This window comes from Metopolophium dirhodum, chromosome 1, assembly GCF_019925205.1.
Source record: "Metopolophium dirhodum isolate CAU chromosome 1, ASM1992520v1, whole genome shotgun sequence".
Classification (NCBI taxonomy): domain Eukaryota; kingdom Metazoa; phylum Arthropoda; class Insecta; order Hemiptera; family Aphididae; genus Metopolophium; species Metopolophium dirhodum.
In genome coordinates, this window is record NC_083560.1 from 4,852,627 (window position 1) to 4,924,715 (window position 72,089).

General features: G+C 28.5%; 2 protein-coding genes, 1 long non-coding RNA gene and 1 pseudogene across 3 annotated transcripts; 2 read left to right on the top strand and 2 right to left on the bottom strand.

Annotated features, from left to right (window-relative positions):
• Positions 1–5,679: 5,679 nt before the first annotated feature.
• Positions 5,680–7,783, bottom strand: LOC132938403 (putative uncharacterized protein DDB_G0282499). The gene is made up of 7 exons (XM_061005254.1): positions 7,628–7,783; positions 7,505–7,564; positions 7,186–7,308; positions 6,999–7,094; positions 6,794–6,904; positions 6,568–6,678; positions 5,680–6,173 (listed from the first exon to the last, which is right to left on the bottom strand). Exons 1-7 carry the CDS (start codon positions 7,698–7,700, stop codon positions 5,680–5,682), a joined length of 1,068 nt encoding a protein of 355 aa, XP_060861237.1. The 5' UTR covers positions 7,701–7,783.
• Positions 7,784–12,489: 4,706 nt separating this feature from the next.
• LOC132934350 (uncharacterized) lies at positions 12,490–13,274 on the top strand. The gene is made up of 3 exons (XR_009663016.1): positions 12,490–12,581; positions 12,644–12,744; positions 13,236–13,274. It is a non-coding gene; the product is annotated as an uncharacterized LOC132934350 (long non-coding RNA).
• Positions 13,275–29,320: 16,046 nt separating this feature from the next.
• On the bottom strand, positions 29,321–53,003 carry LOC132938477 (PHD finger protein 7-like; annotated as a pseudogene).
• A 759-nt stretch (positions 53,004–53,762) lies between these two features.
• LOC132938548 (uncharacterized) lies at positions 53,763–56,549 on the top strand. Its single transcript, XM_061005493.1, has 4 exons — positions 53,763–54,246; positions 54,334–55,011; positions 55,116–56,263; positions 56,379–56,549. The coding sequence occupies exons 1-4, from the start codon at positions 53,763–53,765 to the stop codon at positions 56,547–56,549; spliced, it is 2,481 nt and encodes an 826-aa protein (XP_060861476.1).
• The last annotated feature ends 15,540 nt before the right edge of the window (positions 56,550–72,089 follow it).

The window sequence follows — 72,089 nt, forward strand, 5'->3', positions numbered from 1 at the left end:
ACTAAGGTAAAAGGCGGCCTTATATACAAATTACCTATTGACCTTGTTATTGTAACATTTACGGCGTGATTCACAATTTAGGAATAACAACTATGTTGATATTTATATTCAATATGATGTTACTTTTTATCCATTATAAGTGATATATTCAACCAATTTTCTTAAAATTTTTCTCACAGTATCTTTATAACTGGAACCGCCAATTTTGGAAAGCATATTTACTTTTTTAACATGTTAGAGAAATAGATATTACCTATGTGTATCTATGTATGAAATGTTTTGTACGTTGAGAATGAACGTATCTATTTATTGAGTTATAATAAATTACGCATGTATGAAAAAAAAAACATGTTAAAACACAGATTGTGCTTCGCTCTGTTAAATATATTGTTAAATTGTAAAAATGTTTTCATTTTTATAATAAATGACTATAACTCATATTCAAATTATTTTATCATTTTTACAAGTAGCAAATTTATTTGTAATTATTAATTACTTTTCACAATTACTTACAGTTTGTTCATGTACCTGAGGCATCATTACATAAAATGTCTTAAAGTATTCAATGAATCTTCATTTGGGTATTGGAAGTATTATATAAGCATTTTTAAACTCATGGTTATTGCATACTGCAGTGTTCAGTTGAATTAAAAGTTTTTGTTATTCATGAATATCACTTAGAATCTTCATATATATTTACTCTTTCAAAATTGTTGAACACAAATTTTAAATTAAATTATGTCTTATATTTGTCGGATAACCTGTAATATTATATCTGTTAAGAAACAATAACATTTTAAAATCTATTAAAATCTATGAAACATACACATTATAGGTATGTATTTATGAAATAAAATATAATAAACAGCAAGTATTTCATTAAAATCATTATAATACCTGCTGGATTTACTTGAAACAATTTTGAGTTATTATCCCCACTCTATCAGTGTTTTCAAGTATAGTTACAGAAAATTAAAAAAAAAAAAATAATGCCCAACAGTTATATCTTGGTTATAATACATTTTTTTTTTTTGTAAAAACATATTATGTACGTACCATTTTATTGAATTTTATCTTTGTTAATATCATAATTATTCATAGGTAAATATATTAGTTATTGAAACATTATTTATCCAATTATCGTTGGCCAGTAAATTCTCAAGTATACAAGTATAGAATTATGATTTTTATTACTTACCTATTTGAATATAAAAAAAAAATATTATTAAATCAACTTAATTTTTTTGTAAAAATATTGTATTTCATTAATTAATAAAGTAACCTGTTTTATCATCTGGAGATGAATTTACATAAAGCTAAAAATATTTTTTAATAGTATTTTTTTCACATATATTTATTGAAACATATTCTTTGGCATTGGTTAATGGTTTATAATTTGTCAGTTTCTAAAACTGTAGGTACACTTTATGACTGTGAGTCTGTGAGTCTGTGACCTCCTCTTATAACTTAACAATTAATATAAATAATATTAAATTAAACAAATTGTATATTAATTTAATAGTATAATTATTATGAGTTACTTGTTTGCTAGTTGGCGAAACGTTTACCTACTCAAATTATTTTTATTTAATGCATACTGGTCAGTCAAATACATTTTGCATCCTAAATAAAAGTATATCTATTATATCTTTAATGACAAACAATACTCTTGGACCATGAAATTGTCTTCAGCTTTATCTGCAAACAAAACTGCCAATAAAAATAATCAAATTTAGAATTATAAAGTAAAGTTTTAAAATATTTACCAACTTTCTTTAAAAGCGATTTATCACTCTTAAAACCCTTTCCATCTCACATATTAACTTCATTTAATCTAGTATCCAAGCTATGATGTGTAAATTCTTCCAAAATATCATCATAATCAAACATGCGTCTATCATTGTAAGGCTTAAGATGTTTGAATATGTCTTCCAACATATGTTGTTGTCTCGACCGATTTAATGTAACTTTGTTATTTTTTGCATTTAATGAACTAGTAACAATATTGTAAAATCGGAATTTCTTTTTTTCCGGTAACTAAAATGTATACAATTTTTTATTATAACCAAAAAATATGTATAACGAGAGTTCTTTTAATCAATTTGTATTGTGGTAAAGTATTTGTACTATGTACTGCTACTTGCCCAAAACATATAAAACCTCGTATAGTACTGTACCTTATATGATGAAAAAAATTATAAATTTTTGTACAAAAACTGCAGCGGCTGTATAGTGTATAGTGAGTTGTATTATTACACTATCAATTGTTTGATGCCACTCGCGCGTATACGTTTATTCTTACGATTATCACACATAATAATTTATATAATTTTCATATTTCTATTATGTTTTATTTACTCGTAATAATATTCCTTTACGAATTATTATCCTTTTTGTTTGTACATTTTCTTATTTTTTAAGAATCGCGCAAAAACGAGATGTTTTCATGATTTTCTGTATGCACGGCGGCGACACCGGCGTCTTCGATAAACGACGGTTTTCGATGACTGTCACCCAATCACAGAACGCAAGTCGGCGGCTCACAGTCTGAGCCTCAGACTTCGTGCACGTATATTCTTAACGTAAATGCAGTTTTTTTTATAGAAAACTAATAGACATTATAATTCTTTCCATCAATTCTTCAGATTAAAGAACACGTAATTTACTATTAAATTTAAGAGTGTTCCGTTACCGTCGGTAGACGCGGCATGAAGTAAACAGTAGCCCGGCAAGTTTTTAGATACATAATATATTATCTATCTCAATGTAGGTGTGATAATATCACAGAACTAAATATGATCAAAATATTGATAATAAACCATATCATGTCATCGCCTGCAAACCCTATTTTGTATGTTTTTCATAGGATGCATCAAGAATTCGAGAATTTTCCCGTACAAAATTATAAAAGTGCGTCCACATTTGAGTAAACTTACATGATTTAATAAAAACCCTTGGTTCAACAGATTGTGTGCGAGTGTGAACAACGTACATTTCTACTACATAGTTTTGACGTGACTTTATATGTTTTTTAGTTATTAAAGATAAATGCTGTTGACGCAGTTGCCAGGAGCGGTGCCGAAAGTTAAGTACATAGATGAAATATAGATGCCCTTTCTGAGAACAATGTTTTTAATACAGTGAGTACAGATTAATGTGATTATATTGGTTCAGGCCATTTTGATTCTATTAACCAGTTGATTCTATAAAGCATCTTTTTTTTCAATGTACTATTTGGTTTGGAATTTTCATTTTTGATTCCAACAAATTGTTGATTTTGTTGTGTAAACTGACAATCAGGTTGATTGTGTGGTTTACCAGGTTGTAGGTAGCAAGGGTGTTGTGATGAGGATTTTCTTCTTTTGGATTGAATAAAATATAACTCGTTGAATTGTTAAGATGTTTACTAAGATTTACTTCAGTGAAACTATTCCAAGTCCAAATAATACAATTATTAGTCTGTATGATGTGAATATGCTTCTGATGGCAATGTGTGAACACGTCTGAGTACAGGCCGTTTTAGGTCTGCTTTTATAAGGCCCCATGCTCTCTTACCTTCTCTCTTGTCCATCGACTTATCCGTATTGCGTAAAGTCATTATCTGTATCCTGCATGCCTAGTTGTGCAAAAAGTCATATCATCGTTTTCCTGAAACACTATTAGATAGTGTTTATTAAATAATGTTTATAAAACATTCATTAGATACTATGTCCTTGTTCCTAGTTTATGTATATATATCTGTGGTTGAGAGCCAAAAGCTGATATGTGAAAAAAGTAAACTTTTCAGGAGAGCAATTTCAAAATTTTACAAAACCATAAATACATAATTTCCAATTTATGAATCACCATTGCATGCTACAAATTATATTTTTATATTATATTTTGTAGATCATGTACATAGAATACAAATTACATATTGATGATATTTAAAAAATAAATATTTAATATACTTTTGAATACATTTACATAATACCAACGTAGTTATCATATTTTGGCACAATTTTTTGGAGTAGGCAATTAACATAACACATTTTGACAATTTAACTTTATTCAACTTTATTCTTTTTATACCTAATAAAATATATAAGTAACATAATAATAATAAAATAAAATTATAAGTAATGCCATACAAAATAAAAATAAATTAATAAAATCTTTAGTAATACGATAAAAAAAAAAATAAAAATGAAATAACAGAAAAAATATTTAGTTCATAACTAATAAAATATATCAATACAATATTATATTTAATAACAATTAGTAAAACTTATTCATCATCTGATGAATCATTATTATTTATAGGTGTGTTTTTGGTCTTAGTCTTTAGTCCATGGTAAAAAGGGTGGTATATTGGTCTAATCAATGGTAATAAACTTAAGAGATCTTTTTTTTTTTCTGTGTCGATAGGGTTAGGTTTATTATAGGCCTGTGGAAGTATGACTTGAGATACATTAGTTGGTTCTTTTCCAGATCTTGTTTTACCTGTTATCTTACGGATGTCTAATTTTCTAAATGGAGTTTCTGTATCTAATGAATTTTTGAATTGAATAATACCAAAAGACTTGTCATACCTCAACCACGATATTTTCAACCAATTAATTTTATCTTTGTTCTCATCTATATTTCTTTTAATTAGAGTACCTGATAAAAGTGCTGAAAATTTTTTAAAATGTTCCATTTCCATTTCCACAACTTTTAATGGAATTTTCCCTCTGACATTCCGAACAAAGTTATACCAGTCAATAGGTATTAAAATTTCGCAGTCTGATAGTTTTTTGGCTTTTTCAATTCTCGAGTGATCAGAGTCACACTCTAAATGAGTATGACCTGGAACAAGAAATTTCTGGTCTATGATTTGTAGAGTTGGATGTTTCTGGATTGCCAACATAAACATTATAGCCACATTAATGTTCCGATTTTGACCTGCACATGTGTCTGAATATGTAATTAAATGATTAATGGAATTTGGTATTTTTTCCATAATATGCTTATATAAAATTGAACCAATTTCATTAGATCCGCGGCCAGCTAATCCTTCATGCCACATGTAGCAATAAGATTCTTTTGATCCAATATCCCTAATTGTTTCGTTGTAAGTCCACAGCTGCCTTTTATAAAAAACTACATTTGTTTTAAGGTCAGGAGTAGGTAGACACTGTTGCAAATCAAATACAATTATTTTGAGTGCTGGAGTTGTATTTAATAACGCTTTGTCTTCTTGTTTTGATTTATATGCAGAATCGAACATGTTTTTATGAATATTATTTCTTTCAGTAAGAAGTTCTAATTCTTCCCCATTTAAATATTTAGATTTTATATTAAATTCATCACATGTTTTACAAGTGTCAACATATGGCAATTTAAACTTTAACCCTGTTTCTCCAAAAACATCTCTATATAGCCAATTTGATGGACAATCCTTACCATTACTTGCACATTGTTCTTTATATAAATCATACATTTTTTGAATGTTTAAATTAGGCGACAAATATAGTAAGCTAGTGTTTTTCCTCGAATAATGGCTCTCATATGCAGGAAAACTTTTGATATGTAAAAGAATGTTTGCTCTCTCTTCTTGTAGAAAATTGTGTGATTTGTGAGTACCTGTACCAGATTTAGGTGATATTCCTGTAATTGAAGCCTTTTTTTTTTGTATAGTTACATCAACTCTTCCACGCCCTATTCCATAAATATTTGTGGTAGTGATTTTCTATTAAAAGTAGTTGTTCTTTTTTTATCTTCTATTTGAATAGCATCCATTAAAATTTGGTCTTGTGCTGATAAGTTACCTAATTTGTAAAATTCCTTAAAAATTAATTGTTGTATTTCTTCAGAACAAAGCAATGTAGAACAATTTTTTTTACAACATGTTGTTGTAAGAGGCCTAAAAACTTTCATAGTTTTAATTTTACCCTTTCGATCTTCATACTCTTCTCCAAGTTGCTTACAGTTATTCATAAATTTCCGTTTACCTCCTATATACCTCTGTTTATTATTTGTAATAACTTCAATATTTTTATTAGTAGTATTACAGTGTACAATAATATTTTCGTTATCAAGAAGCAGCACATTATCTTGTGATATTACATTACTACAGCTAGGAATAAGCTGAATACTACTTGCTTCTTCAGTTTCATTTGGCTTTGGCTGATTACTTGTACTACATGTGCTATCTATTAGTAAAAAAAAAAATATTATTTGTAAATAATACTTTAGTTGTGACCCATGGCTGTAGAGTTCTTATATGTAAATGTTTTAATAAATTGTTGTGTCTGTGGCCATGGTATATAAATTAAACAGGTTGTGACTTTTGTAGATGGTACATATTTTATTAATTAAAATTAAAAAAAATTAATTTCATAACACTTAAAAACAATTTATAAATCCACTTACATATTTTATTAAAAACAAACATTTCTAGAGCTCACTAAATTGTATATTTTATACAAAATTATTTTATAAATATCTAATAGTTTTAGAAACAAGATATAAATATTATATTGTGCTTTCGAAAATGTCAGATCTTTATTAAATAAATAAAATAATTTTCTAAGACAATAATATTACCTGGCAAATCATTGTATAAAAGACGTCTTCGACAAACTACATCTTGTTTGTCAATATTTTCACATACATTTTTCATAGTATTATTACTGTGGTTGTCTCTAAGTAAAGTACCTACAATACAAATATACAATAGATTGTAAGAAAATATAGTTTTTATAATATTATATTATTATACATTTAAAAATTACTAAATCCTATGACCATTTTAATATATTATAATATTTACCAATTATTGAATCATTAGGTGGTTCAAGACTTTTAATAGAATAATTGTCTTCATTAAATGGTTTATAGCTATCTTCTGAATCAACATAATCCAATGATGATGATGAATTACCTGTTAATTTAAAAATGCAAAATAATATATTATATAATGAATCATTATTCATTAGATAAAAAAAATATTTAAAACAAATTTATAAGTAACATACTATTTAAATTGACTTCTTGGTGATGATTTACATTATTAGGAGATGTAAAAGGAACTGATTTCTTTGGTAACATGGTACGTAGGTTATAATGATTACCTAAACAAATATAAATAATAGTCTTAATGTTTACCAAACATTATAAACAATAAAATTATTTTATGTAATCATTGAAATTCAATATAATTACCTTTGAATGCTTGATTTACATTATTATTTTTATTTTCATCAGAGCATAACATAATATTTTGATAAGGTCCTTGTAAAGGTAAATCATCACTTGTAAATACATCAGTATTAATTTCTTTTAGATCTATAAACAAAATCGAAAAACTTAATTTTTTAAAAACAATAAATTTATTATACCTTAACATTTTTTTATACTATGGTTATACCTATATTAAACCGAATATTAATGATTCAAACTACAAATAATATATTTAGGTATAATACATATTATGTATGACCAATATTATTAATATGAACATTGAATATTTTATAATATTTACCATAATTATTTGTGTTATTTTTAGGAACAATATCTCTGCCTTTTGTACACAACTTCATTCCTAAAATTAAATAAGCTTAACACTCTGCCAAATAGTTTAAATGAAAAAATGTGGTGTACATACTTTTATATGTTGCATCGTCTTCGCTTGCTCTTTTAGGCAAAGCTAATGCAACTATTCTTTTGCTTCTTGACATTTTTCTTGACAACTTAACGTTTAGGTATAGGTATATTTTATAAACAATACACAGCTAGACATCAATATTAATGTAGTTATCATATTATAATGCATAATATTCAATGACAATGAAATCGTAAATTGAGCGCGAATAAAATTAGTTTGTTATTATAATCTGTGATTGTTGTTTAAAGTCTCAAAATACCGGTAGGTAAAATAAAGACATTAATATATATAGTTTCATGCCTTTCATATTGTTTAATGTTTATACTCGTGTTTATATTATTAGCAGTGTTCAGTTTGAATATAGGTATACCTGACATTAAAATTAAAATTAAAAACTAGGAAATTATATAATTTACTAGCTGATCCTGTGCACTTTGTTGCCCGTTAAATGTACCAACTCTATATGACTCAAACTTTGTTCAATTCATTATTTAATATTCGGTGTATTGTGTTCAAAATTTATCTTAACTTTTCTATCGCCTGGAATAAAAATTCTGATTTGCAGCAGTATATTATCAGGTAGGCAATCTACCTGCGGTAGATCGTGGACCCAGTGCTGTTTGTATGTAAGCTTATGATTTAACTTTATAAAGTATCAAAGTTAAACCAAGTTTATTTTGATATAATACGGTGGATTAATATAATCAATTAATACATAATCCTAACCTAACCTAACCGTACTAAAATCCGATGAATAAAATAAAAAACAAATTTAACATTTTTTAAATTAGGCTATCTTCTTCCCAGAGATCTGCACACAAACATTAATTTATATATAATATAGCTGATCCTGCATACTTTGTGGCCCATAAAAAATGACAAAAAAATTGTGATTATTCAACTCCTTGTTGGTGTACCTCGCTGCAATAAGTGCAACTCAGCCACCACGGTAGGCAATGTGCGAAAATTTGATTTGATGCATGCTTGTGCCTGATCTGCCCGAATAACCAATAGCAACCAATAATAAATAAATACTATTTCTATTAATTACTTCTCCTATAACCAATAATTTATAAACAAATACTTCCATCGTAAATCTCTAAATCCCTGTTTGGGCACTTCTATTAATTGGTCGTAGCGTGATGTTATATAGCCTATACTCTAAAGTCTTCCTCCATGAATGAACTATCCAACAAAAAAATAATTTTTCAATTCGAAAAATTAGTTCCTGAGATTAGCGCGTTCAAACACACAAACTCTACAGCTTTATATACTAGTATAGATTTACAACTATATACAGAATATATAGTTTTCAAGTATAATTTTTGACACAAACTAATAATAAAATAAATTGACTTGTAAAAATATATTCAAACAAGTGCATAAAATGATCCAACTAGGGATATCTATGGTACATCTACGTGTATCTAAATATTTATCAAATATAGGTCCAACCAAAGATGCGAAAATTGCATAAGAATATAGACATTCTATTTGCGTCTATAATTAATATACAAGAGAATGTAAATATTATAGACGTATACCCTATACATAGACATACAGATTTATCATAGACATCACATAGACTATGTAGTTCGCTGGGTTATTAAGAAGTAGAGAACATAATTAGGTACTGTTTTATTAAATGCATTTTTATTGTCCTTATAGCCGGTATTATAGTTATGTGACTTAGTAAATTCATCAGCTATCAGTTTTGTTGAGTTTAGTATTATGTTTGTAGATCGATCTAGACAAAAATGACTAGTTTGCTTTTACTAATAAGTAACATTTTACTAACGCATGACGTACACATAAGTAATATTATAATTTAGTGCCTACTGTATGATGGATTTTCCAAACCAAACCTTTGACTGTTTCGCATGCCATAATATATTCTGCTTCAGTTGAGCTGAGCGTTACTATGGATTACCTATGCGCTTGCCATGACACATAGACAGCCCGAGCATGAACAGATGATATGAAGTTGAACGTCTTGACTCTAAGTCTCCTTTATAGTCAGAATCTGAGTACACACTTAAACACAGATTCACATGAGATTTATAATATAGATCAAAGTTTGTTGGATTATTTAAAAAATCTACTTACATAATTAACAGCAAATGTTATATCTGGCCTTGTAACTTAAGATAAGAATAATAAGTTTCCTTACTGTATGGAAATAACTAATTAAACATTTGAATTTAGCAGAATTTTATCTTCGTTATTATCATAACTATTATTAATTTTTGAAACATTATTTATCCAATTATCGTCGGCTAGTAAGTTCTCAAGTATAGAATTATGATTCTTATAACCTATTTCAATATAAAAAAATATATCATGAAACCAACTTAAGTTATTAGTAGTAAAAATATTGTATTTCATTAATTAGTAAAGCTAAAAATATTTTTAACAGTATTATTTTCTTATACAATTATTGAAATATATACTTTGGCATTTGTTTATATTTTGTCAGTTTCTTAAACTATAATAAATTATTGTTTTTATGTTAACACATAATATATAAAATTGAATCAATATATTATTTGAAAGTGTTGGTAATGATGGAAGGTCGGTATCGTTTTCGCTCTAACTGCATCTTCTACTGCTATTTTGAATGTACTCAAACAATCTTCAATATTACTGGTCCACATTTTTTTTAAAACCTTTTCCGGTAGGTATGATTCAGCTTCTGTTAAAAATTCATCGGTTAACTTTAAAGCTTTATTAAAATTTGAACAGTTACTTTTTACTTGATACTTTAACTTTGCAATCCTTGGAACTTTTTGAAGGTCTTAGACAACTTTTGTTAGCCAAACTTATTTTGTTGATTGATAATATGATAGTCCACATACATTTTTCCAAATTAACTATCCAGCTACTTGGTATTGTTTTAATAGTATTTTCATTGAAACATTTTACTGTGTAGGTAGCAACCAGATTTTCACATATTGCTGCAATTAAATTGTAAGAAATATTATAATGAGTATAGTAAAGTATAAAAATATTAAATTGGAAGTGTTATGTTTTTATTGTCAATATTAAGATTAAAAATATTAGCTATATACACAACAAATAATGATATATACATAAATACAGAAGATTTTTTATTTAGCGTTCATAAATATGAACTAATTATGTGAACACTATAAAACCAGAATTATTATTAAATTGTACCTAAGCTAATTAACTTTTTATGCAGGAGAGTTATAGGTCAATATAAATAATGTTCATTTGAATTATCAACTAATTCAATTCCAATTAGTTATAATGGAGAAAATTTAGTTTAGAATCTGTAGTTCTGTTATACTGCAACCGGCCTATTAAGTGTTTAACTGAATACAAAATAGTAAATTTTAATAATAGTAGAACGCTTGAATTTACAACACGAATCTTGAAAATTTTGGGTCATTTATTTAAAATTATTTTCATGTCATAAATGTTAAAACCGGTATAAACTATTAAATTGCGAATTTTTTACCATATAAACAAGTTTTTAAGTTTTTTTCCTTACATGTTTTTACTGCATATTGTGACTATTTTTAGTGCATACAAATCCGCTCTCTAGCTAATATTGTATAATGTTTGGCACTTGACGAAAATAGTAGATTTTATAGATAATTATAACATTTTATAAATAATCATAATGCTACTATTCCACCAAGAAAAAAATTGTTTTATATTTTAATTAACTGTATTCTTTATCAAATTCAGTAGCTACACTTTATGGCTGTGAGTCTGTGACCTCCTCTTATAACTTAACTGTTAATTTAAATAATATTAAATTAAACAAATTGTATATTAATTTAATAGTATAATTATTATAACATGAGTTAGGTACTTGTTTGCTAGTTGGCGAAACGTATACCTACTTGAATTATTTTTATTTAATGTATCCTGGTCAGTCAAATACATTTTGCATCTTAAATAAAAGTATATTTATAATAGATTTAGTGACCAACGATACACTTGGACCATGAAATTGTGTTCAGCTTTATCTGAAAATAAAACTGCCAATAAAAATAATCAAATTTATAGTTATGAAGAAAAGTTCTAAAATATTTACCAACTTTCTTTAAAAGCGATATATCACTCTTAAAACCCTTTCCAGCACACCAGACCAAAACTATTCTTGTTCTCTCATTGCCGCCATGGAACTGCAGCAGCTGTATACGTAGGGAGTTGTATTACTCGCGCGTGTACGTTTACGCTTACGATTATCACACATAAATACATAATAATTTATTTTTTTGTACTATGTTTTATTTATACGTAATTATATTCCTTTGCGAATTTTTTTTTTTTGTTTGTACATTTTGTTATTGTTTAAGAATCGCGCTAAAACGCGATGTTTTCATGATTTTCTGCATGCACGGCGGCGACACACACCGTCACTTTCAATAAACGACGGCTTTCGATGACTGTCAGCCAATCACAGAACGCAAATCGGCACCTCAGTCTTCGTGCTCAATAATATAATAACTATAGAAAACTTATAAATATTTTAATTCTTTCCAACAATATTCTTCAGATTAAAGAACACGTAATTTACTATTAAATTTGAGAGAGGCCCATTGCCGTCGGTAGTTGCGGAATGAGGTGATCACTGAACAGTAGCTGCTACCGTTCGGCAAGTTCGGACGCCGCTATGCTGGCGGTGTAGCCAACCTTTCTAGTGGGGTGAGGGATTTTTGGGGCGGATTTATATTATGTAATAGATACATAATATATTATCTATCTCAATGCAGGTATAATAATATCACAGAACTAAATATGATAAAAATATTGATAATAAACCTTATCATGTCATCGCTCGTGAAACACACTATATTGTATGTTTTTCATCGGATGCATTGAGAATTCTAGAATTTTCCCGTACAAAATTATAAAAGTGCGTTCACATTTGAGTAAACTTACATGATTTAATAAAAACCCTCGGTTCAACGGATTGTGTGTGAGTGTGGAAAACGTAAATTTCTACTACATAATTTTGACGTGGCTTTATATGTTTTTTAGTTATTAAAGATAAATGCTGTTGACGCAGTTGCCAGGAGCGGTGCTGAAAGTAAAGTAGTTGAAATACAGATGCCCTTTCTGAGAACAATATTTTTAATACAGTGAGTACAGATTAATGTGATCATATTGGTTCAGGCCATTTTGATTCTATTAACCAGTTGATTCTATAAAGCATCTTTGTTTTCAATATAATATTTGGTTTAGGATTTTCATTTTTGATTCCAATAAATTGTTGATTCTATCAGTAGTTTTTAAATTATTGTAGTATGTATTTTCCTTCTTTGTTAATTTTTATATTACGCACTATTCACTACTCCATAATATAAGTATTGAGCAATACTCTTGCTCTGTACATTTATGCACAGAAATAAATGCAATATGTGTTGAATATATATTTTATAAATTAATAATGGCGATTTGATTTTATCTACGGCAATATAACATTATAATATTATATATTAACCGTGTTGATGGTGGAATATATCGTTATATTATGATAATATTCACAAACTAAAGTTTATATTAAAAAAAAATATAACACAATCACTTTTATGGGAAAGATGTTTAATGTAAATTATTGTTTTTTTTGTAGGTACTTATAGGGATGATCACTTAAACTATGGGTGGCAGTTATTTTTACTGAATCAAATTACTATAGTGTGATACCAGTGAATTGGCTTATTCAATCACTTGACTTGGAGGAACAATCAAACACTCTAACCTTGATTCAGTTCAGTATTGTCAATGGCTACCATTTAAATTAACCAATATTGAGTTACTTAAGCCAGTGATCTATGCATCTTGGGAGTTATTTAAGATCAGAATTATTGATAATAAAATATGGTGGGTACATAATGTTATACATAATACACTGTATATTTCTGTACCGCTAGTTGGTTTAATTTTAAAGTAATTAAGTAGTTTAATAATCAACAATTTTATTGAAGATCCCAGTAATTAATACTTCTACATTTTGTTAAAATGTATAGAACTTAAATGGCACTTTGCATGGAATTATTAAAAATTAAATATGACACAATGTCTTGACTCTCCATAACTGCCAGTTCTATCAGGTAAATGTTCAGCCATACATTAGGTATTCTCATATTCGCATTGCCTAACCTGAAATTTAAAGGAAATGTTGAAATGTATAATTTATAAACTATAAACTGAGTGGAGACTACAAATTACTATTATTGGTCTTGGACTAGAAAAAAAACATTGTAATACAAATATTGTAAATTTAATCATTATAATATATTAATGAGTTTCTTACAACGGTTATTGGTTTAAGTCCATTATGAAACCTGGAACCGTGTATGTTTGAGGGATGTCTTGATCATCAAATGAATGATAAATAAAGCAGAAGTTCTCCCTACATACTGGACAAGTTGGTTCAGACTAAAATATATATAAACATAACCATTGTTTAAGAAGTAGGTATAAGTAAGTATGAAACTATTCAATAAATTCCTAAATGTTTTAACAAATAAAATTTACTTTAATTTCATATTTTAATGAGAAAAAAAATGAAGACATTTTTGATACAATGTGATATGGATATGTTTAACAATTCATAACTATAAAGTTTTTACGAAACTTACAAATTGGCGTAGTTTCCAACATTTCTTTGACCATCTTTTTAAGCATTTAAAACAAAATAAATGCATACATTTTTCTGTATAACATTTATTGTTTAAATCACAAAAACAAATTGAACATATTATATCCATAATGACAGTTGAATTCTAAAATAAAAAATGTAATATAAACTATAAAATACAATATACTTCATTAACTCTAGTTTAAACATTCATTTTTTAAAATTAAATTCTACAGACTATAACATGAATTAGACTATCTAATACATTGCTATTTTTTATTAAAATTTGTTTATTTCTCCAATTCCATCACTGTCAAACATTATTGTATGTTAATATAATATATTTGTGTAAGGTTATAAGTTTATAAGTTATAATCGTTGACAGCAATACATACAATGTGTATATTATTATTAAAATAAAATAAAAATACAACATATTAGATATTTTAATATAATATAGAAATTATTAGTCTAATTTATCAGTGAATATTAATAATGATTTTAAATTCAAACACATAAAAATTAATATTACATTTAAGTTCTTAGTTAATTTTCTATTTTTAAATCTTAGCTATGAAAAAAAAATGTTAAATGAATTTCTAACTTTAATTACACTATAAAAAAAGTATGTGGAACCTTATATTATTACATTTTAAAGTTTTTTGATCAAGCAAAAAATTATTTATCAACAAAAATTACGCCGTGCAGTTCCAATTCTGTATTTAAATATTATTGTGAATTGACCTATCATCAAACTTAAATTTATGAACATTATCTGTGTTATCTCGTACGTTTTTACGGTATTTAGATTTTTTAGTGAATTATAAGCATTTTCATGTGCAGGTACAAAAACGAAGGAAAAACGTGAATTTTTACGTTGCATATATACAATTTTTACGTTGATACAATATTCGCATTTTCTATACATGATAACATTTTCAAAATATTTTGACTCATTTTGAGATGTTAAGAGACATTTTCAGTTTCCAATTGTATTAGTCTTTTTTCCTATGAATGTCAATACATCTTTATTTGTTAGTTAAAAAAGCTTGAAAATTTAATACGAGGCTCCTACTATATTGTTACAATGATATTTGAAAAATATTAAAAATCCTTAGTCACGGTTTCTTTTATTAGCATTTAAAGTTCAAATCTTGACAAAATACGGAAAACACGAAAATTAGCGAATTATTTTGAATTGAGAGTTAATAAAAATTTTTACTTTTAAATCTAAGATATGAAAATGTAATACAATATTCTTTATAAGTTTGTCTACCTTTATCAAAAAAAATAAAATGTCTACAATCAAATTAATTACATTTTTTGAACGATGGAAGTTCATATTTTTACAAGATTGGTTATTCGCTCGATTTTTCATGTATAGCCATTTTGTTATTTTGTTGTAATTCAAAAACGAATAACTGTAAATAGGTATATGAAAATTTCACTGAATGTTTATATTTTCATTTTCTATACACCATACAATTTTGAACATATACTTTGACTCTTTTTAAGCTGTTTACAAATATTGACAGTTTTTTTTTCTATAAATATCAATAAAATTTAATTTGTTGGGTAAAAGAGCGTGAAAATTAAATGCAAATCTCCTGATATATTGTTACAATAGCAGTTGAAAAAAATTAAAAATAGGTACATAAAAGCATTAAAAGCACAGTTTTTTTATAAGCATTTAAAGTTCAAATTTTAACGAAATTTATTAAATTTAAAATTTAATTAATATTTTGTAGTTCAAAATTTATAAAATGTTCAACTTTTATAGCTAAGGATTGAACATTTAAAACAAGATCCGTTCCAAACCAACGCTAATATTTAGCAAATTAATTGCAAATAATTGCAAATCGGTTTTTAGAATACGATTATATGATTATATGATTTATTATTTGTATTTTGTTTCTCTAATTTATTACACCATGCTACTAAAGAGTCTCGAGCTTCTGTAATATATATTATTTATGCACTATTTATAAATATTTTACTTTTAATAATTTTCAATAAACATAATTTTTACTAATTACTTTTAGTCTTTTGATATTTTGTATTTATAATCCATAATTAGTATATTCAATTTATTGTTTTTATTTAAAATTAATTCAATACTTTAATTTTAATTTTAATTAAATGTATTAATTATTTATGTATAAATCATTGTTATTAATTATTCTTATAACTTTTAGATACCTATACCTAGTAAACCTACATTATTTTAATTAATTATTTTTAGAAATCTTTTTGATCATTATTATTAAATTTAAAAAAATTCATAAACATTCATAAACATTATAACAATAATACAAATATATTTTCACCAATTTGCAATTATTTGCAATTAATTTGCTAAATATCGGTGTTGGTTTGGAACGGATCGGACAAAGTGGGGGGGCTGAACAAATTTGCAAAAAAATCCGCCAAAATTCCAATTTTGATTTGCAAATTCTAAAAACCAATTTGCAATTATTTGCAATTAATTTGCTAAATATTGCCGCTGATTTGAAGTGAATCCGCCAAAGTGGGGGGGCTAACTTCATGACCATCGATACACCATTGTAATAGGAAATGCCGGGTATGGCCACCTTTAGAACCGATCAAATATATATTTGAATAGGCACCAATCATTTGGGAAACATATAACATAGGACATTACGAACAATTAGGAAAAATTCAAAATAATATGCTTCGTCTTATCTGCTTTAAATGCAATCTATACAGACCACCTCACTCTGGATATGAAAATATTCTAAGCTTTTTAAATTTAAAAACATTAAAGAATAGAAAAAACAATTTTATATAACCTTCCTATTCAAACTCCTTAATAATAAAATAGACGATTCTTCCCTCCTAAGCATCATCATTTTAAAAACAAACAATCCTAACACTCGAAATAAAGAATTATTTTATATAAAACCCTACACTCAAAATTATATGTCATTTACACCTATAAGTATTTTATTGTCTAGTGGAAATTCAGTAAATAATTTAGATTTTTTTTTTTCTATCACTTAATAACTTAATACTTATTATTATAAACTTTTATATTTATTTTTCTTTATTGTATAATTAATTTAATATGTTATCTTGTATATATTTATCTTTAATAATTTTTTTTTTAATCTAATTTATACACTATATGTATTATGTAAATTGGACTAACGTTCGTTAAATAAATAAATAAATAAATATAAAAATACAAAGTATAATATTCATAATAAAATATATAAGTAAAAAGGAGGGGGTGAAACAATATACCTATAAGTATTTAAAACTTCTATGTATACTGATTACTGTATATATAACTCCGTTGCTGTCGCTCGTCCAAGCCAGTAAAATGATTGTCACTTGTCAGTGAGCTTTTTTACGCCGTGTTATTGTATTTTGAGTTTTGACAACCCATTGTTTACGATTAGAAAGTTAATTAATTTTATAATTCTTATAATCTAAAAATAATAACAATAGTTCTATTAATTTGTTGCCTCTATTACATCGAAGAAAAAAAAATAGTTTAATTTTTATAAAAATATGTATAATATTGAAAGTTTACTGTGACGTTTGTTACAGATGTCGTATATACATTTTAATATTCATTGCGATTTCTTAATTTAGATACGAAATTGCTTATAAATATATTAAAATTTGTTAATTACATTATTAATGGTATTTTAAGAAACTATGCGGTTTTTAACTGAAAATTAATTTAAATGGATTTTTAATACAATTTAGGTGCAGTTATAAATAAACTTTAACGAACATAAATTTATATTTTCAATATTCAAATTTATATTATATTTTAGATTCTGAGTGAAACAATAAATGTATTGATTTTACAATAATGTGTGTTTTTTTTCATTTTTTTCATTTATTTTTTTATTTTTGTGTCCGTGTACACGATAAGTAGTCGAAATAATGCTTCGATTTTCAACTTCAGTATCTTGTTCGATGGAATGTGAATATTGTTGGGTAGGTCAAAATTTAAAATTCCCAATAGTTTTCAAAAGCACCCAGAACAATAATATAAAAATTAAGGAAAAACGGGAATTTTTACGCCAAATAGGTTTTCCACAAAATCGATATTGGTTTTTGGTGTGACTCTAAAACAAATGAACGTATATACATGATATTTTCACTGGTCGTTTATATTTGCATTTTCTATACACGATAAAATGTTCAAAATATTTTGATTTGTTTTGAACTGTTTAGGAACATTTTCTGTTTCCAATTTTATTAGTCTTTTTTTCTATGAATGTCAATAAAACTTTATTTGTTGGGTAAAAAAGCTTGACAACTTAATTCAAGGCTTCTACTACATTGTTACAAGGACATTTACGGTAACAATTATAAATATAAATATGTTACATGACACCTATGTATATAATACGAGCTCTACCGTATGCACGATTAACCTGTTGACCGATACATTAATATTAAAAAACACTCATAATTGTAAGGCCTATGATGGCCAACACACTCAATGTATTAGTAAGTTAGTTCGTTGTGCACCTTACACCTTAATACACACTACGATTACCGGACTCCGTATGACTATGATACAGTTAGGTACATAGTATAATAGAACATAGTTGATATATTTGTGAGTATTAATATTTGTAAGTGTTTAGTAGACAATTAAACATAATTATAACTGAAAAGGAATCCTAGTAATTTAAATATATTTAAGATCCTCAGTGCTCGAAATGGAAAATTTTACGAACTGGAACGCTTATAAAATTAATATGCGGATTATAATATTGTTTTAATTTTTTTAATTCGTGATTACTTTACAATACAATATAATTAGTTAAATAGATACAAATAATAGGCGAAATTTTTAACTCTATAACTTTTGAACCACTTGTTTCATCAATTTTACAATTTTACATTATATTTATTTGGAATTAAGATAAAAAAAAAAGGTGGATAAGTGGATGTCGCTCTGCTGTATAGTAGGATACAAGTGGGTCACTGTAATGAATGGTTTTAAATTTGAATTCAATGATATAATATCATTGTATAACAAAAATGATTCTAAACGGAAACGTTCAGTCAGCCTATGCCATTACCAAGTATATTTGATGATATTATTGTGAATAAAGTAATTTTTATATAACCTATTTACGTGGAACCTTGTGTTAAATTTTCAATCCTTAGCTATAAAAGTTGAAAATTTTATAAATTTTTAACTACAAAATAATTATTACATTTTAAATTTGATAAATGTTGTCCAAATTCGAACTTTAATTGCTTATAAAAAAATTGTGCTAATGTATTTTTAATATTTGTCAACTGCTATTGTAACTATATATCAGGAGCCTTGCATTAAATTTTCACGCTTTTTTACACAGAAATACAATCTTATTGATATTTATAGAAAAAATTAAAACGGAAAATGCCCGTAAACAGCTCAAAATAAGTCAAAATATTTGGAAAATGTTTTGGTGTATAGAAAATGCTAAAATAAACATTCAGTAAAAATGTCATGTACTTACTTACTTGTTGGTCATTTGTTTTAGAGTTGTACCAAAAACCAAAAACCAAAAAAATTGAACTTCACTCTAAGTATATTATATATTAATACTAGCTGTCCCTCCCGGCGTTGCCCGGGCAAAAGTTACCTCAGATGAAATAGTTGAAAAAGCCAATATTATAAATTATGTGTATAAATTCAAGGACTCAAAAATGCATAATGGAAATTTTATAATTTTAAATTTTAATCCTCTAGATTGTGATACTGCCGATTTTTACGAACCGGAATTCTTAAATTTTAATTTTCACCAACCGGAACGGACGCTAAGTTTATATTACGAACCGAAACGCCGTCCCGGTCCATTTCGAGCACTGAATATCCTGATATCTACATGGTTGCCCCTGGCTACGGTATTTATATATATAGGATCATACAATTCTCCCTGGATATCTTATATTTAACTGGTTGTTCCCCCGACCGCTTTACAACACCATCCATTACAGTGACAAACTTGTAACCTACTGAACAGTGGAGTGAAATTCTAATTTATATATGAAAATTATGTAAAAATGTTAAAGGTAATATTCTTAGAATAGTTAAATTAATGTAAAATTCACAAAATAAAATACATGTAACCATACAGAGTCATAAAAAGTATATGATTCAAGTGTCAAAAATTACTACTTTACCTATTTAATACTTATGTATCTCAACAAAAACACTACCTACGTGTAAAAAACATCGCTAAGAAAAAAAAACCAAGTTTGATGATTTGTGATATAAAAAAGGGGCAAAGTAATTTCTTAAATTCATTAGTAGGTATAGAAATTGTTTATAATTGTTTGTCTTTGATGAAGTACGATAATTTAATACAAATAAATTAACTTAGCTTGGCGGCAACTATATAATATGTACAACTACAACTAAACATATAACGCTGACATACATGTTTAGGTACAGCCCCATTTTATATTTCTATATAATATTACCATAACACTATTTAAGTATATGCTATAAGTAGCCGTCGTTGATCGCATTTCATCAAATACAAGCAATTATAAAAAAATTCTATAACTACTAATGGATTTAAGAAATAACTTAGCCCCTTTTTTAATATCACATATTTTCTAACTTAAATTTTTTTTCTTAGAGAAGTTTTTCACATGTAGTGTTTTTGTTGAGATATCATTCATTTTTTTTATTACAATTTTGGACATAGTTTTTATTGGTTATTTTTTAAAAAAAAAAATAATTGTCTGAAAGACTAGGTAATCTATTTTTTACACAAGCGTGGATAAGTAAAGCTTAAACTACAAACGTAATAGGCAGATAGGTATGTAAAATATTTAAATCTGTAGTACCTATGTTAAATCATCTTTGAAACAAACTATCTACCTATGTACTTACGCGTTTTTAAAATCACGAAATATTAATAATCACGATGTTATAAAAATATATTAATACCAGCCTTCCGGTCTAGATGGGATAAACTCCCAGACCCCCCAGTGATGGCTAAAAGTGGATACCAATTTATCAGTGGTCAGTGGTATTTGGATTTTATATAATATATAGGTTCCCTTCTCCCTCCCCTTGGCGACTTGGTGACATTCAGGAAAGTATTTGGAACAACATTGTGAAAAAAAAATTGAAAAAATATTAAATAGTGTCGACACAAAATTAAAACATAAAAAACGTGGGTAAGTGGATGTCGCTCTGCTGTACAGTAGGTTATAAGTGGGTCACTGTAATGGATGGTGTTAAATTTGAATTCAACGATATAATATTATTGTATAAGAAAAACAAATCAGAGTGAAAACGGTCAGTCAGCCTTAGATATTACTAAGTAAATTTGATGATATTATTGTGAATAAAGTAATTTATATATTTACCTATTTACGTGGAACATCGTTTTAAATTTTCAAAATAGTCAAAATAATTATTAAATTTTAAATTTGATAAATTTTTAAATACAAAATAATTATTAAATTTTAAATGTGATAAATTTTGTCAAAAATTTGAACTTAAAATGCTTATAAAAAAAAATTGTGACTGGATTTTTAATATTTTTCAACTGCTAGTGTAACGAAATATCAGCAGCCTTGCATAATACTTTCACGCTTTTTTACCCAACAAATACAATTTTATTCATATTCACAGAAAAATAAAACTAAAAAAATTGAAAACTGACAATGTCCGTTAACAGCTCCAAATGAGTCAAATTATTTTCAAAATTGTACGGTATATAGAAAATGACAATATCAACATTCAGTGAAATTTTTAAGTATCTATAGTCATTCGTTTTTTTAATTACAACAAAATAAGAAAATCGTTACATGAGAAATCAAGTGGATATCTCATGTTGTAAAAATATGATCTTCAAACGCTCATAAAAATTTAATTTGACTTTCTCGTAGACATTTTAGATTCTGAGCGAAGCGATGAATGTATTGATTCTACAATGATGTGTGTTTTTTTTTTTATTTTTTATTTTTTTTTTTGTGTCTGTCATCACCTTTTAGGACAGTAAAAGTGCTTGGATTTTCTTCAATAGTAACTTTTCTTATCTGTTAATTAAAAAAGCTTGAAAATTTAATAGAAGGCTCCTAGGTTATTGTTTCAAAGGCAGATGAAAAAAATTAAAAATCCTTAGTCACAGTTTTTAATTATAAACATTTAAAGTTCAAATTTTGACAAAATACGGAAAAATCACGAAAAATAGCAAATTATTTTGAGTTGAGAATTCATAAAAATTTTTCTTTTTAAATCTAAGATTTGAAAATGTAATATAAGATTACTCATAAGTTTGTCTACCTTTATCAAAAAAAAAATGTCTAGAAGAAACTTAAATTAAATTTTTATGAGCGTCTGAAATTTATATTTTTACAACATTTGATATTTACTCGATTTCTCATGTAACAATTTTCTTATTTTATTGTAATTAAAAAACGAATGACTGTAGATATTTGAAAATTTCACTGAATGTTCATATTAGCATTTTCTATACACCATAAAATGTTGAAAATATTTTGGCTCTTTTTGAGCTGTTTACGGACATTGTCAGTTTTCAATTTTTTTAGTTTTTTTTTCTATAAATATCAATAAATTTTTATTTGTTGGGTAAAAAAGCGTGAAAATGTAATATAAGGCTCCTGATATATCGTTCTAATAGCAGTTGAAAAATATTAAAAATACATAGGCACAATTTTTTTTTATAAGCATTTAAAGTTCAAATTTTGACAACAAATGTTTAACTTTTATGGCTAAAGATTGAAAATTTAAAACAAGGCTCCGAGTAAATAGGTTATATTTAAATTACTTTATTCACAATAATATCATCAAATATACTTGGTAAAATCATAGGCTGACTGACCGTTTTCGCTCAGAATCGTTTTCCTTATACAATGATATTATATCATTGAATTCAAATTTAACACCATCCATTACAGTGACCCACTTGTAACCTACTGTACAGCAGAGCGACATCCACTTATCCACCTTTTTTTTTTGATAAAGGTAGACAAACTTATGAGGAAAACTTTTTAGTCGGCATTATATTTAAATTATAACCGCTTCGTTTTGTTTTTACTGAGATTTAGTAATTGGTGTTGAATATACAACAGTTTTCTATGTGTGCATATTACTTATAATAATTATATCAAAATTGCAATCGAAGCACTATTGGTAGTATCGATATTAATAGTTTAACCTAGTTGTTTAAACTGCCGCCTTTTCATATTTGGATGTCACCACCGGTGCGCGTGATACCGCACGATAACACGGCGATTCCCGAACTTTAGACTCCATAATCTGGACGGCTCGAACGTCGTCTCCGCGACGCCAGTCAGTCTGCGTTCCACGGTGCCGATGTACAACAGCCCGTGCGTTTTGAGTTACACTCGTGACTGCCGTGGCATTTCGTGTTGATTCCACGTGGTGCGTTTGCAAGTACTTACATCGTTCGAGTCGATATAATATTGTGCGTTGTTATTTTTTGTCGTGTTCCGATCGCCGTTCGGACGATTTGATTCGGCTGTACATTGGTACATAATATTATTGTGACTCAATCCGGCAACCGCGTGTGCGACGCGACGAAATCATCGCTCACGGAACAATCTGTAATCGTTGGTGAGTGGGCCTATGCCAATAAATATTCGAGTGCGTATACCGTGTCGGTTTGATAACACTAACATTTTGAACGTGATCCGTTAAAAATTAAATAAGTACTCTCCGCCTCCGCAGCCGTGACGTCATTGTGGCATTGTGCCGCCGCCGTCAGCAGCTGGGGTCACCGTCCTATCATCTGCCGCCGCCGCCGACGTTGTCATCATCGTAACACATCAACGACTATCAGTTATCACTGCCATCGTCGCCGTGGTATCGTTATCAATTATTATTGTTTTGTATTTTACAATTGTCATAAAGACATATCATTATTGTTTATGATCGTAATTATTATTATTCGCTGACTGTCAAAGAGACGTCTTCACGGTCGCGACTTTGTGCAATATTTATTTATGTACATTATTATTAATTCAATTCCATATATTATACACTATCATTTAACGATCAAACTTTGTGTTAGAATTTAATATCAAAAGACCAGTGTCACCTCACTCCCATACCGACGCGAGTCGTCGTGGCTAACCGCCATATATCGTAGGAGTTACGTCGGCGCCAACACTAGTTACATCATACTTACTGACTATGCTTAAAACTATACTAATTGTTATTGTATTACATAATAATTTTATGTTATCCTAATTTGGTGGAATGAATAATTATTTCTATGTTGTTACTTAGCTTATTGAGTATTGTATGATTTGATTTGTTTTATTTTGATATTTTACCTGTTACATATGTATGTTTACTTAACCTAGTTAATAGTTTTAATTATAATTTTTATACATTATGCATGATACAACACCTCCCTATGTTATAATATAATATTATAATACCCTACACCGCGGTGTAACTATGATCATACGTGCGTGGAATCTAACTCTCATTTTACAACTTTAGTGCGATGACCTACAACTTATCGACAAAATGTGTAATATATGGAATTGAACGTAAAAACGTTGTGAGGCTGTTTTATTTTGATGGCCCATGGTTTTCGAGAAAATGAACTGGAACACGTGAACCGTGAATTTTAATCGATTAGAAAAACTCAAAAACCTGGAGTTCATTTAATCATTCTTGACACCTAGGTATAGTAATTTGCAATTTTGATTTAACAATATTTAGTTTCCAGAAAGATTTTTCACAGGTGCAACTTGTTACTAGTATAGCAACAATTAATAACTTTAATGCTAATAAAGACAAGGTATAGGAAAAATATTTTGTGATATCACAACAAGTGAGCCATTTTATTCGTTTTTCTCAATTATAAGTTCAATGCGTTTGTATGATTGTAAGAATGATTTGTAGCTAGCTAGGTATCTACCGTATGAGAGGTCGGTATTATCAGAGAACAAACCAGTAACCATAGTTGAAGCTGTCTTACCAGTTATCTTATAATATATACCGTGTGTCTGCAGAAACTGGGTAATTTCCCTCCATAAGACAGTTACCTAAATTACCAGTAGGCAGTACTCACTTATTTTAGAATTGTGCGGGAGGTTGAGGATCCAATAGACAATAGTCTAGTCTCATGTCCCAAAAACATAATTCAATAATATGTGTAGGCTACTGAGTATTATGGGTAGTTTAATTATACAGTGAACCCTATTTTTGCGGACACACGGTACCTATATATACATAATATAATACTGTACGATAACTGATTAATACGATATAATTGTATTATTTACGATTTTAAAATTGCAAACTGGAAATATTTTTAAAAAAATTATTTTATTGTAATTTATAAGTAATTTTATTTCACGGAAGATCTCGTGAAAGCAGAAAATCTTGAAGGGGTGATGCAGTCGCTTCACCATGCACACGCCTATACATTCGCATTTTACTTTAAATTATGATGAGTCTTGTAACATGAATAAATTATTAAACATGCGTTGTTAACTGTTAGAGTGTAAAACTCATAAAAGAATTTCCGATAATAGGTATGTGGTATCGTCTGTCATTCGTCATCTAACTAGAATTTAGAAACAAAAAACATATTGACCTACGGAATTTTTTTTCGGTGGGGTAACCTTCCCTTAGATAAGGTCTTACTTATGGGATATGACCAATAACTACATCTATATTACATCTATACTATATTCTATAATATTAATGTTTATTGCAATCATTATTGAACTGGCTGTCCATCCAATCTTCCTAACAAATTAAGAATCCAATTTATATGAATAATATAGCTCTACGTAACCCAAAACTAATAAACTACAATACAATTAAAAAATATTATTTTCAAATAAACGTCTTAATAAAACCTGTGCATATAATAAGCTTTAATAACTTTTTGTTGAATGCTAATAAATATTTTAAAAAAAAAAGCGGATAAGTTGGTGTCGCTCGGCTGTACAGTAGGTCATAAGTGGGTCACTAACCTACATTACGTATGGTATTCAATTTTAAATGTGGACATGTAGATACATAAAATGTATTTTATTCTAGCATCCAGGTGAAAAGTTCAAACTACACCGCTAGGTATTTTGATTATACATAGCTCAATAGTAACTGTCATCTATACGTGCATAATATGACCCAAATACTACCCAAAAGCGAAAAAAACACATCTTTTGAGAACAAACCTATTATGTTTTAAACTACGTCCATGCGAAAATAATATTCATTTTACTGCCGACTGCGTATACACAGAACGGGTTTTGTAACTGGATGCGTATCAATTAGTATTAATATAAATTGTAACTAAATGATTCACCTGACGAAAATAATAAATAGTCTTAACAATAGGTAGGTAATTAATACTTAATGCTTAATTAATCTGAGAAATTATTATTATATTTTAAATAAACAATTAAATTAAACACATTTTTATAACTCGATAAGTAATTAGCTACAATATATAAAATTGTATAGAAACTATTAGATTTCATTTCTGTTTGATGAATCAAATTAGTAATTACCTAGCTTATATTATAATATACACGGCAGAAAATAAAATGATGTGAAACAAATCTATCTTGTCTTCAATTGTATAACTTGCCATATAGTAAACGTCATGTAACTTGAACATTATCACAATATTTAATCATCGTCATCATCTGAAATTAAATCAATACCTGCAAAATGACAAAATAAATATATATACTCAATCTTATCAATACTAAATAAAAAATAATATTCGCACAATTTATTTAAATTTTAAACATATGCAATATCAATATTATAAATTTGATATATTCTGAAAAATATGCGTTTATATTTTCTAGATTCTAGTATTCATTCAGATAAAAAAAAAAAAGAATTTTCTATACTTGTCTTATATAAGAGTAACCTCGCGGAAATAGGTTATGGAAATTGGCAATGCTAACGCCCACTGATCTGAACTTCATTATTTCAATCACCTAGCTAATAGTATGCCATTTTCCGCCCATGGACAATTGTCGGAAACTAACGTTAATGAAAACCGAATTAATTGAGAATATGGCATGTCAATCTTAAAGTATTAACTGGGCATATTCAATTACTGTTTATGACATTCTGGGCCTGATCGAACAGGAAAAAAATCGATCGCTTCCTGAAGTGACTCTTATATGAGACGTCGTATGGTAATAACATACACTTAAAATTATACTGATCATTATCATACGTATTTTATATATTATTAGTATTTTATAATATTTTAATTAAAATTGAATGGTTTGCAAAAACAGGGCTGTTAGAAAAATCTCTCATAAAGCCTTCTTGAATTGATCCGTAACTAGATATTATTGGCAACTGTATTTGAGGCATTTGCTCAACTTGTTGTTCATCGTCAGATATACAATAAAAATAGTTGAACAATCATAGTATGAAAATATATTATTTAGTGGTTAACAGACTGGTAGGTAATTTAAGCAATTAATACTTAAATTCAGCTGTGTCGTTTACGTTTTTTATAAAAATTAGCTCAAATATTAACTTATAAAATTGCAAGAATGGAAAGTAAAAATATGTTCTATACCAAAAAGATAATTATTATTAAAATTCTCATGTCTAAATGCACACTATTACTGAATAAGATTTCTAATTAAATATAAAATTATTTTAACATTAATAATTGAAATTATCCAATTGTATTGTGTTATATTGGTACTTAGACAATATTGTCAATGTGTAAACTATTGTAAACATAAGTTGTTCAAAGCTAGTATCAATGTATATAGTAATACATTTGGCTAAAATGTAATATATGGTAAATTAGTAAATCCCCCCTCCCCTTTCTGCCTCAGATTTGAATTTTTATTTGTTTTGAAAACAATGATAAAAAAATAATAACAACAATGTGTTTTAATATACTATTTGACTATAACGACTTATGTTTGTGGGTTATATTTTGTGATTATAGTATATATTAATATGCTATTAAGAGGTAAGAATATCGACCGTTTCTAAAGATTTCAATATAGGCAATTTTCTATTTGTGTGCATGTGGGTCGTGTAAATGTGTGCGTAGTAAGAGATCTGTGAGTGACTGTGTATAAAATAAATAGCGGAGCGCTCCGGCATGACGTGTCCACACATGTCAGTAACTCAGCCTTTTACACAGTAATTAAAATTTAGTGGAACACTGAAACTTAGTTTCATATTTCCAATAATATAGCTTACCAAGTGACATTACACCTATTATACAAATTGAAGAAAAGAAGTTTATCTGGGCTTGTCTTGGAGTCAATTTTCAGTATTTTATTTTCAATGTCCAATATTTAGCTTCAGAACTTGTGATATTTTAATTTTTGAATTTGAATTACTGCGAGTTCAGTAATTTAAATATCGAAAATCGACTTTTATACAGGCATAGATTAACTTCTTTTCTATACTAAGGAGAATATGTGTATTTAATATCAAATCGCTCAATAAACTATATTATTGGAAATACAAAAATAAATTTTCATAGAATTTTTTAATACTATTCATACCCCTTAAACTAATGTATTTACTATTATTAATACAGCGTAACTAGGTTGATTTAATTTTAAGAGCTTATGTTATAAATTAATATTTAAGCTAATTTTATAAGAAAATAAATATGTTATCTTACAGGTAATCTACATTCTACATGATTGAATTATTTTGCATTTTAGTCAATATTTTATTTCTTATTATTTGAGTATAATGACATTTTAAAATGTTTGTGTTTATTTATTAAAATGTTTTTCATGTAGTTTATAAGTTATCTAACCTAAAATAATTCTAACCTAACCAGAGCAGACGCTTAATGTACATTTTTTATAATACTAAGCATTTTAATTATACTGTGTAGTATATTAGTATCCGATATACACAGTAGTTGCTGATTTATATTACGACTCATAACACTGTTATACATAACATATAATATGGTCAAACTTTTTATTATATTCTATAATATATTCTATCTTATTATAATATACATTTAGCTTCAATATAATATCTGTGTACTTCAACCACAACATAAACTAGAAATCGGCTGAAAATATTTTAAGTGTATTACCTATACACTGCTTTTACTATCATTGCTGTCATCTGAATCCAATATAAGTATTGAATCATCTATGATACTATGTTGTCTTTGAGATACTTCTCCGTTGTGAGTCGAGACTTGCCCTTCAGACATACTCGAACTTTCACTACAATTATCAAGTGATTCTAATTTAATTTTCTTCTTTGCTGCATCCTTATCTGAAATTCAATATTCAATGCTTTATAAAAATTGTTTGAACAAGTTAAAATCATCAAGTTACCAGTGGCAAAAATATTTTCTATGTGTTACATTAAATAGTTGAATACTAGAATTGATATTCTCGTTTAATAGCTAAATGAGTTAGTTTTTTATATCCACTTAACAGTAAATTAAATAACAATATTTAATATTAATGAATATACAGAGTGATTATGTCGTTGTAAATGTGTTGTATTCTAACCAGGCAAAATTATTTACCTCAATTTCATAGTGTTTAACCATGTACTTGTACCAAACAGCAAAATCAATGATAATAACTTTATTTTTTAATGGATTCTGTTCAGATCAGTATAGAAAGTGTTAGTCGTGTATTAAATAACCAAAAATATAAACCATTGATGGTGTTGGATGATTACAATTACAATGATATTTGCCAGACTAATTTATACCCTTTGAACGCTTAAACAATAATTATCATTTTTTATATATCATAGTCCATTGATGATTGATAAAATTAATAATTAAACTCTTATAAAAACAACATATGTTGTTCAATTCATGTTGAAATGTAGATGGGCTTTATAATTAAAATTTAAAAAAAAAAACCCATGAGGTTCACTAGATAATAATATTATTCTTATACCTAAATTTTATAAAAGGTCAATTCAATCTAGTTTATAAGCTAACAGACCTAAATGTATATTTTCTGAGCGTACAATTTGCTATCTTATGCGTTTGTAAGACAGAGAGAACGTATGCGGGATAGTGCCCTCTTAATCAAAGATTTAAAGTGACCACACCATATACTACATTGTTGTGCCTGTTGGTTGACTTTTATTCTATTGGACTTTATTTCGGAAATTCATGTTAGGTTAGATATGTATTAATCAGTTGGTTATTGATTTTTTTGAGTGAGTTTCATATATTTAGCATATATAACAAATTAATTAAATAATAATAAATCATACCTGTAACTCTTTTGCAAACTGCACAGCACTACTTTTGTTCAGCTTCAAGAAAACTGCACAACCTATGTGTTCTATTTGATCCACATGAATTACACAAAAGAATTTCCCACAATCCGCTGTTTAGAAAATAAAAAATAATATATATTAACGCAACGTGTATTATTATTTTTACATATTTTTTTTAATTTTTAATTTTTATAATTAAGTTTATCTATATTATAACAAAAAGTTGAATATTTTTGAATAAGAATCAAATTTATTTTAATATGTCAATGTCACAAATATTTCATACGTTATTTAGATACATATGGATTTATTAATGCTGTTAGTTTAAAGCTGGTTGCTTTTTTGTGCATTTAATCCAATATGCAGAAGATAAAAATATATACAGTAAACTTTCGGTAACTCGAAGCTCACAGAAAAAGAATTTTAAGTTATCAAAATCTTAATGTGTTATTGGTATTTGGTAGTGAATTTTATTCGTTTGAGGTGTCGAGAATTTTGAGTTATTTATGTTTAATTACCGACAGCACACTGTACTTCCAGAAGTCCTATTTTAATTTTGAAAAATATTTGAATTCCGAATTCTCTTTGCTTAATAATTAAAACTATTATTGTTATAAAAAAAAATTACTTACGATGGGTGTTGATACTCTTGGTTATGTGGACATAGACATGTTTCTATACTGCATTTTCTTTGCCTTTCTGAGAGCTCGGCAAGAGCATTGGGTACAGTTTCCCAAGAGGGGTCCCTGTGAATAAACTTTTTGTTGAAACTTTTTATAGTATTAAATAATTTAAAGCGTAGATTAAATAACACCATAGATAGTACAAACTATTATAAAATCTGAATAATGAGTGACAAATGGCTGCATTGGTGTTGCCTATATCATATTATATTATAGTGTTATTTAATCTATGGTATCAGTGAATGCATATTAATTTTGTACAAGACTTAAAAGTTATTAAGACCATTTATTTACAATAATTATAGAAGGATCATCTTTTAAAACTACTTAATAGGTAATTATTAAATTGGTAACTTCTAGTTCCAAATTTACTTTAAAAAAAAAAATGATATTTAATCTATAAAGCATCTTTATACAAACAAGGTAATTTTAAGTGCTTATTAGTTTGAAATATTTTTTTTTTTTTTTATTGATCTAATATAATGCTCGACAACTATGGTCATTAGCTACAAATATGAAGTATACAATAGTTATTTACAGTTTTAAGGTATTCTTATATATAAGTTAGGTATTAACATTGAAATTACAGAATAGGTCTGGTTACATAGTGTACAGTCGGGTTAAATATTATTATATTAAATTGTAAAGGCCTGTCAATTTCAGGAATTTTATTATCTTAAAGTTTTCTTCGGTGTTGGGTCCCAGTACGGTGTCCAGTGATGAATCTAATCCAATGATTTGACGATCGCATTGGAATTTTAGGCATTCGGTTAAGATGTGTTTCACTGTTAATTGGACACCACAGACTTCACATGAGGGGGGTTCTTCCTTTGCCATTAGGTATCCGTGGGTAAGTCGTGTGTGTCAAATTCTCAGTCGGTTTAGAACCGATTCTTCTTTTCTTTTTAAAGAATTGTTAATCCACCTGTTGGTGTATCTTTTAATAGTGTTGAGTTTGGTGTTTTGTTGTTTCCAAGTATTGAGCTATTTGGTATTGGTTATGTGATTTATGTGCCTTTTGAGGTCGTTGTAAGTTGGACCTGCTATATTTGCTATTTTGGGGTTTGTGGCAGCGATCTTGGCCTGTTTATCGGCTAGTTCGTTCCCTTCGATGCCGGAGTGCCCGGGGACCCACATGAGGATTATTTGTTTAGTTTTGGATAGGGCTTCATTTAGATTGTTCAGTATTTTAATAGCGATGTCTCCGGGTTTGAACTGGTTTTTTATACTGTTAAGTGTACTTAAGGAATCACTGAGTATAGTTTGAAATATTATTCCATTTGATAAAAATGTATTAGTTTTTTTTCGTGTCTTCTTTTGAATGATGAAAATTGTAGTTTCATATTCAGAAGCAGAATATTTATCGTAGTACTCCAAGATTCATGAAAATAAAATTTAATACAAATCATATTTGAATCGAGCCCATAAAGTAATATAAAAATTGAATTCTTCTCATATGAAAACTAAATTTTTTATTGTTTATAACTTTGTACTCGATAAGGGAGTTTAAAATACTTTTTCTTAGAGTTTCGTACATACTTATTAAGTTTCAATAAATGAGATAAAGAAGACTCTATTTACCTTGATGGTAATACGATATTGTTGGCAAAACGATCTAAAGATATTTGTTTCAATAAGAATGATATAGAAATAGGTTTACAAATATAAAATTCAATACGTACTTAAATGACTGAAAGTATTGATGCATTGATCCGTTTTTCATGCCACAAGGTAGATGAAACACTTTTTGACATTTTCCTCGACAGCATAATATGGAAGCGCCTTTTTTTTGCAATAAAAGCAATTCTAAAACAACAATGATGATGTAACTATAATCATAACAGCAATTAGGTTGTAGCTTGTGGGGGGGGGGCTTAGCCCCCCCGATTGAATTTAAGCCCCCCCCCCCATATTTACTCATATTATATTAAACCTTGTTTTAGTTGATCTAATATTAATTTATCATGTTTTATTGATAAATTGTGCTAAACAATTTTATTAAATGTTTGAATGTACTTTAAAATAATAATTGACATATACTTTTTTACTTTTTAAAATTAATTTGTAAAGAATAACTCTTAAGATTTATGAAGTGTTTGCAGGATTCCATAAGATCAGAAATTATTGTTACCAAAAATGTTTTAAAAGTTATTGATTTGGAAATTCTGCAAAACCCCTTAAGTTCATTGAAAAACTAACAAATTTTTCCAAATTATTATAAACTATTTATTATAGCAATATCTTTGCTACTTAATATGAAAAGTCATTTTCGGCCTATGCGAATATTGAAAACATTGATGAGATAAACAATTTATGCTACAAGAATGATTTAGTTGTGTTCTTCCACCCTTTCTCCCTTCTATTGCAAGTTTTTTTCAATTCTTTGTAAGTTCCTTTATCTAAATCTAACATGATTTGTTTCATATAAGACCGTCTTCCTGGTTTTCTTTCAATTTTCAAATATTTTCAACTATTGATGTCTATAATACTACACACTGTATAATATAGGAAGAACACACTTATTACATAATATTTATATTTTGTATACCAATACCTGAGTTTGTTCAGTATTTACAACGATTTTAAGTGAAGAATATGCACCGAGTATATTGTAGTAACAGATAATGGGTTACTCACGGCCACATTAACAGTTGTCGAATCATTAATCATTACTATGACATTATAGGTACCTAGATTTGGACATTAAACAAAGAATATTATCCTAAGTAACGTAAAATGCCGGTGTAAGACCCATACCAGCAATATATAAGTATACAAACCTCGAATATTTTATTCTACCTATGTATCTGTTTTTTAAGAAAAATAATTTATTGTTTCTTCCGATGGTTGAATGTGGAAAACTTATGAGGAATCATATATTAATTTATCAAAACTTGGATACAAAAATAATTTTTTTTTAAGAATTTCTAATGCGAAATAATTTGAAGTTTTCCGTGTTTTGACGAATTCTGTCAAAAATTCTAAATCCGCAGACGCTCAAAAATTACCATGGATTTATGCTCATTTTTCATTTTTATAATTTCCACTAAAAACTTTCGATGAACCTTCTATTAAATTTTCAAGGTTTTTAGCCAAGCAATAAATTTTTATCGACATCAATAATCTTAAAGAAAACTAATAAAAATCGAAATTGTATTATGTTTATAATTAACTCGAAAAGAGACAAAATATTTTTTAATTTTCATGGTGTATGGAAAATGCTAATATAAACGTTTGTTGAAAATGTCATATATATACGGTAATATTTTTTTTATAGAGCTACATCTTAAAAACTGAAATCGATTGTGTAAAAGCCTTAAATATTTTACATTAAGTTTCTTTGCAATATAGTAATAATTTGTACGCTTGATTTTTTATATAATTAGCGCGGGTTAGCATTTATGACCATCCATACTTTAAATTTAAAGATAAAACTTAGGTACGAACAATATAGGTACTATAATAGTTGATTAAAACTATTGTATTAAACTAAAATAAGAATAAAAAAACCAATGCGGATAATGTATTCTCGACATTAGTTTCATAATATTCGCTCCGACATTAAATCAAACGACACAACAACTACATATGAATGATTCTGCTAAACGTAACGCGTAACTCGGAAAGAGAAATAAAAAATTGTGCGGCCATATAATATTTTATATTCCTATCAAATATATAATACGTACCATCAATGAGGCTCAAGTTTAGAGCCAGTTAATGTTAAAGGGTTTTAGGTGTAAATGGGACTGGAGCATTCGTGTGTGTAATTCGTAGTACCGATCATGTTGTATAGAGGCATCATAGTGACCGGACATTATAAGCCTCAAGTATAACTTAAAAATACTTCGAGGGCCATGATAAACATTTGAGTTATTAAGGCTCTACTGTATCTAAGAAAATCATGCAGATTTATTTACTTCATTAAATGACCATTAAATATACCTTTCGAAAGTTCATTAATTGGAAAGTTAAATAACCTATGTACGAGGTAACGTAAAGTATCCATACTCCATTCACAATAAGGAACAATCGGCAGCAACCAGTTTTAGTCGGGCAACACAATATGTAAAATGTATACCATCTGGATACTGCAGAGTGCAGGACAGAAGCAACCTATGACAAACATCAACAGCCCTATCTACACAGGGAAGCTCAAACAACCAATACCCTATAGGCATAATATGTCAAGCCCGTATCATTGTCAACTGTATAAACTTATCGTAATTTTGTGACAATTTTGTTTTTAAACTTCGGCAGTTTCTATTCAAAAAACTAACAAACAATCAAGTAGTGATTAAAGAATAATAATCCTTTTATTTAATATTGAATTTTTGGAGAACACAATTAAACAACTTGGAAAATAAAAAATAACCTTATTTTATAGTTTAGGAATTTAGAACTGAAAGTACTTAGTACAAATACAAAAAAGTATAAATAGGTAACAAAAAGTTATATACACAATAAAAAAAAATAGGTAAACAACGCTGTTAGTTAACCATTATTAGGCTAAAAATTCATAAAAATAATTAAATAGAAATAATACAAAAAAAACTACAACTAATAAAACAAAAGATTAAAGATGTTAATTCCTTACAAAATTATTTTTGTCTATACGATATGTATACATTTTATCGGATCGTAATCTCAGATTTCTTTGTGTAAATCATTGATCTACCCCATTGCTCTATATTATCGAAATATCGACGCATGGAGGAACAGCGGTAGATTTCTTCCTCTGGTTCATATCTAGAAAAAAAAAATAATAGTTATATTAATTAGGAATATTTTAATCCTATATAAACAGAAACACGCACACGTCAGAAATTTAAAGGTAATATGCAGGAAACTATGGAGGCTTTTTAATCATTGACTTTTCAATTAAAAATTATGAGCATTTTAAAACAAAATTCAAAACTATAATATCAATAAAAGTCTCAGAGATGCTCTAGACAATCTCACTATTAAATTGTATAATAGGTACCTCAAGCCACTATAAGTTTTAAAATAATTGATTAAATGTATTATTTGAAACGTACATTTTGCTATGTTGTACATTTATAACAAAGAGCAAACACATAATGGAGAATGGAGTTCTCTTAACAAAATTATAATAAGAAGGTACTTACCAATTATTGGTGTCCACTTTGTCCAGGATGGCCATTATTTAGAAGTAAAGTGTTCATTTCACTGAACTCTCTAGACAAAACATAAAAATTCAGATATTTTAAGATAAAAATATTTTTTTTATATACAATACAATATTCAAATACATAATATTTATAATTATAGGGACTATTGGTGTAACATAATTCATTTGAGCAAATAGTATAATAATATTGTTATGTTTAGTTGGTTGTCCATAGTATGCTGCAATATACCAACAAAATTATCGATGAATTTTGAGTCTTGTGTTAACAGACTTGGAATCATTTGTGAATTGCTTTATCATTAATAAAAATGTTTTATATATATTTACAAAAATTTTACGACACGTTTTTTATCTTGAAATGTCAATGTACAACTATTGTAAAATTATGTTAAATAGTCTTTATCTAATAGTTAATAATTATTAATATCTTACCTATTACCATTTAACATAGCACTTAAGTTTCGTACACTTATAGTTCTAGGTATTGAACTAGAAAAACAAACATTGTGATTAAAATATTGTAAATTTAGACATAATATAAATTTCATATGTAATAAAATAATGTGTTTCTTATGATGGTAAAATGTCATGGTTTATTCCTGGAATGGTATATGTGCTTTTATGAATGTATAAATCATCAAAAGAATGGTAAAAATGCATAAAATTCTTTCTACATATTGATCAAGTGGGTTCAGACTAAATAACAAAAATATAAAACATAACTTTTGTGATAAGACACAAACTATTCAACATGTTTCTAATTAGTTATAATCAAATTAATTCTTATATTATCTGCATAAATCAATATAATTAGATTTTTTCAGTTGTACTAAATAAATACTTCAGACTACAAGTAATACAACATTTTTCTGAAGTTAAATTTAAATTACATACATTTTTTATATAATATGATATGGTTACGTTTAACAACTAATAACTATTATGTTTTATCTAAACTTACATTTGGGCGTGGTAATAAACATTCTTTTGACCACTGTTGTAAACATGTATAACAAAACAAATGTTTACACGCATTTGTATAACTTTTGTTGTCAATGTCACCTAAACAAATTGAACAATCTTGGGACATGTTGAAATTTTGGTCTAAAACAAAAAAAATAATTTAAAGAACATAATATTATTATAATAATTTAATGTTAATTTGAATACCACTGCAAAAATTTAATTCCCTTCCCCCTTATTGCCATCATGTCAATAAGAACAGAATAGTAAAGAACACAACTAAAGATATATTTAATATCTGTGATAAAGCATAAATTCTGATATCATGATTATATGCTCGGTTATATTTTAAATTTTACATTGTTTTATTTGGGTCTATTAGGTTGGCAACAAAGAATTAAGAAATGAAAAATATAAATTTTGTAAAAATTAAATATTAATCTATACTCTCATTACAATTTTACCTTATTAAAAAAAATTATAACTAAGCCAAAATTTTAACATATTTTTATTTAATTTTATATAATGTAAGTATGTGTATTATTATTATTATATCATTAAAATAAAATCATAACATCCCTAACCACTAGATATTGCACTGTAAATTACACATTAAAATTTAAGTTCAAAATAAACGTTGGGTTTTAATGATAATTATTTTATTTGGTTGAATTGAAAATGATTCCCTGTACTAACTTTTTAAATATATATTTTTTTTAAACTATTTCTATCAGTTTAATAATATGTCAAAATTTCAAACAGTTTTGCGCCATTTCTTAAATATTATACATTTATTTTTCTATATTTTATATTTCTTTAAGTAATAATATAATAATAATAATGAAATTTAATGCAACAACAACATAAATAATACAAAAAAGAATAACATAAAATATCATAGGTTACATTTTGGCCATAAAAGCAAAGCTTGTGCTGGGGGAACGAGTTTTCATCACCTTAAGAATACAAAAATATATAATTGAAAAAACAATCTGTTATTTAAGTACAGTTTTTTATAACAGTCTTATTATAATGATATAATCTTTGAAAAATCCTTAGACTTAAGATGGGGTTTAAATGACATTAAATTATCAAACTGATTAATATAAATATTTAACAAACGACATAAATCAAGACCCGTATACAAGACACTTTTCTGATGACACCATAGTATTATTAAAAGGAAAATCAGATGACCTGTTATTTAAATTAGGTAATACATCAATTAAATTATAAAGGCGTAGTTTGATGGTATATATATGCCAAGAGTCAGCATTCTGCACTTCAATATTTCGACATCGTTGCATAATGGGCATTTAAAATAGTAGCCTGTATTTAAGGCCAAATTTTGAACACATTCTCGGTGAAACCAAGCATCACCTTTGCAACACAGTGCCCAAATAGAAGTTGGTGCCTTAGACCGTACAACATCATTTTTACAAATAGCACATTGAGTAGAAGTAGACTTTTTTAACTCCGATAAATCTATAGTTTGCTGAATACGATATTGTTGGCAAAACGATCTAAAGATATTTGTTTCAATAAGAATGATATAGAAATAGGTTTACAAATATAAAATTCAATACGTACTTAAATGACTGAAAGTATTGATGCATTGATCCGTTTTTCATGCCACAAGGTAGATGAAACACTTTTTGACATTTTCCTCGACAGCATAATATGGAAGCGCCTTTTTTTTGCAATAAAAGCAATTCTAAAACAACAATGATGATGTAACTATAATCATAACAGCAATTAGGTTGTAGCTTGTGGGGGGGGGGCTTAGCCCCCCCGATTGAATTTAAGCCCCCCCCCCCATATTTACTCATATTATATTAAACCTTGTTTTAGTTGATCTAATATTAATTTATCATGTTTTATTGATAAATTGTGCTAAACAATTTTATTAAATGTTTGAATGTACTTTAAAATAATAATTGACATATACTTTTTTACTTTTTAAAATTAATTTGTAAAGAATAACTCTTAAGATTTATGAAGTATTTGCAGGATTCCATAAGATCAGAAATTATTGTTACCAAAAATGTTTTAAAAGTTATTGATTTGGAAATTCTGCAAAACCCCTTAAGTTCATTGAAAAACTAACAAATTTTTCCAAATTATTATAAACTATTATAGCAATATCTTTGCTACTTAATATGAAAAGTCATTTTCGGCCTATGCGAATATTGAAAACATTGATGAGATAAACAATTTATGCTACAAGAATGATTTAGTTGTGTTCTTCCACCCTTTCTCCCTTCAATTGCAAGTTTTTTTCAATTCTTTGTAAGTTCCTTTATCTAAATCTAACATGATTTGTTTCATATAAGACCGTCTTCCTGGTTTTCTTTCAATTTTCAAATATTTTCAACTATTGATGTCTATAATACTACACACTGTATAATATAGGAAGAACACACTTATTACATAATATTTATATTTTGTATACCAATACCTGAGTTTGTTCAGTATTTACAACGATTTTAAGTGAAGAATATGCACCGAGTATATTGTAGTAACAGATAATGGGTTACTCACGGCCACATTAACAGTTGTCGAATCATTAATCATTACTATGACATTATAGGTACCTAGATTTGGACATTAAACAAAGAATATTATCCTAAGTAACGTAAAATGCCGGTGTAAGACCCATACCAGCAATATATAAGTATACAAACCTCGAATATTTTATTCTACCTATGTATCTGTTTTTTAAGAAAAATAATTTATTGTTTCTTCCGATGGTTGAATGTGGAAAACTTATGAGGAATCATATATTAATTTATCAAAACTTGGATACAAAAATAATTTTTTTTTAAGAATTTCTAATGCGAAATAATTTGAAGTTTTCCGTGTTTTGACGAATTCTGTCAAAAATTCTAAATCCGCAGACGCTCAAAAATTACCATGGATTTATGCTCATTTTTCATTTTTATAATTTCCACTAAAAACTTTCGATGAACCTTCTATTAAATTTTCAAGGTTTTTAGCCAAGCAATAAATTTTTATCGACATCAATAATTTTAAAGAAAACTAATAAAAATCGAAATTGTATTATGTTTATAATTAACTCGAAAAGAGACAAAATATTTTTTAATTTTCATGGTGTATGGAAAATGCTAATATAAACGTTTGTTGAAAATGTCATATATATACGGTAATATTTTTTTTATAGAGCTACATCTTAAAAACTGAAATCGATTGTGTAAAAGCCTTAGATATTTTACATTAAGTTTCTTTGCAATATAGTAATAATTTGTACGCTTGATTTTTTATATAATTAGCGCGGGTTAGCATTTATGACCATCCATACTTTAAATTTAAAGATAAAACTTAGGTACGAACAATATAGGTACTATAATAGTTGATTAAAACTATTTCGTGTATTAAACTAAAATAAGAATAAAAAAAACCAATGCGGATAATGTATTCTCGACATTAGTTTCATAATATTCGCTCCGACATTAAATCAAACGACACAACAACTACATATGAATGATTCTGCTAAACGTAACGCGTAACTCGGAAAGAGAAATAAAAAATTGTGCGGCCATATAATATTTTATATTCCTATCAAATATATAATACGTACCATCAATGAGGCTCAAGTTTAGAGCCAGTTAATGTTAAAGGGTTTTAGATGTAAATGGGACTGGAGCATTCGTGTGTGTAATTCGTAGTACCGATCATGTTGTATAGAGGCATCATAGTGACCGGACATTATAAGCCTCAAGTATAACTTAAAAATACTTCGAGGGCCATGATAAACATTTGAGTTATTAAGGCTCTACTGTATCTAAGAAAATCATGCAGATTTATTTACTTCATTAAATGACCATTAAATATACCTTTCGAAAGTTCATTAATTGGAAAGTTAAATAACCTATGTACGAGGTAACGTAAAGTATCCATACTCCATTCACAATAAGGAACAATCGGCAGCAACCAGTTTTAGTCGGGCAACACAATATGTAAAATGTATACCATCTGGATACTGCAGAGTGCAGGACAGAAGCAACCTATGACAAACATCAACAGCCCTATCTACACAGGGAAGCTCAAACAACCAATACCCTATAGGCATAATATGTCAAGCCCGTATCATTGTCAACTGTATAAACTTATCGTAATTTTGTGACAATTTTGTTTTTAAACTTCGGCAGTTTCTATTCAAAAAACTAACAAACAATCAAGTAGTGATTAAAGAATAATAATCCTTTTATTTAATATTGAATTTTTGGAGAACACAATTAAACAACTTGGAAAATAAAAAATAACCTTATTTTATAGTTTAGGAATTTAGAACTGAAAGTACTTAGTACAAATACAAAAAAGTATAAATAGGTAACAAAAAGTTATATACACAATAAAAAAAAATAGGTAAACAACGCTGTTAGTTAACCATTATTAGGCTAAAAATTCATAAAAATAATTAAATAGAAATAATACAAAAAAAACTACAACTAATAAAACAAAAGATTAAAGATGTTAATTCCTTACAAAATTATTTTTGTCTATACGATATGTATACATTTTATCGGATCGTAATCTCAGATTTCTTTGTGTAAATCATTGATCTACCCCATTGCTCTATATTATCGAAATATCGACGCATGGAGGAACAGCGGTAGATTTCTTCCTCTGGTTCATATCTAGAAAAAAAAAATAATAGTTATATTAATTAGGAATATTTTAATCCTACATAAACAGAAACACGCACACGTCAGAAATTTAAAGGTAATATGCAGGAAACTATGGAGGCTTTTTAATCATTGACTTTTCAATTAAAAATTATGAGCATTTTAAAACAAAATTCAAAACTATAATATCAATAAAAGTCTCAGAGATGCTCTAGACAATCTCACTATTAAATTGTATAATAGGTACCTCAAGCCACTATAAGTTTTAAAATAATTGATTAAATGTATTATTTGAAACGTACATTTTGCTATGTTGTACATTTATAACAAAGAGCAAACACATAATGGAGAATGGAGTTCTCTTAACAAAATTATAATAAGAAGGTACTTACCAATTATTGGTGTCCACTTTGTCCAGGATGGCCATTATTTAGAAGTAAAGTGTTCATTTCACTGAACTCTCTAGACAAAACATAAAAATTCAGATATTTTAAGATAAAAATATTTTTTTTATATACAATACAATATTCAAATACATAATATTTATAATTATAGGGACTATTGGTGTAACATAATTCATTTGAGCAAATAGTATAATAATATTGTTATGTTTAGTTGGTTGTCCATAGTATGCTGCAATATACCAACAAAATTATCGATGAATTTTGAGTCTTGTGTTAACAGACTTGGAATCATTTGTGAATTGCTTTATCATTAATAAAAATGTTTTATATATATTTACAAAAATTTTACGACACGTTTTTTATCTTGAAATGTCAATGTACAACTATTGTAAAATTATGTTAAATAGTCTTTATCTAATAGTTAATAATTATTAATATCTTACCTATTACCATTTAACATAGCACTTAAGTTTCGTACACTTATAGTTCTAGGTATTGAACTAGAAAAACAAACATTGTGATTAAAATATTGTAAATTTAGACATAATATAAATTTCATATGTAATAAAATAATGTGTTTCTTATGATGGTAAAATGTCATGGTTTATTCCTGTAATGGTATATGTGCTTTTATGAATGTATAAATCATCAAAAGAATGGTAAAAATGCATAAAATTCTTTCTACATATTGATCAAGTGGGTTCAGACTAAATAACAAAAATATAAAACATAACTTTTGTGATAAGACACAAACTATTCAACATGTTTCTAATTAGTTATAATCAAATTAATTCTTATATTATCTGCATAAATCAATATAATTAGATTTTTTCAGTTGTACTAAATAAATACTTCAGACTACAAGTAATACAACATTTTTCTGAAGTTAAATTTAAATTACATACATTTTTTATATAATATGATATGGTTACGTTTAACAACTAATAACTATTATGTTTTATCTAAACTTACATTTGGGCGTGGTAATAAACATTCTTTTGACCACTGTTGTAAACATGTATAACAAAACAAATGTTTACACGCATTTGTATAACTTTTGTTGTCAATGTCACCTAAACAAATTGAACAATCTTGGGACATGTTGAAATTTTGGTCTAAAACAAAAAAAATAATTTAAAGAACATAATATTATTATAATAATTTAATGTTAATTTGAATACCACTGCAAAAATTTAATTCCCTTCCCCCTTATTGCCATCATGTCAATAAGAACAGAATAGTAAAGAACACAACTAAAGATATATTTAATATCTGTGATAAAGCATAAATTCTGATATCATGATTATATGCTCGGTTATATTTTAAATTTTACATTGTTTTATTTGGGTCTATTAGGTTGGCAACAAAGAATTAAGAAATGAAAAATATAAATTTTGTAAAAATTAAATATTAATCTATACTCTCATTACAATTTTACCTTATTAAAAAAAATTATAACTAAGCCAAAATTTTAACATATTTTTATTTAATTTTATATAATGTAAGTATGTGTATTATTATTATTATATCATTAAAATAAAATCATAACATCCCTAACCACTAGATATTGCACTGTAAATTACACATTAAAATTTAAGTTCAAAATAAACGTTGGGTTTTAATGATAATTATTTTATTTGGTTGAATTGAAAATGATTCCCTGTACTAACTTTTTAAATATATATTTTTTTTAAACTATTTCTATCAGTTTAATAATATGTCAAAATTTCAAACAGTTTTGCGCCATTTCTTAAATATTATACATTTATTTTTCTATATTTTATATTTCTTTAAGTAATAATATAATAATAATAATGAAATTTAATGCAACAACAACATAAATAATACAAAAAAAGAATAACATAAAATATCATAGGTTACATTTTGGCCATAAAAGCAAAGCTTGTGCTGGGGGAACGAGTTTTCATCACCTTAAGAATACAAAAATATATAATTGAAAAAACAATCTGTTATTTAAGTACAGTTTTTTATAACAGTCTTATTATAATGATATAATCTTTGAAAAATCCTTAGACTTAAGATGGGGTTTAAATGACATTAAATTATCAAACTGATTAATATAAATATTTAACAAACGACATAAATCAAGACCCGTATACAAGACACTTTTCTGATGACACCATAGTATTATTAAAAGGAAAATCAGATGACCTGTTATTTAAATTAGGTAATACATCAATTAAATTATAAAGGCGTAGTTTGATGGTATATATATGCCAAGAGTCAGCATTCTGCACTTCAATATTTCGACATCGTTGCATAATGGGCATTTAAAATAGTAGCCTGTATTTAAGGCCAAATTTTGAACACATTCTCGGTGAAACCAAGCATCACCTTTGCAACACAGTGCCCAAATAGAAGTTGGTGCCTTAGACCGTACAACATCATTTTTACAAATAGCACATTGAGTAGAAGTAGACTTTTTTAACTCCGATAAATCTATAGTTTGCTGAATACGATATTGTTGGCAAAACGATCTAAAGATATTTGTTTCAATAAGAATGATATAGAAATAGGTTTACAAATATAAAATTCAATACGTACTTAAATGACTGAAAGTATTGATGCATTGATCCGTTTTTCATGCCACAAGGTAGATGAAACACTTTTTGACATTTTCCTCGACAGCATAATATGGAAGCGCCTTTTTTTTGCAATAAAAGCAATTCTAAAACAACAATGATGATGTAACTATAATCATAACAGCAATTAGGTTGTAGCTTGTGGGGGGGGGCTTAGCCCCCCCGATTGAATTTAAGCCCCCCCCCCCATATTTACTCATATTATATTAAACCTTGTTTTAGTTGATCTAATATTAATTTATCATGTTTTATTGATAAATTGTGCTAAACAATTTTATTAAATGTTTGAATGTACTTTAAAATAATAATTGACATATACTTTTTTACTTTTTAAAATTAATTTGTAAAGAATAACTCTTAAGATTTATGAAGTGTTTGCAGGATTCCATAAGATCAGAAATTATTGTTACCAAAAATGTTTTAAAAGTTATTGATTTGGAAATTCTGCAAAACCCCTTAAGTTCATTGAAAAACTAACAAATTTTTCCAAATTATTATAAACTATTTATTATAGCAATATCTTTGCTACTTAATATGAAAAGTCATTTTCGGCCTATGCGAATATTGAAAACATTGATGAGATAAACAATTTATGCTACAAGAATGATTTAGTTGTGTTCTTCCACCCTTTCTCCCTTCTATTGCAAGTTTTTTTCAATTCTTTGTAAGTTCCTTTATCTAAATCTAACATGATTTGTTTCATATAAGACCGTCTTCCTGGTTTTCTTTCAATTTTCAAATATTTTCAACTATTGATGTCTATAATACTACACACTGTATAATATAGGAAGAACACACTTATTACATAATATTTATATTTTGTATACCAATACCTGAGTTTGTTCAGTATTTACAACGATTTTAAGTGAAGAATATGCACCGAGTATATTGTAGTAACAGATAATGGGTTACTCACGGCCACATTAACAGTTGTCGAATCATTAATCATTACTATGACATTATAGGTACCTAGATTTGGACATTAAACAAAGAATATTATCCTAAGTAACGTAAAATGCCGGTGTAAGACCCATACCAGCAATATATAAGTATACAAACCTCGAATATTTTATTCTACCTATGTATCTGTTTTTTAAGAAAAATAATTTATTGTTTCTTCCGATGGTTGAATGTGGAAAACTTATGAGGAATCATATATTAATTTATCAAAACTTGGATACAAAAATAATTTTTTTTTAAGAATTTCTAATGCGAAATAATTTGAAGTTTTCCGTGTTTTGACGAATTCTGTCAAAAATTCTAAATCCGCAGACGCTCAAAAATTACCATGGATTTATGCTCATTTTTCATTTTTATAATTTCCACTAAAAACTTTCGATGAACCTTCTATTAAATTTTCAAGGTTTTTAGCCAAGCAATAAATTTTTATCGACATCAATAATTTTAAAGAAAACTAATAAAAATCGAAATTGTATTATGTTTATAATTAACTCGAAAAGAGACAAAATATTTTTTTAATTTTCATGGTGTATGGAAAATGCTAATATAAACGTTTGTTGAAAATGTCATATATATACGGTAATATTTTTTTATAGAGCTACATCTTAAAAACTGAAATCGATTGTGTAAAAGCCTTAGATATTTTACATTAAGTTTCTTTGCAATATAGTAATAATTTGTACGCTTGATTTTTTATATAATTAGCGCGGGTTAGCATTTATGACCAACCATACTTTAAATTTAAAGATATAAACTTAGGTACGAACAATATAGGTACTATAATAGTTGATTAAAACTATTTCGTGTATTAAACTAAAATAAGAATAAAAAAAACATGCGGATAATGTATTCTCGACATTAGTTTCATAATATTCGCTCCGACATTAAATCAAACGACACAACAACTACATATGAATGATTCTGCTAAACGTAACGCGTAACTCGGAAAGAGAAATAAAAAATTGTGCGGCCATATAATATTTTATATTCCTATCAAATATATAATACGTACCATCAATGAGGCTCAAGTTTAGAGCCAGTTAATGTTAAAGGGTTTTAGATGTAAATGGGACTGGAGCATTCGTGTGTGTAATTCGTAGTACCGATCATGTTGTATAGAGGCATCATAGTGACCGGACATTATAAGCCTCAAGTATAACTTAAAAATACTTCGAGGGCCATGATAAACATTTGAGTTATTAAGGCTCTACTGTATCTAAGAAAATCATGCAGATTTATTTACTTCATTAAATGACCATTAAATATACCTTTCGAAAGTTCATTAATTGGAAAGTTAAATAACCTATGTACGAGGTAACGTAAAGTATCCATACTCCATTCACAATAAGGAACAATCGGCAGCAACCAGTTTTAGTCGGGCAACACAATATGTAAAATGTATACCATCTGGATACTGCAGAGTGCAGGACAGAAGCAACCTATGACAAACATCAACAGCCCTATCTACACAGGGAAGCTCAAACAACCAATACCCTATAGGCATAATATGTCAAGCCCGTATCATTGTCAACTGTATAAACTTATCGTAATTTTGTGACAATTTTGTTTTTAAACTTCGGCAGTTTCTATTCAAAAAACTAACAAACAATCAAGTAGTGATTAAAGAATAATAATCCTTTTATTTAATATTGAATTTTTGGAGAACACAATTAAACAACTTGGAAAATAAAAAATAACCTTATTTTATAGTTTAGGAATTTAGAACTGAAAGTACTTAGTACAAATACAAAAAAGTATAAATAGGTAACAAAAAGTTATATACACAATAAAAAAAAATAGGTAAACAACGCTGTTAGTTAACCATTATTAGGCTAAAAATTCATAAAAATAATTAAATAGAAATAATACAAAAAAAACTACAACTAATAAAACAAAAGATTAAAGATGTTAATTCCTTACAAAATTATTTTTGTCTATACGATATGTATACATTTTATCGGATCGTAATCTCAGATTTCTTTGTGTAAATCATTGATCTACCCCATTGCTCTATATTATCGAAATATCGACGCATGGAGGAACAGCGGTAGATTTCTTCCTCTGGTTCATATCTAGAAAAAAAAAATAATAGTTATATTAATTAGGAATATTTTAATCCTATATAAACAGAAACACGCACACGTCAGAAATTTAAAGGTAATATGCAGGAAACTATGGAGGCTTTTTAATCATTGACTTTTCAATTAAAAATTATGAGCATTTTAAAACAAAATTCAAAACTATAATATCAATAAAAGTCTCAGAGATGCTCTAGACAATCTCACTATTAAATTGTATAATAGGTACCTCAAGCCACTATAAGTTTTAAAATAATTGATTAAATGTATTATTTGAAACGTACATTTTGCTATGTTGTACATTTATAACAAAGAGCAAACACATAATGGAGAATGGAGTTCTCTTAACAAAATTATAATAAGAAGGTACTTACCAATTATTGGTGTCCACTTTGTCCAGGATGGCCATTATTTAGAAGTAAAGTGTTCATTTCACTGAACTCTCTAGACAAAACATAAAAATTCAGATATTTTAAGATAAAAATATTTTTTTTATATACAATACAATATTCAAATACATAATATTTATAATTATAGGGACTATTGGTGTAACATAATGCATTTGAGCAAATAGTATAATAATATTGTTATGTTTAGTTGGTTGTCCATAGTATGCTGCAATATACCAACAAAATTATCGATGAATTTTGAGTCTTGTGTTAACAGACTTGGAATCATTTGTGAATTGCTTTATCATTAATAAAAATGTTTTATATATATTTACAAAAATTTTATGACACGTTTTTTATCTTGAAATGTCAATGTACAACTATTGTAAAATTATGTTAAATAGTCTTTATCTAATAGTTAATAATTATTAATATCTTACCTATTACCATTTAACATAGCACTTAAGTTTCGTACACTTATAGTTCTAGGTATTGAACTAGAAAAACAAACATTGTGATTAAAATATTGTAAATTTAGACATAATATAAATTTCATATGTAATAAAATAATGTGTTTCTTATGATGGTAAAATGTCATGGTTTATTCCTGGAATGGTATATGTGCTTTTATGAATGTATAAATCATCAAAAGAATGGTAAAAATGCATAAAATTCTTTCTACATATTGATCAAGTGGGTTCAGACTAAATAACAAAAATATAAAACATAACTTTTGTGATAAGACACAAACTATTCAACATGTTTCTAATTAGTTATAATCAAATTAATTCTTATATTATCTGCATAAATCAATATAATTAGATTTTTTCAGTTGTACTAAATAAATACTTCAGACTACAAGTAATACAACATTTTTCTGAAGTTAAATTTAAATTACATACATTTTTTATATAATATGATATGGTTACGTTTAACAACTAATAACTATTATGTTTTATCTAAACTTACATTTGGGCGTGGTAATAAACATTCTTTTGACCACTGTTGTAAACATGTATAACAAAACAAATGTTTACACGCATTTGTATAACTTTTGTTGTCAATGTCACCTAAACAAATTGAACAATCTTGGGACATGTTGAAATTTTGGTCTAAAACAAAAAAAATAATTTAAAGAACATAATATTATTATAATAATTTAATGTTAATTTGAATACCACTGCAAAAATTTAATTCCCTTCCCCCTTATTGCCATCATGTCAATAAGAACAGAATAGTAAAGAACACAACTAAAGATATATTTAATATCTGTGATAAAGCATAAATTCTGATATCATGATTATATGCTCGGTTATATTTTAAATTTTACATTGTTTTATTTGGGTCTATTAGGTTGGCAACAAAGAATTAAGAAATGAAAAATATAAATTTTGTAAAAATTAAATATTAATCTATACTCTCATTACAATTTTACCTTATTAAAAAAAATTATAACTAAGCCAAAATTTTAACATATTTTTATTTAATTTTATATAATGTAAGTATGTGTATTATTATTATTATATCATTAAAATAAAATCATAACATCCCTAACCACTAGATATTGCACTGTAAATTACACATTAAAATTTAAGTTCAAAATAAACGTTGGGTTTTAATGATAATTATTTTATTTGGTTGAATTGAAAATGATTCCCTGTACTAACTTTTTAAATATATATTTTTTTTAAACTATTTCTATCAGTTTAATAATATGTCAAAATTTCAAACAGTTTTGCGCCATTTCTTAAATATTATACATTTATTTTTCTATATTTTATATTTCTTTAAGTAATAATATAATAATAATAATGAAATTTAATGCAACAACAACATAAATAATACAAAAAAGAATAACATAAAATATCATAGGTTACATTTTGGCCATAAAAGCAAAGCTTGTGCTGGGGGAACGAGTTTTCATCACCTTAAGAATACAAAAATATATAATTGAAAAAACAATCTGTTATTTAAGTACAGTTTTTTATAACAGTCTTATTATAATGATATAATCTTTGAAAAATCCTTAGACTTAAGATGGGGTTTAAATGACATTAAATTATCAAACTGATTAATATAAATATTTAACAAACGACATAAATCAAGACCCGTATACAAGACACTTTTCTGATGACACCATAGTATTATTAAAAGGAAAATCAGATGACCTGTTATTTAAATTAGGTAATACATCAATTAAATTATAAAGGCGTAGTTTGATGGTATATATATGCCAAGAGTCAGCATTCTGCACTTCAATATTTCGACATCGTTGCATAATGGGCATTTAAAATAGTAGCCTGTATTTAAGGCCAAATTTTGAACACATTCTCGGTGAAACCAAGCATCACCTTTGCAACACAGTGCCCAAATAGAAGTTGGTGCCTTAGACCGTACAACATCATTTTTACAAATAGCACATTGAGTAGAAGTAGACTTTTTTAACTCCGATAAATCTATAGTTTGCTGAATACGATATTGTTGGCAAAACGATCTAAAGATATTTGTTTCAATAAGAATGATATAGAAATAGGTTTACAAATATAAAATTCAATACGTACTTAAATGACTGAAAGTATTGATGCATTGATCCGTTTTTCATGCCACAAGGTAGATGAAACACTTTTTGACATTTTCCTCGACAGCATAATATGGAAGCGCCTTTTTTTTGCAATAAAAGCAATTCTAAAACAACAATGATGATGTAACTATAATCATAACAGCAATTAGGTTGTAGCTTGTGGGGGGGGGCTTAGCCCCCCCGATTGAATTTAAGCCCCCCCCCCCCCATATTTACTCATATTATATTAAACCTTGTTTTAGTTGATCTAATATTAATTTATCATGTTTTATTGATAAATTGTGCTAAACAATTTTATTAAATGTTTGAATGTACTTTAAAATAATAATTGACATATACTTTTTTACTTTTTAAAATTAATTTGTAAAGAATAACTCTTAAGATTTATGAAGTGTTTGCAGGATTCCATAAGATCAGAAATTATTGTTACCAAAAATGTTTTAAAAGTTATTGATTTGGAAATTCTGCAAAACCCCTTAAGTTCATTGAAAAACTAACAAATTTTTCCAAATTATTATAAACTATTTATTATAGCAATATCTTTGCTACTTAATATGAAAAGTCATTTTCGGCCTATGCGAATATTGAAAACATTGATGAGATAAACAATTTATGCTACAAGAATGATTTAGTTGTGTTCTTCCACCCTTTCTCCCTTCTATTGCAAGTTTTTTTCAATTCTTTGTAAGTTCCTTTATCTAAATCTAACATGATTTGTTTCATATAAGACCGTCTTCCTGGTTTTCTTTCAATTTTCAAATATTTTCAACTATTGATGTCTATAATACTACACACTGTATAATATAGGAAGAACATACTTGTTTAGATGCTCAAGACAGTTCAGCTCTTATGTCTTTTAATAATAATCCATATATTCCACCATTGTCTGCACCATTTTGAATGGACCTTGATGATAATAGCTGAAAACAAGTTTATAGTTATATTTTACTAATAATATATTAATGCTTATCAAATCCACTTACAATACAAAAATGATGAATAACAACTTCATCCAATTTAAATAGTGGGCCATATAGGTTCACTTATCTCCTTACTTCCACACAACATACATGATTTCTTATCCCTTAAACTGAGCTCTACCTTCACAGGTCTGGGTGTGGGTTGACGAGCTGTTGTGTGCAATTGTGGTACACAACAATATATAAGTAATTTTTGTGTTGTTGTTCATCAGTTTTTTCTTGTGGTTATATACATTTTTCATAGTTGTTTTTTCTTTGGTACACGGCAGATGCCCGTTACCTGCAAATTTCATGTTTTAGTGTTTTTTCTTTAATTTGAATTCACGTTCTCGGCTGTCATCGAGGCCAGATGGTTAATTGTTCGTCCAGCCCAGTGTAATATGTTTCAGCGTGGGCTCTACGGGTGATATCGTCAATAAGGTTAATTTGATGGTTAGTAAAGTTTATTCCCTTTGTAGAGCATTGTGAGTTGGGCTGGCACGACCTCGTTGCCAATTTCCAGTATCCGTTCTGGACCCACAGGTGTTTTGGTGTATATGTTCTTTGGCGGCGACCAAGGTGTCATACTGTGAACCCAACAATCGTCGTGCTTGTGAATTATTCGTCACAGCTGCACTCACACAATCGCACGAGTGCGGGGCCACTCTGTTATTATTATTATTGTATTGATAGATTTCTACTTACAGGTCTCGGCTCGGTAGCATGGGTTGAACCAATTTGTGTGTAGTGTAGCTGCAAAGGTAATGGGCTGACGAGTCCTGAGTTATTTATTAATTATTATTATGTTGTTGTGCCATTGTAGAGCACATTTAATTGAAACTGTTAATTATTATTATTATATTGTTGTGTCATTGTAGAGCACATATAATTGAAACTGTTAATTATTATTATTATATTGTTGTGCTATCATAGAGCCAACACACAATACAGTGTTTATTGTTATAATATACTATATTATTGTCATAATTTTATTACACAACTGATTTATTGCTTGCTCTTATATATACAGTTCACTACAAATTCAATTACAAGCGCCAAAACGATCACTGTCTAATACTGACAGTGTCTGAGTAACGTACATTTTGGTCCTTCGGGCCGGATGCAAAAGAAATTAAATTGGTTTGTGTAATAAAGTATATCTAATTGATTGCTGTAATTGTAGCTGTTTTATTTTTCATGTGAAATAAGCACTTTGTGCATATTGTTATTGTAATTATAGGAGTTTCTGTATTGTTGCGGTCAATTATAGTCATTATGGGTGAACCATCCTCTGCTGATTACAAAGCCTTAGTAAAGAAAAGAAGTACATATAGGAATATTGTTGCATCTTCCGTCAACTTTATCAAAAAGTTTGATACCAAGTCAAAAGCTATGAGAGTAGCAGCATTCGAGGCAGGAGAAGCATTAAACCAACATGTATTGCCAGTAGATAAGAGCAATAAGCTGAGACAATTTAATACAGGTCCAAATAAGGTTACTGAAAAAAGGTCTTTGTTCACCAAATCTAATGATTATGTAAAATGTTTTATTTGTGGTGAAGGTCATCAGATTAATCATTGTGATGAGTTCCTATCTATGAAAATTGAAGATCTTAAGGCTACATTATTGAAGTTCAAACTGTGCTACAATTGTCTTCGACGCAACCATCAAGTCCGCCAATGTAGGTCTTCATCTTGTACCACATGCATGTGGAAAGAAACATAACAACTTGCTACATCAAGAGTTCCAAAACTACACTACTAGTAAACCGTCAACTTCGTGTGAAGTAAACCAACCAGCAAGTCCTCAGTCTGCCTTCGTTGGAATTACAAACACTAGTTTGTTTATACAATCACATACTATGGTGATGTTAGCTACAGTGGTAGTGGAGGTGTGTGATGAATCTGGAAAAATGGTACAGTGTAGAGCAGTGTTAGACTCTGGCTCACAAGTCAACTTTGTGAAAAATCAATGTGCGAGAAGACTTGGGTTGTTTCGTGTCGATGCAGCAGTGCCAGTGACTGGAATAGGTCATTCACATGCAAAGTCTCTTCAGTACTGTGTAGCACAAGTGCATTCTCGAGTTGAAGATGTACAGTTCAATGTAAAGTTACATGTACTACCGTCTATAACAAGTCCATTACCAACACAGGCATTTAACCCAGATAAGTTTGTTATTCCAGCTTATATACAAAACAAGCTAGCTGACCCAGGATACAACAAGCCTGGTAACGTTGATATGTTGTTGGGAGCGGAGCTATTTTTTGACATAATGAAGACGGATAAACATGTGATATCAGAACAAGCTTCATTTCAAAGTACTGTGTTTGGTTGGATTCTGACTGGTAAAGTAGTCACAAACTGACATCAAAGTGTATCAAACCCCGTCAGGTGCAACTCGTCCGCACTCTCCCTGTTAATTACTAATTCAGCAAGGGACAAAGCTGAAGAAGAAGAAGTTGATAGACATTTTAAATCAACAGTAGTTAGAACAGAAACCGGTCGGTTTATGGTTCGATTGCCTCTCAAGCTACATCCTGAAGTAATAAGAAGTACTATATTCATGGTGAAAAGAAGATTTTTCAACCTAGAGGCCAAACTGTCAAAGGATGCAGAACTAGCAAAACAATATGACGACTTTATGTTGGAGTATATAAAGTTGGGTCATATGCAGCCAGTCACTAGTAGTTCAAGTTCAACAGTCAGTTATTACCTACCCCACCATGCTGTGATAAAGGACAATAGTATCACAACAAAACTAAGAGTCGTGTTTGACGCATCAGCCACAGGAAGCTCTGGAATGTCTCTAAACAACATTATGTTGAAAGGTCCTACTGTACAGCCAACGTTACATTCTATCTTACTGCGATTTCGAACCCATACATTTGCACTAACAGCTGATGTTGAAAAAATGTACCGGCAAATCTTAGTGCATCCGGACGACTGCAAACTTCAAAGAATCCTATACAGGTCCAGCCCTTCAGAGACTCTCAAAGAATACACATTGCGAACGGTTACATATGGCACTAAGTCTGCCCCTTATCTAGCTACTCGATGCTTAAGCCAACTTGGTTCCGAAGCTTCTAGGTCAAATACACAGAGAACGATTCGTGACGATTTCTATGTGGACGACTTGTTATCAGGGGGGGGGGGGAATCAATTGAAGACTGCTTAAACTTGTACAATGATATATCAAATACACTGCTGAGTGCAGGCATGTCATTACGGAAATGGTGTACAAATTCAAGTGTATTGTCCAACCAGTTAGTAACGTCAGAACATGGCCCAAACTACCTACTAAAGTTGCAGGAGAATGACACTGTTAGCACTCTAGGTGTCACCTGGAATCCCCATGCAGACTGTTTCCAATTCATAGTAAGGGACTGGAAGCCTCCTATACATATGTCGAAACGATCCCTACTCGCAGATATAAATAAAGTTTATGATCCGTTAGGATTCATTTCACCGGTGTTGGTCAAGGGAAAAATATTTGTGCAACAGTTGTGGCTGTTAAAGCTGGGTTGGGACACACGTTTACCGAAAGAACTGCAGAACAAGTGGATGAACTTTTATGGTGAGCTAAGTGCGCTGGAAGCATTACGGATTCTACGCAGAGTGATGTATTCACGTGAGCGCATAGAACTGCATGGGTTTAGTGATGCATCTCAAGAAGCATACGGTGCTTGTGTGTATGTAAAAACCACAGATGATCATGGACAAGTTACTGTGTTGTTGTATACGTCTAAGTCACGAGTTGCACCAACCAAGCAAACTACCATTCCGAGACTAGAGTTGTGTGGAGCTGTATTGCTGATGGAAATAATGGTGGACGTAGTTGATGAACTAACACGAATGGACATTCAAGTCAATCAATCGAATGTAATGTTGTGGACAGATTCCACTATAGTCCTAGCTTGGATTAAATCAAGTCAACCGTTAAAGTCTTATGTTGCGAACAGAGTCGCTCGAATTCTCGACCATTCTGTTCGATCTCAGTGGAAACACGTTCCAACCAACCAGAACCCGGCAGACATAATCTCCAGAGGGACATCAGCGATGGAAATCAAAACCAACATGTTATGGTGGACGGGTCCTCAATGGTTGCTACGTCCCAGAGTTGATTGGCCTTCGAGAGTGACAGCAGATGATGAAGACATTCCAGAAGTGAGGTGCATCAAGCTTACATTAGTTGCTGTCAGTGCATCGAACACCGTGTTAGATAGATATTCAGAATGGAATTCATTGATTAGAACAACTGGCTGGCTACTACGATTCAGTCACAATGCCAAGGCGACTAAGATTACACGGTTACCTAACATGTATGGTCCTCTGACGGTGACAGAACTTGCTAAAGCTCAAACAGTTTAGTTACAGTATGTGCAGTCTATCGAGTTCAAAGAAGAGTTATCAGTATTCGTAGTGGCATCAGAAGAGTAACATCAACTAAAGCATATATTTCAGTGTTTGTTTGCTTTAGTACTCGAGCCATTTAGAGCTTGTGAACGGATTGACGTCCAATGCCTTCATTGCAGCTTTAAAAAGGTTCATTGGTCTCAGAGGTAGCCCTCAACACATGTATAGGGATAACGGCACTAATTTTGTGGGTGCCAACAAAGAATTACGTGCGTATATTCAACAGTTGCACTAGGACTACCATTTAGACAAGTCTATTAAACTGTCAGGAATGCGGTGGCATTTCAATCCGCCAGCCACACCACATTTTGGTGGCTTGTGGGAATCTGCAGTCAAGTCGACAAAAACACATTTGGTAAAGTGTACAAAGGGAGCATTATTCACATTCGAAGAATTGAGTACATTGCTGTGCCAGGTCGAAGCGATGCTAAACTCTAGACCAATGACATCACTGATTACTGACCCTTCAGATTATTCAGCGTTAACTCCAGCACACTTCCTGATTGGCAGCCCACTTACTCAAGTACTTGAACCAACTATTGCCACCGAACCAAGGGACAAGTTGAAACGTTGGGAGTTGGTGAGGTTTCAATCACAACACTTCTGGAACAGGTGGAGTCGAGAATATTTACCCCAGTTGCAGAAGCGCGGTCGATGGTTATCATTGAGTCGTCCAGTAAAGGTAGGCGATTTGGCCATCTCCAAGGAAGATAATCAACCAGCCAGGCAGTGGAAGTTGGTACGAATCACAGCAGTAATCCTGGTCCGGATGGGATAACCAGGGTAGTTACAATTAAAAACTCAGCTGGCAAAGAATACCAGCGTCCAGTGGTAAAGTTAGCAGTACTTCCAACATCCATAGATGAAGATAACGAACACGAAGATACCATTATTTAGGCTGCCAAGACTCGGGGACCATCTCATTGTTTTTCTGTTTGTTGTATAATGTAGTTATAATATAGTTTAGTCAACTTCATATTAAGGTAGTATTGAAAATTAGTAATCTTTCAAAGGGGGGGAAATGTTGGCGCTAGCCAAGGTTTGAATGTCCCGCCAACAAAATTAAGAATTAAATGGTTGAGGTGATAGCGGTACTCAGCACAGGTTATGGTGCGACGGCACTGTTATCAACACAGCTGTGCGTCGGCCGTCCTGTATCACCGTTATAAATTTGTGATAGCTGGTGTGTTTGAATTTGTTGTTTGTGTGTATTATAAAGTTGATATTATTACTTTGTATTTTAATGAATAAGTGCAAATCATGCAGTCAGTGGCACCGTGTTTATGTCAAAAATTATATTTTGAAGTGCAATTTTGGTACACAACAATACATAAGTAATTTTTGTGTTGTTGTTCATCAGTTTTTTCTTGTGGTTATATACATTTTTCATAGTTGTTTTTTCTTTGGTACACGGCAGATGCCCGTTACCTGCAAATTTTATGTTTTAGTGTTTTTTCTTTAATTTGAATTCACGTTCTCGACTGTCATCGAGGCCAGATGGTTAATTGTTCGTCCAGCCCAGTGTAATATGTTTCAGTGTGGGCTCTACGGGTGATATCGTCAATAAGGTTAATTTGATGGTTAGTAAAGTTTATTCCCTTTGTAGAGCATTGTGAGTTGGGCTGGCACGACCTCGTGGCCAATTTCCAGTATCCGTTCTGGACCCACAGGTGTTTTGGTGTATATGTTCTTTGGCGGCGACCAAGGTGTCATACTGTGAACCCAACAATCGTCGTGCTTGTGAATTATTCGTCACAGCTGCACTCACACAATCGCACGAGTGCGGGGCCACTCTGTTATTATTATTATTGTATTGATAGATTTCTACTTACAGGTCTCGGCTCGGTAGCATGGGTTGAACCAATTTGTGTGTAGTGTAGCTGCAAAGGTAATGGGCTGACGAGTCCTGAGTTATTTATTAATTATTATTATGTTGTTGTGCCATTGTAGAGCACATTTAATTGAAACTGTTAATTATTATTATTATATTGTTGTGCCATTGTAGAGCACATATAATTGAAACTGTTAATTATTATTATTATATTGTTGTGCCATTGTAGAGCACATTTAATTGAAACTGTTAACTATTATTATTATATTGTTGTGCCATTGTAGAGCACATTTAATTGAGACTGTTAAGTATTATTATTATATTGTTGTGCTATCATAGAGCCAACACACAATACAGTGTTTATTGTTATAATATACTATATTATTGTCATAATTTTATTACACAACTGATTTATTTCTTGCCCTTATATATACAGTTCACTACAAATTCAATTACAAGCGCCAAAACGATCACTGTCTTATACTGACAGTGTCTGAGTAACGTACAATCGGGACAAGGTGACTTAGAAATTTAAAGGAAACACACTCTATCGACAATCAGTAACTGAGTTAACTGAAATGCAACCATGAGAGGGTGGATACTGAGATAGTGTTCATGCATTATAGGGTTGGATTGGGGAGGAATTTTTGTTAGAGATTTAGTTTTATATACTGATGAAAAATATTTTATGATAAGGTCGGATATGTCCTCACCATTTCTGGCTATTTCCACATCTAAATGTAGAAATAGCTTGAAGAAGTAGAAATAGTTTGGAACGCGTATTGTAAGATACCCACTTCCAAAAATATTTAGGATCAGTCCCGTACGTTCTGAACAATGTATGAACTCATTAAACACTAATTTTTATTAACATTTCTTTTGTGATCTTTTTTTTTTAACTGAAAACCATGTATAAAAGAGAAGCTTTTAATAATAGAGCATCCTGTAATAGATGTGAGAAAATGTGTGCACTTAGTTATACCTGATTTTATCTTTAGCCCGCCAAAGAGATGTAATAATAATATGTTAAGCAATACATACTATAGACATTTATACTTTTCAACTCAATATTCAATTATGTCCTCTATAGGTACCATATTAATTAATTAAAATGTATAATGATACTTAAACCAAGAATTAATAATGTTTATACAAACTTAATTTAAAGTGATATATTTTTAACTTAACAATTTATTAATATGGATATTATGGATAATTTAAATCAAATTTAACAATATTGATTAGAATTAATTTTGAAAATAAAAATTCCGGCAAACCGGACGCTGGATACTCACGTGATCTAGAAACTGCCATGTTATGAATATTTGTCCTCGTTTGGATACCCGTTCGTCGCCGCTTCTGCTGACCCTGTTGCTCTGACGGCGATAACGAAGAAGAATGCAATTTGCCACGGCTGCTCGACTTGTAGTGGCTGATTATGATTTCCGACTAGGAACACTAAAATTACGGTAGAGGTTACTGATGAAGCACTGACACTTAAACTGATACTGTTGTACTGGAATTCTAAAATATTATTATACATTCCTTTGTATTTTCATAAAAAGTGTACTGTATGTCAACTACCAGTACAATATTATTATATTTTACGATTAAAATTAATATTTTATTCGAATTTTTTTCACTGAGTAGGTACTTAATATCTTCGATTTTAGAAACCTTTTTTCTAATAATATTCACTATATACGAGTACCCTTAGCTAAATTCATTTTGATACGCAAATTATATAAATTATAACACAAGAATTTTTACAATAAAAAAGTGGATTTACATTATTGTTGTTTTTTTTTCAAAAAACGTTGTGTCGCAATTGCAGTAAGAGTTTCTCAAAAACACAAAGATTTGCATTGTTATGAACGCCACCGTATATGCCCGTGATGTTCTGTTATATTTTATATTGTGTCCTTGGTTGTATCCAAAGACGACAATTTGTTGAAACCGTTCTCTGTGTAGCGGGTGATAATCAAATGTTGATAGTTTATTATTAAAAAGAATACACGATTTGATTTAAATAAGAATACTTTACTTTATTAATTTTAACCATGTAATTTATATATTAGAAGCACACTACTTAACTAGAATGAGTCGGGTTCTAGACTGAATTGCCGACAGGACCGATACAATAGTCTTGTCATGCAAAAACAAAATATCTAAGATAAGACGCCTACATACAGGCGTTATTATATTCTGATAAACAAGCGTCACTATAGTCTACATAATATATAGTGGTGGGCATATAACACCCCCCGGGTTAGACGGAAGATCATTATCCTACTTCTAAACAATTATTTTGGGTAATGATTTTCCTTTTCTTATTTTAAGTTCTACTTGATTTTGCTCATTTTTTTCCGTCGAACTCGGTTGATTTACATTGATATTTTTGATTTTCTTAAAATTAAATATTTTTCTTATTATGATAATTGACAGTATAATTATTAGTAAGCAACATAGTGTTATTAAACCAATTACATAATAATTTATATAAATTGAAGATTGCTTATAATCTACATTATCTTTTGGGATAGTGACTTCATTATCATCTTTATACTTTGAAAATACCATTTCAGGTGATACAAATTCTTTTATTGTGTTAGCATCGTGTATATATTTAGTTAAATTTATAGTTGGTATGAAGTCTGATTTTAATTCTGAATAAATTGTTCTAAACGGAATCATGCGATAACCTCCTGAAATTGCGGAACATTGTTCACTTAGTGATAATATTCCTGATCCAGTTAATACTTCTGTAATTGAATCTTTATTGGAACACGTTACAACTAAATTTTGCTTTGTTACCGTGAAAATCCACGAATTTGATGACATAAGCTTATGAAAAATCCCATGTTTAAATGAAGTGTATTTTATTTTACAAAAATCTGCTAATTCTGTTATATCTGAATAAGAAATTAAATTTATTTCACATTCGTTTGATGTCACTACCCTTTTGGCTAAAAGGTTTTTACAAATTTTAAAACGGTTTGTATCAGTACACAAACTAACATCGTTTTCGCTTAAGTTAATAAAATATTCCTGATCAATAGTTATGGCTATAAACTTAAACCTAGGTTGTATAAACATAAGTCTCTTATTTTCTATATAATATAATGGGTTTGGTAGAACATTATATAGTTTATACATGTTACTTAATACTAAAGGAATCGTATTGATGAATATAATTAAATCATTACTTTTAACGATTGTAGTTTGTATTATTCTATACAGTTCAGACATACCAGATACATCTAATTTTACAGGAATGTTTAAGTCAGGTGAAAGATTTAATGTAATTAATTTCATTTCATCTAATAATTGATTTGATGATATTACTAAAGGGTGTAATTTCCCATACATAGCCGAATGTAAGATTTGAATAATTTTTCCTACTTCTAAAGCATATTGGTTATATATTAAATTTAAATTTATAATTTGATTTTCCAATATAATTTTGATATTTTCATCACTAAACTCTTCAATAGATACTTTTTCTTCAAGATTAATATGATCTGTTTTGAGAAAGTTCTTTAGAAGTTGAATCCTATTTTGTTCATTTTTTGTTACTTTATTAGTATTTACAAAATGTTTTATCGATTCTTCATTTATTATTTCGTGTGATAACTCTGTTAGTTTTGGTATAGGTACCACAATTTGAGTTTCTGTTGGGTTAATTATACTTATGAGAATCTGATGATTTTTTACTTGATTTAATATATTTCCACATATTATTTCACTATTTATATTTTGAGCGTAAACTAGTATGCTCTGATGTTCTTGAATTTGTAGATCTGACACATCTACTGGAATAATTGTTTCACATCTAGCTGGAATGGTTGTGACGTCATCTAATGTTGATGTAATTTCCCCTTTTCCTACGTCAATGACAATTTGATTCTCCGTTAAAAATGGTTTCCCCAAAATACCATCGCCTATAATTGGAAAATTTGTCGGAACTACATGAAATTCACTTTCGGAAGATTGATTTCCATTTATGACTGTCAACATTGTAAATCCCATGGTCTTAACTGTTTGATCATTTATCCCCTGTAACATGAATATTTTTGTGTCTGATACTTGAACATCATCGTGAAGCGCATCTAGTTTTATTAAATTAAGATCAGCCCCTGTGTCTACAAGTAGCTTTACGATCTTTTTTGTACATTGTGGAATTTTATATAAAGCATGATTATCAATTAATTTGGTTCTGAATGACAAGGTTCTTGCAGGTTTAAGGCTATTGTTTTTAATGTTTTGACCGATTGGTTGCCCGAGCCACTCGGTCTTGGTCCATTTCCCGAAAACTGTCCATTGGATTTATTTGTTTTTTTCTTTTTGTAACATACATCTTCGGAGTGCCCCGGTTTATTACAATAAGTACATGTTATCTTTTTTACATCTTTATTATTTGGATTTGAATGTAATTTTGATTGAACATTTTGTTGGCCAGTATCTTGACCGCGATTTCCATATCTACATTGATTTGTAAAATGATTATTACGATTGCAAAATTCGCAATATTTTTGATTGTTATTTCTGCCTTGGTTTCCTCCTTTAAGTATTCGTTGAGTCTCTTTTGATGATTGATAAATTTTTTGCTCTTCAAGACTTGCCTTCATCGCATCTTCTAGTGTTTCAAAGTTTCTTGATTTAATCACTGTTCTTAAATGAGGTAATAATCCTTCTACGTATGTCGTTAAAGTAATTTCTTTTATATATGTACGTATTGCTGTGGCATCTGTGGTTGATTTTCCCTTTGTGCTGACATTACATAATTCATTGAGTAGATTTTCAACCTTTGTAGAGTAGTCATGAACTGACTCTCCTTGAGACTGTCTTGTTGATGTAAGTTCAAGTTGTAGATACCCCGGTGTACGTTTAGCACAAAAATTTGATTCGAGTAAATGTTTAAGTCCTGCCCAATCTTCTACATCGCGATGTTGAGTTATCGCAAAAGCTTTTTTACTTAATTTTGTACGAATAGCTTGTAACAAAACTGGCTTTATGATGTTATCGACATTAGACATTACAAAATCTTATGCGCTAAGATAAGGATAGATATCGGCTGAATCTTCACCATTGAAAAAAGGAACCAATTTAATGGCTGTTTCTAAAGAAAGAACTGTATTGTTCATTTTGGAAATGGTACACGAATTATCCACCCCCGAAAATTTTAAACCGAGTAGTTCGGTATTTTTATTTAATTGTTTTGGTGTGTTATATTCACCTATTTGATCCGAAGGTACTGAAGTTGAAATATTACCCTTAGTATTAGAGAATAATGATTCTACACTTCTAGATTTCCTATGGTATCTTTTATTTTGGTGTGTTCGTGACCTAGTATTTGGGCCAGTATATTTTAAATTATCGTCAAAGTTATTTGGTATAGGAGTATTATAATCTTTATTTAGTGTAGATGTATCTGGGCTCCTATCACTGCTACTACTATTACTACTTGATTGAGTAGACATACATTAAAAGTGTTAGTTTGTTATTATAATGTATAATAACAACAAAACAAAACGACAATAATAATAATAAAAAAATTACAATTATGTTAGTAGGTCAAAATAAAATACAGTAATTTTATTCTATTATTCAAGTTAGTGATAGTAATATTATTATATAAAAATATTTATGTTTTATATATTTTTTTTTTACTCACAGTATGACGGTCTTTGTTATTACTCCGAACTGCATAATGAATAATGATTGACTTCTTTGACAGACTATCTGGATCCCTTGTTGAACTCGTCGCGTCTCACGGTGTCGTTCCCACGTAGTTTTCAAGTTATTTCGTTTGAAGTTCTACGCTCCGAAACTGGTATGCGCGGAGACCACACTGGTGGGTTTTGTTTAATTTGAACGATTAATTAATTTCTGTTTACTAATTAATCGATGTAGACGAGATGTAGTGTAGCTTATCGTATAAATATGCGTATTGGTATTGACAATATGCGTTGATTGTGTATTTATAATAACCGATAAAATATTATGGTGATCACGTTTTTTACGTAGGTGGTATAAAACAAGTAGCACCTCTTACGGTGTATTTGTAGATGCGTGTGACGTAAATATCGGGAACTATAGAATAGTTTCCTCACCAATATTTATGTAAAAGCGCCTCCGTGTGAATAATAATTCACTCGTGTTCACTTTTTTTTTTTACAATAATTATTTGAATATATCACTCACTAGACAGAATTTCTTTCAAAAGAAATGAAAAGAAAAACGGCTACTGCTGCCACCAATGTTATGAACGCCACCGTATATGCCCCTGATGTTCTGTTATATTTTATATTGTGTCCTTGGTTGTATCCAAAGACGACAATTTGTTGAAACCGTTCTCTGTGTAGCGGGTGATAATCAAATGTTGATAGTTTATTATTAAAAAGAATACACGATTTGATTTAAATAAGAATACTTTACTTTATTAATTTTAACCATGTAATTTATATATTAGAAGCACACTACTTAACTAGAATGAGTCGGGTTCTAGACTGAATTGCCGACAGGACCGATACAATAGTCTTGTCATGCAAAAGCAAAATATCTAAGATAAGACGCCTACATACAGGCGTTATTATATTCTGATAAACAAGCGTCACTATAGTCTACATAATATATAGTGGTGGGCATATAACAGCATGTATTTTAAAATGTTAAAAACTCGAATATTTCCCAACTTAATTTTTTTAAATAAAAATATAATACTTATAATGTATCCGTATATCTGGGTTATGTTTATTTTCCATAGTTATTTTAGTTCATACTATTCAACTAGTGTTTTATTTGTTATAATTGTCCCTGCTAACGTTTCGTGTTAATTTTAATCAGCATAACGAACAGTAACATTTTGTCAGCGTAGAATATTTTATATTATATTTATATTGTAATTATTAGTACGGTAGCCGGTAAGTTGAACGAATATTATTTGCATATGATCATATAATAATTCTTATTTAATAATATACTTTAGAAGGTTCAAGTATCCACGAATAATATTTTTAAATTACAACAAAATAACTATAAAAAAATTGTGTTTACATATTTTTTTAGATTTTTTGGTTACAGAATAATTAGTAACTTACATATAACATTGTTTTACATGTTTAATCCTTAGCTATAAAAGTTAAACATTTTATAATTATTCAATTACTAAATAATTAGTAATTTTTGAATTTGTTTAATTTTTAATAACATTTGAACATTAAATTCTTATACATCAAACATGTACTTTTAATATTTTTATACTGATAATGTAATAATGTGTTAATAATGCCTTGTATTTTCAAGCTTTTTGACCAACAAATGAAATTGTGTTGACATATCTTATTGAAACAATAACTAAAATATCGGGCAATTGGGTGACGCACTGACGCTCTCCAATATAATATTATGCAAGTGGGAATGCAGTGAAGGAGATACGCGCTGCCGGACGAAGACCGGTCGTCGCCTCGTGTCTTCTCTTTTCGATCAGAGTATAATAAACTATGTTTCGAATTTTATCAAAAACGTTTGTTAACTTATATATTGAACGGGACTGTTACTTGCAATCAACAAATTTGTTACAGTGGAGTAATGGACACATATTAGCGAACGGTAGTCACTCGACGAGAATTTTGTAACCAGTTCAATACTAACAAAGAAAAAAACGAGTAGACATAACCATCTGATAACAATGTGATTTTAAACAAAGGTGTGTGGGATTGCAAAGGGTGCTGTAATTTCGGGTTAAAAAGCTTGAAAGACGACACTCTATTAACAGGTGGCGTCGTGCACAAACGTGCTTAAAAAGGCATTCCGGCCGTTGGCTTGTGAATGTACAATTGCCTGGTCAAAAGGTAAAAAAACGGTTAGGTAAACAAAACGGTAAACGAGATCAAATAGTTTTACTTACCGTTAGTAGAAGACTTGCAATCTAAATTTCAGATTCGAACGGATGAAAATTCTCCAGAAAACTATGATACCGATACGGGCGGTGACAAAATGACGACCGTCTCGAACAACGATATCGTAGTAAATGCCGACCGTGTGGATGTGCGGCTGTCGTAGGGCCCCTGTCTAGGTTAGGTGAGATAATAAACATGGCTGCCATCGCGTCGGTACCACACCGATAAATAAATAATTATACGTTTTTATTTTTCTGGTAATGTTTAAAACCAAAATTTTATTGTTTGCAATATGTAGGATATTTTTGATTTCCGAAAATGTATTTTGTTTGGGCTATGATATAGATATTTGCCCTTTTTTAAGTCCAAATTTGCGGTTTTTGGCAATGGGTACGAGATTGATATTAACGAAAGTAATTTGGTGTCTACTGTAACTGTAGAGTTGCCAACCCAAATCACACGTAATTGCCAAAAAGAGGTGCTCCTATTTTCATCGATCATCTTAAATATTATATATTATTGTTAAGTCCTGAATATACTCAATATTTAGATTTGGCTCGTCAATTATTGGATAGTTTAGTTCAGAATTTTGAAAGTATATAATATGGTTGTCACTTAATATCACACAATATACACAGACTTTTGCATTTATGTGATGATTATGTCAAATTTGGTCCATTAGATCAATGTTCTATATTGTCCCAAATTAATATGAAAATTATATGGGCGTTTTAAAAAAAAATGATATGAAAACCTCATAAGTTATTAGAACAAATTGTAAATAGATATAATGAGAAAACAAGTGTTCCAAATCACAATATTAACCTATATTCTCTCAGTGATTTTTTACAATATTTAAACTTTTAAGTGAGTTATGAGCATTTTTAAATATTAATATTTTACATACTCCATTTAAAAATTAAAATATTGTAGAACTACTGAGAATACATAGATAATGTTTTGCGTTTAAGTTTGATAATAAGACAATTCACTTTTAATATTTAGGGGAATAACATAAAGTTGGAACTGCAGGATGTACATTTTTGTATATTATGTGTTAGTAAGACAGTGACAACACATGTGGGTACAACGTCTTTTTAATAGTATATATAATTTTCGAGTATATGATATACTAGTAAAGCATTGTTATTTAAGTTATAACCATTATATTTATACATATTGATTCTTGCTATTGTTGTTCATTAATTTAAATTTTTTGAAAATGTTTCTTACAGATGTCTTAATTAACAAGGCTTGTACGTCCTACTTTACCAAGCACTGTAAAGGCAATGTTTAGATTCCTATTTATGGATTCCTTGTTGATAAATTATAGCTATAAATGACAAAAAAAAAGATATTTAAACTATGCCACCTGCTACTGATTTCATTTTTGGTAGTTATAATAATTTAAAAAAAAAAAACTATCTAGTATACCTTAATATATCTATAATTTAAATGTTTTCAGGTTCATTAAAAAAGATCAAAAAATGTAAAAACAGCAACACTATTGATATCAAATATCCAATTAAAGTGTTTATCGCTGGTGCCAAGTTTAGGTCAAAAAGACCGAACAATATGAAATTACAAGTGACAATGATAACTCTTCAATCTAATCATAAATATTTAAATTTGAAATTATAAAATGCACAGTATGTTTCAAAGATTTTCTCCTATAATATATTACTTTAATATTACTCATACTTTACATTTTATACAATTAAATATAAAAAAAAACTCATTGCTTTAAATTTATAAATAGAATAAAAAATAACACTTATATGCTAGTAACTAACCAGTATTTTCGATTTGACTTTTTTCCTGTCCTGGTGAAAATATATTTTTACACAAATATATATTGTTGTAGTCTTATTTTTTAGTCTTTATATACTCATTATTAATAACATACGATTAACTAACAATTTAAAGTTTAAACATTGCATCATAATTTATAACCAGTAGAATTAAAAATAAAATAAAAGAGTCGGCTTTGTTTCTTGATTCTACTGACTTGATATGCAATCCATAATATGGTTCAATAATGTTATAAAATAACAAACCAATACTTTTCATATGATGTTTAAATAATGGCTGTATTAACTGCTGCATTTAAGTTCAAACTATTAATATGTGTGGAAATATTAATAAAATATTGTTTTGTTATATCAATAATAATAATATAAATTTATTAAAAAATTATTTATTATGGTTTTTTTATAAATAATAATTATACAGTGTTATACCATATTACTGTATTGCTATTAAAAATTACATTATACTATTATTATTAAATTATTATTTTATTATTATTGATAAAAATATTATATTGATGTCGCAACATAAATTATTTGACTGATAATATATCAATTTAACTCTCGTGGCCCAAAAATATTCATAAGACATCATTTTAACATTTTTCAAATCAAAAAATAGGTTCGTAAAAGCGTTTTTCTAATCATATTATTACAAAAATGATATTTTTAAAACATAAAAAAAATAATTCATTGTTATATGGGTTGGCATAATTTTTTTTATAAGCATTTAAGGTTGCTTGAAAATTTTACTGAATGTTTATATTAGTATTTTCTATACACGATAAAATTTTGAAAATAATTGTCAGTTTTAAACAGGGCTTGCAAACGTTATAATAACGTTATGATTATAACGTTATGTTTGATAAAAAACGATTGAAATTTGTAAACGTAATTATAACGAAATACGATAAACATAAATAAATAAATAACACAAAACAAAACGTAACGTTTAACAAAATATATGATATATCATTAAACAAAACATAACGCAAAACGGTATATATTGTATTCCATTAAACAAAATAATTAATTTCCAATTATTTAATAATACTTAGTATTATTCAATTATTTATTCGAGCCAAGAATTAATTTTATCCCGTATCCGGCCTATCCGGGAGATCCCGTATTAGATTTATTTTAAAATTTAATAAGAAGGTATTAATAGAATAATTTAATTACCAATAGCTAATAATAGTGATACTCTGATAATATTGTACTGTACTATCTGTACTACGGTCGGAATTTATACCATTCAAGTTATTCAACTATTGTGTTCGGTGATCATTGGTATTTATTTTGTTGTTTGTGAATGTTCTATTTAATAATGGTAATATGGTAATAAGTATAATTTAGATAATATAAATTATACTATGTTGTCTACACTCTATAGTATATTAGCTATGTACACACTTTTATATTGCCAATACATATTATTTAACTTTGAACAACATAAATTATAGATTCTGATTATTTTGTCAATTGTAGGAAGGTATAAAATAAATGTTGACAAAGTATGTCAAAACAATCAGAGTAAAATATGTTTGAAACATAGATTCCTGCTTAAATGGTATTCTCAAGCACAATATTGTAAAACTTACTAAATAATTTTAACATTTAAAAACCTAATAATACGTTCAAAATTTCAAAATAATGATCATGATTTTTTTTTTTTATATTTATTATTTTATAATAAAGTCCTTAGAGCCTAGGCAATTTATTAAATTCAATAATACATTATCACTTATAACTTAAGATTAATTATCATCATACTGTTTTATTATTTATTTTGTTTCCATTTCTGTACGAACTATGTATATTGTAATTTAATCTGTATCACTGTACTCTATATTTTGTAAATAATATGTAATTGGGTTATCTAACCCATTTAATTAAATAAATAAAATTACACAATACCTACTTAAAACTCAGAATAGGGAAATTATGTCCCCAAAAAAGGTCATAGTCATATACTTTTAAATTGCAGCCTGTGTACTTTTAAAACAGGTATCTAAATACTTTTAAATATTAAATAACGATAAACGCAAAAATTGTATGACGTTTTAATTATGAATAACGTTAAACGCAAAAATTGTATAACGTTTTAATTCTGAATAACGATAAACACAAAAGTTGAATAACGTTTAAATTTTGAATAACGATAAACTCAAAATCTGTATAACGTTTTGATTGTAAATAACGTAAAACAATATTTTTTTTTCAAATGCAAGCCCTGGTTTTAAATTTTTTATTTTTTTTTTCTATAAATATCATTAAAATTTTATTTGTTGGGTAAAAAAGAGTGAAAATTTAATGCAAGGCTCCTGATATAATGTTACAATAGCTGTTGAAAAATATTAAAAATGCATAGGCACAACTTTTTTTAGTAAGCATTTAAAGTTCAAATTTTGAAGTTCTTATTTTGTAGTTAAAAATTTATAAAATGTTCAACTTTTATAGCTGAGGATTGAAAATTCAAAACAAGGTTCCACGTAAATAGGTTATATATAAATTACTTTATTCACAATAATATCATCAAATATACTATCTATATAATGATAGTAATATCAAAGGCTGACTTATACGATTGTAATCATTAATGATATTATATAATTGAATTCAAATTTAACACTATCCATTACAGTGACCCACTTGTAACCTACTGTACATTAGAGTGATATCCACTCACCCACTTTTTACTCTTACTATTTCAAATTTCGTCAAACAACTCATAGACCATAAAAATTACTGTTTGGTGATCAATTAAGTATTGAGATTTTGACTTATTTAAAAAAAAAATGTATGATACAAAATTAAAAAATAAATTTTCATGGCTAAATAATATTTTTTTTTTTTTTTTTAAATTACGTAAATACTTACATAAATACAACATACAATTTATGTAATATATGTGTAATTATTACAGATCTAATCATGAAATATAATATAATTTCTATTTTATTGATGGTTGATATACTATATATACCAATCCAATTAAATCCAACACTTGCTGCATGGTGAGAATTACGATATGAATTACGCCAGAATTACGCCATCCAACCTCTAATATAATTTTGTTTTTTCGACACCAAAGTCGTACTACTTACCAAAACAATATTTAATTTTTATACCTAATTCATTTTTTTCTAAAAAAGGTATCTGTGCAGTATAAGTATAAACATTTATCAGTCCCATGTGCGGGCAGTGCTGAAAGAGTTAAAAACAGCAATAATAATTACAGCATAATAGCTCTTATACCCACGTTACAGCACTCACTTCCTTGCGTATCGCATAAGTTCTGTACAAAAAATAATTAACTATTACAAAATGTTGTTTTTCTAATGCATCTAATATACAGGGTGTATCTTATGTCATTGTACGAATTTCGTTTAAGTAGCCCGCGTACTTTTTGTTGCTTTTACGTATTATAATTTTATATTCCAGTTTAGGAAGCTTAATCATAAGCAAACAGACAAGTTTGCACAACCCCCCCCCCCCCTCCCCCGTTAAACATTTCTGGATTCGCCTTGTTGTGTAAAATCGGTTTGTAGTGGGGTACGAGAAATAATTATTATCCTCGTCTGTAAAAGCGTTTCGAGTTGCCGCCGAAAACTAAGGCGGTGTCTAATCAAGTATTATCAACTCAATCAAACCAGCTGCGGCTGCAATTGGCTAAAGTCCCAGTAACCTGTAGTAAATACAGTGCCAAATTATAGGTGTGTCTACGGACTAATATGGGTGGAGTGATTAAATTATCTATTATCCTAATTATAATCATATTTATCTTATAATGTTCCTTAATTAATATAGAACTGCTAGAGCTTTATTGATAAGTTATCATTAAAATGTCATTATAGACTCATTTTTTATACCACCATATTCCGAAAGCTATATATATATATCTTACACTCCATCGAATTTCTAAATGTCTTCTAGAAAATATACAATTTTTTTTTATTAAAGAAAAAATAGAATACATTACAGTATACATAAAAAAATTTACAAGTTAAAACTAGAACTCTTACAATGTATTATTATGTTTAATCTACCTCATTAAGCAGTGCTTGAGGCGAGGTAGACGCAAGTTGAACATTATATTATTTAAAAGTAAAAATAAGAAAATTAACTTTAAAACTATTAAGCAATATTTAAAATATTTAAACTCGTATTTAATACAGAAGGAAGTCTATATAACGACAATAAGTAAAACAATAATAAGTAAAAATTTTATTAAA

What these genes read in the sequence shown, in the direction of transcription:
- LOC132938403 (XM_061005254.1), bottom strand. Translation starts at nt 7,700, where the DNA reads ATGTCAAGAAGCAAAAGAATAGTTGCATTAGCTTTGCCTAAAAGAGCA. An exon ending in TGTAAATCAAGCATTCAAAG is followed by an intron (nt 7,095 to 7,185) that starts GTAATTATATTG and finishes ATATTTGTTTAG; the next exon opens with GTAATCATTATAACCTACGT. An exon ending in CCAAGAAGTCAATTTAAATA is followed by an intron (nt 6,905 to 6,998) that starts GTATGTTACTTA and finishes TTAAATTAACAG; the next exon opens with GTAATTCATCATCATCATTG.
- LOC132938548 (XM_061005493.1), top strand. Translation starts at nt 53,763, where the DNA reads ATGGTGATGTTAGCTACAGTGGTAGTGGAGGTGTGTGATGAATCTGGA. An exon ending in GTTTGGTTGGATTCTGACTG is followed by an intron (nt 54,247 to 54,333) that starts GTAAAGTAGTCA and finishes TTACTAATTCAG; the next exon opens with CAAGGGACAAAGCTGAAGAA. An exon ending in AACTTGCTAAAGCTCAAACA is followed by an intron (nt 56,264 to 56,378) that starts GTTTAGTTACAG and finishes TGTTTGCTTTAG; the next exon opens with TACTCGAGCCATTTAGAGCT.